General features: G+C 38.3%; 4 protein-coding genes across 14 annotated transcripts in view; 2 read left to right on the forward strand and 2 right to left on the reverse strand.

Annotated features, from left to right (window-relative positions):
* Positions 1–8,093: 8,093 nt before the first annotated feature.
* On the reverse strand, positions 8,094–21,854 carry CPO (carboxypeptidase O). Its single transcript, XM_056496744.1, has 11 exons — positions 21,708–21,854; positions 18,493–18,568; positions 17,951–18,075; positions 15,391–15,505; positions 14,253–14,351; positions 13,300–13,404; positions 12,675–12,785; positions 11,477–11,567; positions 10,699–10,901; positions 9,670–9,754; positions 8,094–8,488 (listed from the first exon to the last, which is right to left on the reverse strand). Exons 1-11 carry the CDS (start codon positions 21,785–21,787, stop codon positions 8,220–8,222), a joined length of 1,359 nt encoding a protein of 452 aa, XP_056352719.1. The 5' UTR covers positions 21,788–21,854; the 3' UTR covers positions 8,094–8,219.
* Positions 21,855–33,766: 11,912 nt separating this feature from the next.
* FASTKD2 (FAST kinase domains 2) lies at positions 33,767–44,519 on the reverse strand. 3 transcript variants are annotated; one of them, XM_056496478.1, is made up of 12 exons: positions 44,424–44,519; positions 43,045–43,811; positions 42,547–42,650; positions 41,033–41,141; positions 39,572–39,695; positions 38,322–38,461; positions 37,876–38,048; positions 37,327–37,490; positions 36,602–36,820; positions 35,460–35,544; positions 34,357–34,471; positions 33,767–33,908 (listed from the first exon to the last, which is right to left on the reverse strand). In XM_056496478.1, exons 2-12 carry the CDS (start codon positions 43,702–43,704, stop codon positions 33,801–33,803), a joined length of 2,001 nt encoding a protein of 666 aa, XP_056352453.1. In that variant the 5' UTR covers positions 43,705–43,811; positions 44,424–44,519; the 3' UTR covers positions 33,767–33,800. The 3 variants fall into 3 exon arrangements, with proteins under 3 accessions (XP_056352453.1, XP_056352455.1, XP_056352454.1); XM_056496480.1 differs by having other exon boundaries at positions 44,194–44,433; XM_056496479.1 differs by having other exon boundaries at positions 43,045–44,511.
* On the forward strand, positions 44,492–53,469 carry MDH1B (malate dehydrogenase 1B). Of its 9 annotated transcripts, none has more exons than XM_056496488.1 (9): positions 44,492–44,585; positions 45,075–45,187; positions 46,253–46,387; positions 46,524–46,666; positions 47,336–47,838; positions 48,770–48,911; positions 49,887–50,047; positions 51,115–51,254; positions 51,933–52,020. In XM_056496488.1, the coding sequence occupies exons 4-9, from the start codon at positions 46,545–46,547 to the stop codon at positions 51,987–51,989; spliced, it is 1,125 nt and encodes a 374-aa protein (XP_056352463.1). In that variant the 5' UTR covers positions 44,492–44,585; positions 45,075–45,187; positions 46,253–46,387; positions 46,524–46,544; the 3' UTR covers positions 51,990–52,020. The 9 variants fall into 9 exon arrangements, with proteins under 9 accessions (XP_056352463.1, XP_056352458.1, XP_056352459.1 ...); XM_056496483.1 differs by having other exon boundaries at positions 44,527–44,599; positions 51,933–53,469; XM_056496489.1 differs by lacking the exon at positions 44,492–44,585 and adding an exon at positions 44,650–44,862.
* A 4,300-nt stretch (positions 53,470–57,769) lies between these two features.
* DYTN (dystrotelin) overlaps positions 57,770–71,195 on the forward strand; it is a 17,026-nt gene continuing 3,600 nt past the window's right edge. The window contains 12 exon segments of the mRNA XM_056496491.1: positions 57,770–57,787; positions 57,789–57,816; positions 59,783–59,857; positions 60,792–60,993; positions 61,164–61,249; positions 61,811–61,899; positions 62,575–62,646; positions 62,993–63,156; positions 64,023–64,134; positions 66,235–66,380; positions 67,946–68,114; positions 69,794–69,864. Of these exon segments, the coding sequence (XP_056352466.1) occupies positions 57,770–57,787; positions 57,789–57,816; positions 59,783–59,857; positions 60,792–60,993; positions 61,164–61,249; positions 61,811–61,899; positions 62,575–62,646; positions 62,993–63,156; positions 64,023–64,134; positions 66,235–66,380; positions 67,946–68,114; positions 69,794–69,864 (1,232 nt within the window).

Below are 71,195 nucleotides of genomic sequence, written 5' to 3' on the forward strand. Positions count from 1 at the left end.
AGCAAGTTTAACATTGCCTTTTAAATTATGGTCAGCCATCTTTTCTTCTTGAACATATTAAACAATACTTATTTACAATATTTACATCTTGGAGGTACATTGTGGTTTTACAAATTCTCTTCCTTTTGATCTAGAAAAAATGACTACTCAACAAAGAGGATGATTTCTCCTTAAGCAGCTTCTGTTTCCACTCTTGGGATAGAAAATGCTGTTGTTCTTTAGTGAAGAGTCCTCTGAGATACTCCACCTTTCTGTGGGGTCAGAACTCACCAGCTCACTGCAGTCTCTTCCTGTCACAGCATCATAGTAACTCTCCTGGTGGGCTTCTCTGAAGTATTTTTGTGTTTTAAGCTGAGAAAATGGTGGCATCAGTAATTTCAAAGAATACTATGGAACTATGTCAACATGGTGCACTGCATGTAGAAATCTGAGGTCTCTCTCAAAAAAAGTGACCCTTTGAGTAGGGTGTATTTCACTGAAATACTATTCTATCAATTGCTTTTCATGTTTTTTCTTTAGAAAAGCAGAATGAGATATTTGCACTACATTACTAAAAATACTTCATGGAAGAAATGTGGTAGGCAGAAAATATTGATTAGCTCTAGAATGCTATGTGTTTTCAGAGTAGGCCTGAGCCTGGAAACAATTCCTTTGAAACCCTTTCTCATTTTAAAGCTCTGTGTCTTAGTTTGAATAAAAACTGTGAGTAGGGCCCATTCTGTGCTCTGTGGTCCATCTTGCCAGGGACCTTATGTAAGTGCAGTCTCTTTCCCTTCAGTTCACACGTGCTTAGTTGAGTAGTCTCACTCTCTACTAAGAGTAACACTTTCAGTAGCCATGTGGGCTTCACTGTGTTGTCTTCACTGAACCATGGTATTGAAGTCCCATAAAAAATATTTTTGCGGTTCAAATAAAACCCAAAAATAGTTCTGCAGTAGGTGTTATTGTATTTGACCTACAGGGAAGTAAAATAAATGGTGTCTATCCCTGAAAGTTTACAGTGTGGGAAAGTGTTAGCTGATTCAGAAAATAAATAACTTGTTCTTTTCTGGTCATTTTTGCATCAACATAGATCCTCTAAGAAGACATTCACCTGAACTGAAGAGTAACATCAGTGGAACTGACTAGACTGCCAAATGGAGTGATCCTGCACCAGTAGTGGGGTTAGAACAACAGCTAGGTAGTGTCTCAACAGCTAGCTTAATTAGAGAACTCAGGTGGAGTTCTTGATTTTCCTTGGCAGATAGTTGAAGAACTCAGTCTACTGCTGATATTATAGAGAAAGCATACAGTAGATGAGTATCAGATTGCTAGTAGCTGGGACAAAACCTGTATTTTACTACTGGAAAAAACCTTAATGATCCATCTCATCCTTACAGTCTAATTGAAGTGACAGTTTCTGGAACTCACTTTTTAAATCCATGGGACAAGATAATCAATAGGTGAAGCCAGTGGCTGTACTGGATCTTTGGAAGTCCATGAGATCCACAGAAATAACTAAGACAAGTAAGCTTTGCTGAATGAAACAAGTATATATATATAAAAGCTGTATCTGCTGAATGGAGTCAATCACATTGAAAACTGAAGGGCAAATGTACAACTCCACACTTTGAAGGAGAACATGGAAGAGGAAAGCTTGAGATTTTATTGACTCAAGTAGAAAACCAGGCTCAGGAATGCACCCCAGAGAGCAGTCCTAGGAGATAGATAGTCATCCATTTTTCATTTCTAACTTCTTTGATTCCACACATTTCCATGTCCTTTAAATAGTACAGGACTCCTATCAATCTCTCGATCTGTTCTGCTGGCACACACAATAACAGTCCTATGTGCAGATGAAGCCATAAGGATTTTACTGACTTTTTTCCCCTAAAAAAATGTGTCCAAACTGCTTTTGGATTCACTGCCTCTCCACCTCATCATTCTCTTATTTCTTCCAATTTCTTTGCTGATTACCTTGCATGACTTCTCTCCCACTTGCAAGATATATGCTTTACTTTATAACATTTCTTATGCACTAAAGAAAAAGTACTAAGTCAAGCAGTTACCAGAGCTGGAAGGTCTAGCCTTCCTTCAACTGGCATAGCCATCCTGTAGTAGCCATCATGTTAACTTTAAGTATGGATTATTGTTATGGAGCTTGTGTTACCTTGGCTGTTTCCTCAGCACGTCCTTGAAAACTCAGGGTCATAAAAAGTGAGTAATACTCTGGTCCTACTCAATCAGACGCAGGATCATCATGATGGAGATGGCCTTAGTATTCAAAAATCCTTTGAGTTTGTCACTCCAAATTAGATGAAAAAATGGTTTAGATTGATTTCAATGAATAACTGCTATTAAATTTTATTCTTAATCTTGCTTTTCAAGACTGGTATTAATTCCCAGTTGCTTGGATGATAAGAATATCCTTGGATAATATTTTGGGAATTTAAGACACTAGCAAGTTTATGAAATTGAGTGGGATTTTCTGGATAGCAGACAAAATACATCAGGATAGATTGGTCCATCCACAAGTAGCTTAATACCTGTCTGAGATGAGAGCAATGCCAAGTAATGCATTTTGCTGTGTAGACTTGTGCAATTGTGTCCCAAACAGAATTATATTCTTCTGGTGTGGGATGGTTTGTTATCCCTGTGTATGACACTTTTATAATATTTCCTAGACACCTGTTTGACACCGAGCTGGCTTTCCCGGATTTCTACATCTAGATAATGATCCCTTTAAGTGTTTTCACAACCAGACCATGATTGGTTCAGACCAATGTCACAGGTAACTGGTGAAACAAACACCAATGATTTCACAAGTAATTTGAGTACCACAAGTGGTCAACCACAAGGGGAATTATCAATCCAAATGAAGACTCATTTTTCAAGTGGAATCTAAAGCATAAGCCCCCACAAAACTTGAGTAAAAAAAACTTTCATTTGTTTTTAACTGGGTTGTTTGGGGAAAAAAAGTCCCAAGAGGCAAATCTAAAGACTTTGCAGGAATAGTGATTGAAGTCAGAAGATAAAATTTGGAGTAAAGTGGCCTTTTCATAGATCCATGCATTTCTCTTTTGTGTTTAGAAGCTAACAACACGGACATAAAACACAAACATACATTTTTTGTGTGTGAGGCAATGGCAGTGGATGGGGGATACTTGCAGCAGTCAGTTGAATGACCTGCTCTGGCACAGGCAGTAAATGACATAAAGGCCTGCACTGCAGTCTCAGGATGGGAACTTCTGTTTTGTGTCTCCGGCAAATAGAGTTTTACACCTAATTATCACAGAATGTGTTTGCTACATGTGTGTTCCTTGCTGTTTGGTTATTACTTGTGCTCACTATCTCCCTCATTAATTTTATCCTTCTTCCGCCCTGTGCCTCACTAATCAGAGATAAGTAAGATTGATCAGTAATCCTTTTCCTCCTCAGAACTCTCCCAGGTAAAGCTGTATGGGTGTTTGAGAACAGGAAGAGTTTGCATTTTAAAAACAAGGGCTGTCTTTTCTAGACACTCATGCGGAAGAAGCTAAAGCTAGGAAAATGGCAAGGTTAGTCCATCTGTGACCTATCCATTTCCTCATTCCCACTACTAAATACAGGGCACTTACATCTTTGTCAGCACAATAAATATCCAGCATTTTCACAAATGCTATCCCTCCTTTAGGGATTTTCCATTTCAGTTGATACTATGCAATCTTAACCACCTCTCCCTAAATTACATTGCCTTCATTTGAGGTATTCCCACACAACAGAGTTCAGCTGTGACAGGACATGCCTTAGGTCAGAGTACTGAGGTAAATGAAGAGGTGTGTTGATGGCATTGTACTTACTCTTTCTGCTTGCCACTTCTGAATAGTGCATTCGTGTTGTTTTCCAGCTTGCAGAAAAGAAATGGGTTTTATGAATGCCTACCATGCACATAAACAGACCCCGTTTGATTTGGCAGGCAGGAGCAAGTGATGACAGGTCGTTATCAATATGTTCCTTTATATTTTATACCAACAAGGATCATACAGATTTGTTGGAAGACAGATACAAGGAATATAAAATGCATTCTAGACAAGATCTTCATTAAGATCACCCAAGTTTACTAATCCTTATGCCAAATCATAACCCCTGGTAATTTTGTCTTATTTTTTGTCCCCTCTCAACTTAGTAGTAATGAAAACAAAGCGGCCTTGGCCAGCTATTTACGAGGAAGGAAATTGTTAGAACAGAATGTCTCAATAAAGCAATGGGTTCTGCTGTTATTTTTGTGTATGATACAACTGGACATTCCCAGTCAAGGAAACCCAGCTCTAGATGAAGCCAAAAGACGACATGGGAAATGAGAGGAACTTATCAGGACCACGTGTACCTACAGCTTGTTCGCTAAATGGAGCCCAAAACCAGCTCTGAATACTTTGATTTTCAATCAGAGCCTGACCTTTCTGTCTGAAGTAGGCCCCCAGACTATGTTTGGAATTGTCTGGAATACACTGAGAACATTCTATGTTTCTGAGCAGGTTTGCTCTAGTTAAGACTTCTCCCAGTTTTCATACGCAGTTTAAGGTATTTAAGTCTGAGAGTTTATCACTTGGAATAGAATCTGCATGAAAGAATGATATTTGGAGCATAAGCAGCTTATCAGGAAGCAACAACTTCAACTGCAAATGCTTCCCCAGAAGGTGATCTGCCAGAGGTGCTTTCTACCATCCTCTCAAAACTGTAGGTTTTTGCTCTTCAATCATGTGATGCTCTAAGAAATGAGGCTACACACATTCATTTAATAATATAGTTCCCTTGTGATATGTTCACTCTCCTTAATGAGGGCAGTGTTGCTAACTTGTAAAAGCCTGAGGACTGTATCAAATTAACATAGCATGGAGAAAAAATTAGCAGAGGAGCTCCTTATGTGAAATGGAATGAGATCACTGATGGTCCTTTTGTCAATCTTTATTTTTGTACTACAGACAAAATGTTAACAAGGATAATATAGAACACTATTATTCATAACTGGGATACCCTTGTTTTTTCAATAACCTGGATGACCAAAAGTAATTAAACTTTCACAGTACTAATTATATAATAAAGCAGGCACAATACAGGTGTTTAACTGTGAGAAAGAAAGGAAAGGAGCATGGATCTTGGTAAAATCACTGGGGAGAAATGACAATGAATAGACAAATTTTTTAGTTTTTCATGACAACTTTTTGCTTTGCATGTGTTTACATAAGTGAATATAAAGTCCCACTGTAGTCTCAGTAGGGTAATGCTAATAGTGCTTCTGCTAATATACAAGAGACCAGAATGCATCTCTTTCCATACTTCATCGTAAAGCAAAGCTGTCAAGACCCAGAAAAGGCAACAAAGGAATGCAGGAAAGAGAAATCCAGGATTCGTGAAGTAAGGGGAGTTTCAGCAGAGGCATCTACACCACACTTTTCTTTAAAATTTTTCTTTGCAAAAACACAGTTGGTAAAATACACCATCTTTGCAGTGATTTTTGTCAGCCGTACATGTCACTTTTGTACAAGCTCAACAGATGCACAGAGAAGTCAGCAAACTGGGAGGTTTGTGAAATATAAAATATAAAATTTTAAACATCAATTTGCTGCAGCTTTGGCCTTTTAATGATTGTGGCTTGCTTGTACAATGATTGTTCCCAAGAGGGGCTGAAAGCACTCCTTGCAGGACATCTGTTCTGCAGTGGCAATGGGGGCAAGGTGCTGCTTCCACACTACTCTTATTTGTGCAAAGAGGGTGAGCCATTGCTAACAGATCCAAGGAGCTGTACATCCAGGCATAATCAGCAGACATTCTTTTAGGTAGTGATTATTGCCAATTTTTTTCTTTTTCTTTTTTTTTTTTTTTTTTAAATTTTTTTCTGGCTAAGGTTTACTCTCCACTTCTATGATTCTTGAATGCTGGCAATGCTGGAGGTAAAATCCCCCCATATCCTCTTGCCTCAGTGCCATGTTCAGAGGTATCTTCCCATGCCTGATGGATGTTATTACAGCAGGAAGAGCTAGTGAGGGACTGAGCCATTCCACAGAAGTCTGCTAATAACCTTTAGGACACACCTGCTTGTATCTTTTAATGATAAACATTTCTATCAAAAGATACCCACAATCAGTAACAGCAGCTCACTTCCTCTCTGGCTCTAGGCATAGAAGCTGTGCATTGTCTCTGAATCCAGAAAAGAAGCCCTGACTGGCAGCACTTTTCTGCCAGTGTAGTCATGGGTTATGTTTGGAAAGCGTTTGGTGGCAACCCAGGTTTGGGTTGGCTTTGGCAAGGTCAGCATTTGGGCATCGTTTCCCAGAGGGCACTGCCATCTGCTGCTGGTGGCACCAGGGAGCTTCACTGCAGCTTGCCAGCCATGGCTACAGAACACTTGTGGTCAAACCTCACTTGCTTAAAGACAGCTCACAGTCATGAGCCAGATGGATTTGTCTGGTTTCTTACAGCTCCAACGACAGAATCTACAAATACAAACATAAACACTTACAAGTCACATCCTAAACTAAACAGAAATTTAGGGAATGCAGTTTCTGTGGGGAGAGTTGCTAATTAGTGACACCTGCTCCAGCGCCCAGCAACAGACGGGTCTTACTGAAAATGAGTGGTTGGTCTGGAAAGACAATGCTCTGGGGAACCTGCAGAAGTTAGGCAGATTTAGTTACACCAATTGGTAATAATCTGTGGACAATGAACACAGGAGCTAAGATTTGTCATTTAAATACAGACAAAATAACAATGGGATGTGCTTTGGAAAAACGACTGCAAGACTGTATCTTTTTTTTTCCGTAATGGTACCTTGGTGAAGTGATACACATCCTTCTCTTGGCAACATTGGAGGAGAATTGGAAGCATTCTCTTCCCCAAAGATGGAAATATTTTGTTGAAAAATCTCTGGTTAGCACACTTTCAATTTCCAAGCACAATCTTTACATTTGCTAAGAAAATCAGACATTTCTTTTTTTTTTCCTATTCCCTGAATTCTTCATTTTCTCTCACAACAAAACCCCCATCTGTTATCTGTAGTAGCCAAGCCTGGTGGACATATTTCTGGGATGTTGGACTCCTGGATTCAAAAGCAGAGTACAGGTTAAAATAGGCCTTCCCTATTTCAGTGAATGCCCTGCACCCTCTGGTGTTGACTGTAACAACACAGAAGCTCTTACCTTGGCATTCCTATTTGAGTGGCTCAATTGGAGAATCCCTGCTCAATAGGCTGAAATATTTCCTTTCCAGTGAACTTCCAGTTTTGCATGAGGATCCCAGGAAAATCCCTGAAGGTTGCAAGCTCTCCCAAATGATGGAGAGCAGACAACGGGACCCCTTCTGCACAGTCAGTCCCAAAGGATTAAAGCGGTTGGTAAGAAAGAAACCTCTTTGTAAATAGACTTTCTTTAGGTACAATCTTTAATGAAATCCCTTAGGAGTTTAAATTAAGGAGGATAATTGTCACTACCAGTCAATTTTGGAAGTAGAAAATGCAAAAAAATAATTCTCTGTGGGAATAGCGTCCCATCCGTCTGTTTCTTTTCCCTTTCCCTTTCAGATTTTTGGAAGATTTGGGTACCTTCTATCTTCAGTAATCTGACTGCATCTAAGTGACAGGGCCACACCTTTTCTCTGTCCCCACATGCTTGCACCAATTCAACTCTTCAGCTTGTTTTAGGCTGCTGTAGATGGTTTCCTGATCATGACCCTTCATCAGCATTTGAGGCCCTGTATTTTCTAGCAGATCCCAATGTGGCAGTTTAGGGAAGGAAAGTGGAGGACAAGGAAAACATCCAATTTTCTGTAGTGGGATTTGAGGACTTTTAAGTCTCACAGGCATCCTGCTAAGGCCAGAAACACAAAGAAGTCAGCGTGTTCAGGCAGTAAGATTGTGACAGATCAGAACTGTGGCTGACAGAAGGGCTGCACAGACCGAGGTGAGCCCCTGAAAACATGCTCCAAAGAACCAGGGAGTAATAGTGCTCTGTCTCCATGGGTACTTGTCATGAGTTAATGTTTTAAGGTCACTTAAAAAATAAGCAGAGCCAGCAAGGGATCTTGGGAAATGGCTACAGGTCTTTTCCTTCTTCCCAAAGACATAGCTATCAAACCACAAGTAATTTTATTTTATGGGATGAGCCTTTATTGAAATACTTGACTTTAAGGTCCTTTGCTGATATAACTTTTTATTTTTGAGGGCACAATATATTTGGCAGTTGCTTGCTAGGTTCTCTAAGCAGTTTTTAAGAAACAGTCCATATAAGCAAAATACTCAGGCAGAGGCTCAGGCCCAAGCTGCTGGAGGTCAGCACCACAGCTCCATTTGAGAAGTACTTCTTATCGACATAGTCTATGATAGTTGTCACAGCCAACATAGTCTCCTCACACGTGGGCTGGATTTGGTCAGGGGGGAGAACAAATCCGTGAGTACCCGTGTCTCGCAGTTCAAATGTGTAGGAGAGCGGAATGCCAATTGTGTGAGCCCAGTCCCGTGAGGAGCCTGAGTTACTGTCTGTGAATTTAAAAATAGAGCGGAGATATTTATATTAAGCATGATTCTTTGAAAATGCTTCTTGTTATAGTTAACACAAGTTTATACCAGAGTCCCTGAACTAAGCAGTAATCATGTATCACTGAGACACAGAAAACAGTGCCTAGGTGCTACAATTCTTAGCTGTACTAAACGTCTTCCACTAAGTGGCAGTTCTTCATAAGATGGTATTGTAAAATAACAGAAGATGAGTTTCAGGGATTCTGTGGTTTTAGCATTTTACTGTGACTAGTGTGTGGTACAAGATGGAGTGGACATTTATCTGTTCTTATAGTTAATTTCCTACATGGATACTGGTTAGAATTTTTTTTTTTCTTTTCAAAGCATAGTTTTGTTCAAATCTGAAAAACTTCTGGCTGCTCTCTGTATCTCTGTTCATCTTCCTTGTGGATTGTTTTTCTTACCTGTTCAATATAAGCACAAGCCCTAGGAGCAGGCATGTTGCATTACACTTACACTGCATTGCTCATGCAGTCTGTGACTCAGGGACTGGCACTCAGGGACTGGCAGAGACAGCCACTGGAATATGCAAACCACATGGGTTCCGGAGCCAGCTACTTACTGTTCTCACTGACTAGCGTGACTTATTGCTTACTGGGAAAATATTGGGTTTACTAGGCAGTCTCTAGGGCCCTCAATCCTCTTTGAAAAGGCTGTCAACTTGAATTAGCTGTGATGTGTTCGTGATGTGGCCATCCAGTCTGTTAGGAACAGGGCTGAAACCAATATATTTCACAGAATTGCAAGCAGCTGCCATGTGATAGTGTCTGATGGAGTAACTGTAGACCTGATTGGGATGTTAATTTTTGCTTGATTCCAGTGAAGACAAATAGGAGTTTTGCTGCTGACTTCAGCAGGGTCAGGATGATCTATCACTAATCTCCTTCTGTCCTCTGTGACGGATCTGTGAGGAATCCATGTAGGAACTAGCTTCTGATCAATGCTTCATTCATTCTTGTGGTCAGCTATATAACTTACAGAGTTTTCTTGTATTCAAATGACTGCTGCTTACATGTTGCATCAAACCAGCCCTTTAAATATTACTCAAAGTAGAAACTCAGCAAAACAGTACTTGTTGATGCATGTGACACAGCAATTCTTTGAAACACAGAGCAATCAAAAGGAAACATAAAAAAGCTTACATAAAATTAAAGCAGTTGATCCTACTCTGTAGCTGGTCCCATACTTTCCTGTCAATGCAGCAGCTGCTTCTTTTGCAACTTGCATCTGGAAATTCAAAATAGTAACAGCATTGGCATCAGTAGCAGTACCTTTGGCAATTATTTTGAGTGGACCAAAATTTTTGTCTCTTTCAGCTTTACATTTACATATGATCAGCTTTAATTTTTGATATTACTTCAGATCTCTAGAGGAACCCATTAGAAACATTTGGACAAATTGTTCTTGATTCTTTGTAATGCAAATTGTGTTAAAATTTTAAAGATTACTTTGCTACTAGGTAGAGATGCTATTTTCTTTACTGCAAAGCTAGAGCCTTAAGTTTTGGAGAATTTAGAGTCTATGCTGCATAACACACTGGTGCTGACTACAGCAGTGATTGACCTCTTACTCTTTTTATTGCCATAGACTCTGTATCCCACCATCCTTAGAAACTGATCCATAAACAAAATAAATTACATCTCAAATGACTCATGTGAAGTCCAAACCTAAATCCCTTATGCTCTTGACTAGTGCTTCAACTACTGGAATCTTCATAAATACACACATAAATGAACTTAAATGAGAACATTCAGAAACTGAGGGAAGAAGTAACCAAGAGATAGAAACTTACTTTGCTCCCATTTTTCTGAGAGCATGTTTGGAATACCCTTTCTGGACACAATCATGATAGCCATATTTGTATAATGTGCTGGCATCCTAAAGTGCAGATTCATTCTTGTATGCAGCAAAGGTTGGTGCTCTTCTCCACTTACCTTGCTTTGCATTAACCCTATCTGTAGTAGTAAAGTTTTCCTGATTTAAGATGAAGAATTAGGAATTTCTGAGGCAAATAAACCTTACTGATACTAAACAGAGAAGCAGTAACTCTGGGAGTCCCTGAACAAGCCCAGCTCTTCTGAAGGAAAGGCAAGAGTGCAAGTAAAGTTGCAGCACATGCTACTGCCTGTACTTGCTCTCTACAAAGGTAGAAGATGAAAGTTTTGCCTTACCAGTTCTTCATTGTTACTTGGAGGTTTAGTAGTGGAGCCATATGGGGTAAGGATGAGCTGTCCATAGGAATGGATTGTTAAATAGCACAAAATGTCATTCTTCTTGCTTTTGATAAACTGAGCCACAGCTCTTGTCTCAGGCTCTGATTCTGGTCCAGGTCCACAGTAGACATCACTGCTGCAGTTAAAAGATACACCAACACCTGGGGCAGAATACAAACACTGAATCAATGGAGAAATATAGAACAATAGTTCCGAGGGAACCGGGAAATTTGCCTTGGAGTGTCTTAATAAGGCATGTGTTTACATGGGCAGGGGACTTGACAGCTTAGTGGGACTTTAGCATTACACTCAGTAGGTAGCAACTAAAATTTGCTACAAGACTGAAATATTTATTGCACATTTACAGGATGGCTGCAACAAAAACACTCTGACACCACCACAGTGAACCACACGCCAGGTGTGGAGGCTCCTTGAAATTCACAGCAAATGTAAATACTGTTAGTTAAGTGACTAACTCCTAACATTCCTGCCTAGAGATGATGCTTGCTCCTGCAGTGAGTTAGAGATATGGTGACATAAGAACAATTTTCTGCTTACAAAAATAAGTGCTGGTTGAAAGTCAACAAGTTAATATTTTGATAAACCAGGATTTTATTTTTATATATGCCTTGATGACAAGATGAGTATTCTTTTCTTATAGGACTACATTTTCTTTCAGAAACTAATTATTCTTTATTTACATTTGTGTTAATAATTTGAAGTACTTCGGACTTACTGCCCCAGGATGAATTGAAGTTTCGGTTCAGATCTGTGCCATAGCAGGTGCCATTCTCATATGGAGAACGGCTTTTCCTCCACAAACGATCCTGAAGAAAAATAACTTATGTTACATAATAAAAACTCATCTGGCCCAGTGATCATATGATGAAAATATTTCGTTATTTTTGACCTCTGCATTCTAACTAACCCTGGTATTGTAAGAGTACAACTCTGCGTGCAAGGGTGATAAAACTCAGTGACAGAGCAATTCATCTACTACAGCCAGGCTGTCATCTGCCACAAACCTGCATAAGCCTCCAGACCTTTTTTTTTAAAGTACGGATTTTCTGTGGTACTCAACTGCTTCTGTGCAGTGTGGCACTCCTAAGCAAGACTTCATATTGTGAGGGGTGATAGATGATAGTATGTTTCAGATTCAGGAAGTTTAATTCTTTTTTTGTCGGCTAATCTTGCTACTGCTCCTTGGTTCCCTGCTATACTCATGGCTACACTTGGTTCTGTGCAGACCTCACTGCCTGCCTGTATGAGCTTCCCAACTGAATTATCTGTGCATCCAAGTGCAGTGTTTGGTATGCCCCACACCTACCAGGGAGCAAGCTGGAAGACAGCTTGATCCACATGGTGATAGCCATGGGCCAGCCGAAGGTCCTGCATTAAATGATGCTTCAACTGGGCACAGGGGCCTGGAAGCATGGTGAGAGTGGCTGAAGACCAAATTTTACATTGTTCTCCATATCAGAAAAGGAAGATTATTTGGGAAGGCACACCTATTTCATAATCAAATACCAAATCAAAGACCAATTCTCCTCCTGTCCCATGCAAAGGTGCTAGGACCCATCTGCTACTTGACACCTTTTGTGAAGAATTAATGACTCTTTCAGACATATTGAAGTCCATCAAACAGGCCTTGAGCTGTTATCAAAGAAATAAGCCCATCCCCAGAAACCCAAAACCAATTGATCTTGTGTTTTTGTCTTCCCAAGTCTCATGACATTTGCTAGGAATATTTAGCTCTGCAATTTTAATTGATCACTGATATTGCTATAAGAAACAAAATCCCTCTGCCATGAGAAGATTTATGTGAGTATCACTGTTTTGTGTTTAATTGTAATTGCTGTGACCCTATCTAAAAATAACAAAACATGCTGGGCACACCTAACTTTCAGTCTAGTTCCTGGATTTTCACTACTTACTTTTTCCCAGGAATAGATGTAGCCATCAATATTGAGGACTGGCAAGACATAGAGGTCCAAGTTCTGCAGAAATCTGCTTATCTTTGAGTCAGTTTTGTAATTTTGAAGAATCTGAAAAGAAAAAATACAGAGCACTCAGCAGAGAATTTGGTAGTAATCACTGCAAAGAGTGTGTTTAGAACTAACATCAGGTGATCCCTCACTCCTGGATATCACCATGGTATCCAATATCTACCTGATCCCCAGTGTGCCAGGTACTTTTTCTTTACAAGTGATATACAAGTGTTATATCATAGATTAGAGTTTCTTTATTTCAGGAGGACTGTGACTTTTTGATACAGAGAGGCTTGATCCAACAGCCACTGTGAGAAAAGGAGAGGTTGATACCGTTTTGGAAGGCTCTGGTAACATTCAGATGTAGGAACTGGCACACTAATGAATATTGTCCCATATCTCAAACCACAATTTGGACTTTGGTCTGCACAGATATCTGTACTATACACTAATTTTGCAAATCATATTTTAACAGAAAAACATAATATTTGGTACCACAATAGAAAAGATAACTGAAGTGTTCAAAGTGATACGGTTTGCTTGTTATCTAAATGGAAGAGTAAGGACTCACTTCTTTCACAAACCACTGACAGAAGGCTGGAGAGATCCACTCTCTGGCATGAATCCCACAATCCATCCAAATGATCTTTTTCGTTTTATTTGATGGTTGGCTAATCTGAGAGAATGTAAATGTGATAATTTAACAACTGTTACAATACAATAAAATAGCTTAATATAATACAAGAAAGCAAAAGATGTGCCTTGATATGCCGTTGAGCCATCTAAGATTATTATTATTATTATTATTATTATTATTATTATTATTATTATTATTATTATTATTACAGACATCTTTATGGCAAGCTCTTTTTCCTAATAACCCCATCATTATAGTATTTCAAGACATGAGTTTTAAAGTGTCTGTTGAGCAGAAGTGTCAATAGAACAGTTAATAGAGCAGGTTTTTTTTTCCTTTTTCATTTGTGTTCATCATTCACAGGAGTGGTTGTTCTCAGTTGAAGATATTTAAATTTTTTGTTTTAGAAGGGGAGTAATAAAAAGGCAGGGTATCTAATACTACTCAGTGACAGGAACAGATTAGGCAATAACTAACCCAAATATTAAGACTATTGTTTTTGCTAGAGTGTCCAATTTAAAAAGTCATGGGATAGTGCTAGCAGAAAGGCTATCTGCTGTAAAAAGAAATAAAAATGACAAACCAAAAGTCTTTATCCTCACATGCAGCTGTTGCCAAGCTAGTTTCAGCTTGATTTGTATTTCTAAACAAGGCTTCAGTTAAATTTATTGTTTTCAGTACATAATAGCAATAGCAAGCTCATGATAATAGTGCCTGTGAAAGTTGGCAAATCTTACCATAATGTAGAGGAGTAAAATCATCTCCTGTTATTTCAGTGAATTGGGATGAATGGTATCTTAGGAAACATCTGAATCCTGTCTTGTCCTAAGTACTTTTCTTTTTTTGTTAAGATATATTTTGTTATTAAGGAAAATTTCCTCCCTTACCTGTAGGTAATACATTGCTCGATTCTCAAATGTCTTCCCCAGGAAGTGCTGAGTCACTAGCTCACTGTTGTTCTGGATCTGAGTCATCCATTGATAAATCTGAAATAGTTGCAAAGAATTCTTGGTCCAAAGTGGGAGTTTCCTTCTCTTTCCCACTTCCATTTCCAGATTAAAGCATTTTCTTTTGTTTAGACAAGCAAGATTTTCCTCAGAGTTTATTTCAGTCTGCAGTGGCACAGACATAGAAGGTGTTTCACATGCCTCTGGGCAAAGGCATGGTCATATCTCACTGGGTGTGAAAAGACAACATCTCTGCAATGCAACAGGGGTACTCCACTCTGTATCTCATTCAACATGCCCATCCTATTTGGCATCTTCCTGTTGTGTTCACCAGACATGAAGCCACACCATCAACTCTTCAAAACAGTATTACAGTCTCTTCCCTACCAGCACTGATTTTCCACATCTGAGTCAGCAGCAGGCATCCTCAATGGGTAGCTCAAGCAAAACCTACCTGAGGGTTGAGTTTGTTTTCTCATTTTTATTATGCAGCAAGGAGAAAAAAATACCATCATACACTGCATTTGTCCAGATTTGCCAACTGGTGCATGAAACATGGCACCAAGAAGCCATCACTGCCCACCCCTATGACAGTGTTTTCTCCTGAAGTGCCAAAACCTTGCCCTTAAATGAAAGCAAGGTTTCTACATATCTCCCATTATTCACCTCTTCTTCTCCACTGGGATTCCAGACACCACAACAGTCATTGCACTTCACATTTGGCTCAGCACCAAACAAGCTGAGACTTAAATTAATAAATACTTGAGATAAAGAATGACAGAATAGGAAGGTAGGAAACCAACCAAATTAAACAAAGAATATTATAAAACAGTGCAGCTGCTTTGCACAGAGCATTTATATTTTTTTCAGGGAAGAACTGAGAATTTGATCAAAGTCAATGGCAAATCTATGTTCAGTTCAGCCAGGCTAGGATTCTAGAGTAAGAACTCATTCTTTAAAGAGGAAAGTCAGAAAGAGGTCCACTGACTTCAGCTGAGCCTTCTGCAGAGTTGCCTTCTGTGGCATTTACAGAACTGAAAACAACAAAGTACACAAGCAGACTTATGTTCCTCTTTACCTCTTCCATTGGATGGTATTCAGTGTAGACATAATCTCCTGAGACCTGCCTGTGGCTGCTCCTCTCCCTTGGCATGCTCTGATCCACAAGTTTCTGCACATCAGGGATTAGGACTCTGAAGGATGGGGAAAGGGAAGATAGAAATAAAAACAATCCCAAACAGTTACTGCAGAACTGCCATGGTGGGTACACTGCTTACACCAGCAAATAAAAGGATTTAACCTCTTCTGTTGTGATTTGCCTGGCAAAATCATCACCATCAGCATTATGGTTACTTCCATATAAAAGAAAGTTCAACGTATTGAGATTTTCCCAGGATTTTAACAATAACAATTTTTACCAGATTTTTTAAGTTGTCAATTTTCTACCAAGAAAAAAAAGTTCAAGATTTTCTTTTCTTCACCACTTCTATTTTTGAGCAAAACTCTAAAAATACCACCTTTGGGAAAAGGAATTGAAAGAGAAAAATTTAACACTAGGGTTTCATTGCATTTTATTGAGACATTTTCAATTTTCACATTTCACAGAAATACTCATTGCAATGTGCAAAAGTCAGAACAAGCTCCTTATTTCCTTCAAATAGCTCTTTTTGGTTTTTAGCTACAAAAATAGCTCAAAATTCATACTATAAATTTTGTATAACACAGTCATGATTCCATGATTCAGGGACTTTTCCTTGGCTTCAGTGGACTTTGGATCAGAGGCTGTTCTTTCTTTGCAGTCAGCCTCTTGTAACTGCTGCAAATCTTTGCTCATTGAAAATGCATGTGATAAGACAATTGCAAAGGTAGCTCCAGTGCTGTTGAACTCAGGTGCTGGAAGTACTAACAGGCTTTTCTGCTGACAGTGGCACTTATCAGCATTTCTGGAATGCACATAAGAAACTTTTAACAGTAGTTACAGCTGACTTTCACTCTGAGCTTTGATGTTTATTCACATCTAAACTTCAAACTAAAATTCAGGAAGTGAAAATTCCCATGAAGTGTAACCACACACACAAAATACTTTATCTGTGCTCTGGAGAATTGAAACCACAGAGTCTGACACAGTTGGAATGTTGATGTCCTTATTAAAATTTGTCATTTATGTCTCTATCATTATATGCCTAACTGTTACGTTACCTTCCCTGCATGTCAACTGCCTTCTAAATAGTGGTTCCTGCTTTGAATCTGTTATAGGAAGTTTGACTCTATTATTGTTGTGCTCATCTCAGCCTCTGCAATACAAACCTCAAATTTTCATCTTGACTAATAATTACTCCTCTCTTTCTTTAGAACCCTATGTTAGGTAGATACAGTTCTGGCCAAGGGAAAACAAAGTTGAGCCGCTAATTTCAGTTTAGTATTTAAATTTCCACTAGAATCAGTTGAAACCATTAGAAAATGAAGAATCTTGACCTAAAAAGGAGGTTAACTATCTTCTGGAATGTTGTCCAAGTACTGAATATCTAAACCTCATGCTAGATAATTTGTACTGGTTCCAACCTCGTATCTCTTCATCTCTGGTTGTCAGGGCATCACACTTACTAAAGGAGCTTGTCAGGCAAGATGCAGGATGTCAAGATCAGCTTTAACTCAAAACAGCTTTGAAATGACACCAATCCTCCTTAAACTCATCTTTGGTAAATGTCAGAGTATGTCCATAGGCCATTTGTCATCAGCCCTGAATGACTACAGGGTTATTTATATTAAATACAACTAAACTAAATGAGCTACTGGTTACCTGAAAAAGTCAATTCCAAATGGGAACAGAACTGTGTGAGGAATAGCTCTTATTTAATCCCACTTGCCTTTATAAACAGTCTTTGTAACTGGATTGGATCTTCTGGTTGTAATTAGGGAAGCCGTGGCTGCATAGGTGTGATAAAACATTGTGGGACATTTGCAGGTTGTGGCTCCCAGTTGTGTGCACAGTGCCCACCTGCCACTGGGATCTTTGTCCCAAGCTGGGATGTCTCTCTTTGGCTGGATGGTGCCAGGAAATTTTTACCAGCCTGGTGAAGGGGATAGGGGTAGACTGAAAATTCACTTTGAAAGATCTCTTCTGCAAACCAGAGGAATAACAAGAGATGGGGAAGGAAAAAGGAGAGCTAGACACTGCTTCCTTGCAGTGACACCAATTAAATCTTTGGGTTCTCCAGAAGTGGAAGGACCCTCCATTCAGATATCCAAGGGCAAAGCTTCTGTAAATAGTAGTTACACCAAATTTGTCCTCTTGAGTTTAGACTAAAAAACTGAGTCATATATCCAAGTGCCATCCTCTCAGTGACCACTGAGAAGGGCACAGCAGGAAACAAGACAGATTGGGCTGTTTCAGGTTCCATCACCAAAATCACAGTCCAGGATACGTGGAAGGTAAATACGTAGGGCACAGGGGAATGGGCTTTTAAAGGTTACAGCGTCTCTGGGTTTGGCTGGTCAAGGCAAGTTGGAGGCACTTGGAACAAAGGTTGAGTCCTATTGCCAGAACTGACTGTTTATCAGATAGGGCTTGGTGCTTTTCTGATAGCAAGAAAGATTATTAGAGCCAGCCTTCCCCATGAAGGTATTAGAGATTGTACCTGTAAGAGATCTTATGCTTATCTAAGCTGTCTTTCACCTCCTGCACCAGAGGGGCTGAGACCCTTATGTGCAGGTCTTCCCCAGACCTGATGTCTTCAGGCAGCAGGGGCTTCCACAAGTCCAGCTGTTCAGAGAATAAAAAAAATGCACAAATGAATCTCTGTTTTCAGAAAGGGAAATATATTAAAGATATAGTAGTTGCATATAAACAAATGAAAGAAGTTTGCCTTCAAATTGTCCCAGTAACTCTCCAGTCATCTGTTCATAGAGCACACAGCACAGGCTTAGTGCTTTTCTTGACTCAGGCACCACTGATAAAGAACAGCACTTACATAGAGCCATGCAAAGAAACTAACATAGTCATATAAATTCCTTCAGGTAGTAGAAGAGCAATTCCACACTACACTAAAATAAAAAAAAAAGTTAAGTAAAGCTTTTTCTAGTTTACATCCTTCAGTCCTATCATAAGCTACATGCATATCTGTTTTACAGCCCAAGACCCCACTATGCTCTTTGGGCACATGTAGTTATTTTCACTTACCTTTAAAGTACTGCAAAGAAGCTGAAGATGCTGGACTTGCGGAAGTGTTTCTGGCACAATATGCAAAACCTGATCCCTGGAGATTCAGTAGAGAAGCAAGATCAGTTTTAACATGCGTTGAAGTATCCATGATTTCATAATTCAAAAGGACATATTTTATTATGTAGAGGGAAGACAGAGCATGTAACAGTGCTGTTCCAACAAAAACACCTCAGAATTATGAATTTGTGTAATGTTTGGTCTTGCCAGTGGCAGTGCTTTATTCACCACACCAGCTTCACAGAAGGCAACTGCTTGCATGAGCCCTGATGTGTGTTTCTGCCTTTAGAGGAGCAGGGCCAAAATGAGGGCATTGGTAATATATGATAAACTGTTTATTTGATAAGATGTCACTTTTTTTCCCCCCTCACATTTGAGATTTATTCAATTATTCCAGATTAACTTTGTGCTTAGCTGGTCTATTTCAGCATGCAGAAACTTCTGATTCCCATGATAAATGAACATTGCTAAGAACTTGAGATATCCATAAACTGCTTGCCATGTGAATAGCCAGTTTATTTCAAAATAGTGAATATTATCGTCTCCAGAACTGCATATTCTTACTCAATTCTCAAGAAATAAAAATTTAGAGTACAGAATCTACCATTTTACATTTCTAGAAAAGACACACAAAATCCAGTGTCTTAGTATGTTTTCATGAGATCCCATGAAACTTTCATCTACTACAGGCTTAATCTGATGAAAATATTTAAAGTTTACAAAGAATAAATTAAAATGGATTGAAATGCAGAAAAAGCAAAACAGTATGTTTTGTTAAAGAGGCCCTTGTTGGTTTTTCTTGTATTTTTTTCAGTGTTCATTCAGAACAGCTTTCCAGGACTGACAGCAAGTGTGATGTTTCTAGTGAAAGGGTTTCAGAGTGAGGAGTGGATGAGGAGTGGATGTTGATGACTACATTGCATTACTCAAAGATGGGAGACCAGTTATTCACTGCTTATGAGAATAGAATAAAATGGGGAATGCTAGAAACTTTCCCATTTGCTAGCAACCAAAAACTGCTTTATAGTCCCTTTTAGTGACTTCAATGGACTCTTTACCAGACAAGTAAAAAAAGGAACATTTTACATTTTAAAGCTTTTGCAACAGAAATTCTTGTTGCAAAAGCAAGCTATGGTCATTATAGTCATCAACATAATATGCTTTCATCATCTGAACTGCAACTGCCATCCTTTGTGCTTCTATACAGGAATGTACAATTATCAGCTTAATATACATACAAATAGAATTCACTATTCATTCAGTTTATCCCCAGAGAAATTGGGGAATTTGGGGGTTTTTACATCTCTCTTGAAAATATCACCTTTGCTTGAGTGAGAATTTGATAGTTGAAACAGTTTACTACTGGTTTATGAGATGCTGATAGTCCCATATCTGTGGGGCAAAATGATTACATTTGTATTGCTCACAGCAGTGGTGCAACAGTCATGTTGTACAGATTGGTACAACAGCCATGATGTCTTTGTAATAAACCTTGTAGATGCAGGATAAACATCTTTGCTGGCAGAGTAAACATCTCAGCTGCAGTTCAGAGTTTATTCTCTCTAAATGCCTAGGCTTGCTTTGTTCTTTGTCTATCAGGAAGGGAAACAATATCCTGTAATATCTTTCTATCCTCATTGACATTATGTCTTAATTACACCAAATCAGAGAAATTCCAGACAGTCAGATTGCTGCCAGATGGCCAGCTCTTATTTACTGATAAACCTTTCACAATAGCCAGTGTGGAGACAAACCATTTTTAATAGTAAACTAAGATTAGAAAGCATACATTTGTTTATGATTACGGTCTAAGTTCCCCACTGGAGAAGTGCAAAGTCAGCCCATGTGACCCCCATGAAAACTACAGTTTTTCAAATTCTACAGTTAAGCTTTCTTAACAGATTAAAGGACTGCTCTCAGCACAAGTTGTGTGTCCTTGGATGCTCATAGATTGAATATTTCATTTCATTGTTAAGCAGAGCAGAGGACAATGACAATTAACTTTACTAATAATTTGGTCTTTGTGCAGGTGCTGCCCACCCAAAGTCATGCTGACCTTCAATACCTGTTTTTAAATTCCATGCAACTCAACAGGTTCAATTCCAGACAGTCATTAGAAACAAAAATGAAAAATACATTAGCAGGGATCTGCTGAATTCTGTTCACTGAAATTAGGCTCTAACTGCATCTCTGATCCAAATCTAAGGACTAATTATTTTCCAAGGAAATAACACATTTGAAGTAGTGATCTGCTGGGAGATTTTCCAGGAGAGCTGCTGAATGGGGACACTACGAGGGAACTTGCTGTAGGTACTGCTTGGGTTTCTGTCCTTTTCATTACTATATTCTAGGGATATAATTAGTCTAGAGGCATTCAGCACCAGTCTACTTTCTCTGCTCACTTTAGAAAATTCCATGCATAAACTTATATGTGGAAAGGTGGCCTCCACACTATGCGCATTCCCACCTTGCAAATCCCAGCTGCCACAATGGCAGTTACCTATCATTCCTTGAAAGTTGAGGATGAATGAAACAAAAATAGTTTAGTTAGGCAAAGAGAATAATTTCACATCACTAATTTTCTGAAGTGCAAATGAGAATGGAAAATAAAGCATAACTAGAGACTTCATACTTTTCAAAACATTAATCAGTAATAAAAAATGTGATAATCTCATTCTCTGAACACCTTGGAGTGAAGATTTTCTGGAATAATTACTTTAGCTTTTTTTTGTAATTCTTACAGTATTCAAACAAGTCTTCAATATCTTTTTCAAGTAACCTAATCTGTCTTTTATTAATAGATACAGTTTTGCTCAGTCATACCCCTTGCTTTATACTCAGAAAAGGCATTTTAGTCCTGCAGCATCTGGTTTCAAAGTTCATTATGAAAGAGGCTAAGCCAAATGAATTTCAGCTAATGGAAACAGAGCGTCCTGAGATGCATTTGAGGGCCATTCTGTGGCTCCTACAGCTGTATCTATGTCTTTTTTGGCTTGGACTTGATTCTCTCATTCTGCATTTCCCATCTTCATGCGCTCTTTCCCAATCTTACAAAGCTTACAGCTTAGTAACCCCATGCCCAGTTTTTCAGCTCATAATTGTTATTATTATTCTTACTGAGTTTCTGGGACTTTCACTGCATGCACAATTCTTCATGAAACCCTGTTCACACTCACCTGTCATATCGCACTTTCAAGCTGAATTTTCCAGGAATTAGTATCCCCAGAGAAAAGATGATCCCAAGAGAAAGCCACATCTTTGTGCAAAAAACTCAGCACTGACAGTGCAGAACTAAAGAGGAGGAGGATAGATCTGGACTGAACACATGATTTATACAATTATAATATACAACTTATCCTGGAAGGCAACCTGCCCTTAACAAATCATTAACTTCACTTGTAAAACATAGTTTTAGATGAATCATTAACTTCGTTTGTAAATAGCTCTTTTTTCTTAATTCTTAAGGGTCTCTTCCACACCCCAAAACACAAACACAATTAGCAACATTCTTACTGAAACACTTTTTTTCTAAGAACTAAGAACTTTTTTCTTCATGTCACCTTTCTATCTTTAAAAATGTTTTGTGACAAAATTGGTAGTATTTAGAGAAAGTGTTACCTGCAAGATCTATGGCAAATCATGATGGTTAGCTTATAAATGTCATAGAGATAGGGAAGAGCAAAAAAAACCAAGTAGTAAAACAAGTTCCATCCTTACTCTCTTTCTTTTTGTTTTTGTGCCTTTATGGAACACTTCTGTGATCTCTTAAGTGCAGTTCTATCTCTTACCTAACTTAAAAGAGGGCAAGAAAGAACAGCCAATGCTCCTGTAAAAGGGAAATACTGGGACATCTCTGTCTCATCTAAACCACTCTGTTGGCCCAGATCAGTCTTTGGCCACAGACTTACAACTCTACACTGTCATAAAGAGTGTTTTTGTTTTATATTTAAAAAGTGGGCTGGTTACTATCTGAAATATTTAATTTCTTGTTTAGTTCACATAGCAAGAGTAAACATTTGAAGACTGTAGTTAGACGCAGTTCTTCAGAAAGGAATTGTTTCCCTCATCCTCTCTCTTGGATTAAAGCTATCTTGTGGTGCTTTGAAGAAGAAAACTGCATGGATTTGGGATGCAGAGACTCCAGTAAGTCAGTTTGTGTACATATGTAATGGACATGATACCATGCTGTAGCTGTGGGGTATTTATAGATTCTTCTCATCAAAGTATGAAGTCCTCTTAAATTTTTACTAAGGCAGTTATCAGGGAAACAGGCAGCAGAACTGTCCCAGTATAAAAGAGGAACAGCTTAGCTCAAAAATGTGTTCTCACAAAACCAGGCTGCAGGCAAGACAAGAATATGCTCTTCTCCATAAATCACATCAGACCCTTTCTGTTTTACTGCAACCTTCTCAACAGCCTGGGCCTGAAAATGCTGAGTATTTCTCTCCATGTAGATATCCAACCCACAATGACTTCCAGAAGAGCTGAAAGAAGTCAAGTTTACAGGATTAGATGGAGGTTCATTTGTGAGGAATCATCAAAAGAAATTAATTTTGGAAGTTCATATTAACACTTAGGACATCTGCTCAGATAACCTTTGCTTTTGTTTCCTTTGTCTCCACTACTGCTATGAGGCAGATTAATGTTTTTAAGACTTCTGCAGTGTTGTCTGTGCCCTTTTAACAGACCAGGCTTTGAACTGAGGTTCAGACCTTTGACAGGGATTCAGAATAGAGGAACAAAAAAAAAAAAAAAAAAAAAAAAAAAAAAAGAAAAAAGAAAAAAAAATTTAAGAAAATAAAGGAGGCATAAGGAGTAATTGAGCAGATTATAAGTGCTAAAATTGAACTCCAGCCCGAAGCTTCCACCTTCGTGTTGAAAGCAGAAGCTGTTTATTCTGTGGTGAAAACATCATTCCTATGATGCCAAATAGTTATGAAGATAGACAGACAGACAGACAGACAGACAAATAGATAGATAGATAGATAGATAGATAGATAGATAGATAGATAGATAGATAGACAGAGTAATTTTGCTTAATGAGAATAGAATTCAGAAGTTATGACAATTGCTCACTAGGTCTTTGATTCCAATTCTTTACAAGTCTAGTTGATTTTAATGGGCTTTAGATGAAAGTCCTGTGCAAATAATTATGGACATTTATCCAATTTAAGAAATGGACTTATTTTGGATTTCATCAGAAAATTTGTTCATGGAAGACAATACGTCATTTTCTACTTGCGTTCAACTTGAAGATGGACTTCTGAATTCAGAATAAAAGCTGTAGAGACATTATTCTGCCACCAATGCAAAAAAATATCTTGGGATGAGCAGTTAACTTCAACAAGCCTGTTGCCCTCTTGGGCATAAATAATGTGTCTCACAGTAATAAAGTCTGTTCTTTGGTCAGGTTCTTACTGACAGCTGCTTATCTTTCTAGCAAATGTGGAGGGCAGCTTAATCCATTTATTCCCTCCTTGAAAACAATGGGCAAAAAGGTATGGGACTTCCTAGGGAGAGGAAAGGTTGTAAATATGTGGCACAAACATGCCACATGAAACCATGTGGTGTCCTTTTCTCCAAACAAGTTTACTTTGCACATCTTCCATACATTCTTCTCAGAGCTTCAGAGCACTTTTTTCTGCATCAGTTTAGCCTCTCAACTGCCCTGTTAGACAAGCAAATATTATTTCCACTACTTAAAAGATTAAGAAAAAAGGGGAAAAAAGTCACTCCCCAAGGTGACATAGGAACATTGCTGCAGAGCCAGGAATAGAATTCAGATCTCCTGACTCCCTGTCTGATGCTTCCTTAAATATATGACCATCTGGTCTACTGCTGGAAGTATAGATACTATATGCTGACTCCAACAAGCTGGCTGCTAAGCCTGTTAGTTTATCCTCTTTTTATCCCATACTGATATCATCTCCAGCTAAGCTTTTGGCCTGGAGTCAAAGTGATTTCCAGTGTTTGAATGATTCAACCTGCTTGTTATTGTTTTAACCTTGCACCACACATATGCTCAGCTATTTGTGACTTATCTGCATACAGTCTGCGTAGCAACAGCCACAAGCTAGAACTGTTTTGTTTAAAGATTGCATACTGAAGCATACCACATGTTTTAAACAACTATCATATAGCAGTGAGGTTGATCCTGGTAGCTGCCTGCACCCAGATTCCCTTCTGAGCTGCATCTTACTTTCAAGGACAAAGAGCTTGTAAAATGGCAAAAAAATGTACACACTTATGTGTCTCCACAAACATCAGTTCATCATGTTAAGATTTCCCACTTCACAGCTAAATCCCACACTGAAACTAAAAACCTGACTAAACTAGATGGAATTCAACACAATCAACATTTTTTAAATCATCGTTTGGATTCAGAGAAAATAATCCTCCATTACTTTTTCTTCTCTCTCTCATTGCTGCAGAAAACTCACTATATGTGTCCAAAACAGAATCATCACCCAGTAGGGTCAAAACTGCAGCAGACTAATGTGTCTTAAATCCTAGGCTTGTGCTCCACTGAAGAGGGGGGTAGATAATTCAGCTATTTTACTAAAATATCCTCTGGTTATCACTGTAATTTTACTTGGGAGAAGCACACAATGAATTGACAGTTCTATTTCCCATTGTCTTGTCAGAGGAGATAGAATGTTCTATAGGTATTGTCTTTTTCTATGAGTGACAAAAGATTTCTGGTTTTATGTGAACAATGTTCAAAACATTCCAATTCATTCTACAAGATTAAATATAAACCTATATATATATATATATGTACATATATCCATAATTCTGTAGCATTTGTGTATTCAGCAATATGTTGTATGGTCTGCAGGGTGAATCATTGTTCCCCTCAGTATTCCAAGCCTTCAGCTTCCACAGCTCTGTTACAGAAAGGTTTTACTGAAAGTCTCCGGACTTCATTGTGATTTGACAGTGTTCTCAAACCTCATTAGTTCCAGCAACAATCTTAGGATAAATGGGAATATACTGGAAACTACACTGAGTTACAACAATTTTGTTCTAGAGTCATCTTGCTGATGTTTCCTTGTTCCCCCTCTGTCTCTGATATAACAGTGAAAACACCCCATTAACCTTACATTTGGGGCTTTAAAATAATCACAAACCAGGAAGAATCCCAGTCAACATACACCAGATTAGACTGACATTACTAGCAAACCTTAAAATTAGTTTCATTAAGCCAACCTTAAATGTCCTGCAGATCATCAAGCGACACAGGATACATAACCTTTATCTTAGTGGAACTAATTTGACTACTGGCACATGATCTAGCAATTTCAAGAAATACACATTTACAGACACTTTCAAGGATGTCTCAATAGATTTTACAGCATTTATGTACATGCACACTCACATATTTGAGCACGACTGTATAAATCAGTGTGTTGAGTCAGTGTGGGAATTAACATCTGCTTTTTCTCCATAAATCCTGTGATGCAGCTTTCAGACAGCTTTCTTATCAGAGAGCAGTTTCAAGTACCCATTCAGCAAGCAGCTCCTTATGGAAGTGGATGAAACCAAGCTGACAAAACCTGTACTGGCCTAATTAGCCTGGCAGACCAGCTTCCTCAGACACCATTTTTTTTAACCAGGAAAGAAAAATGTTAGTATTGAATTGTCCTTCCTTAGCAACAGGTGGCCTGAATGGTTATTTTTACTTCATCCTTTAGACAGCAAAATATCACTGCTTAAGGATATTGAGCTTTAAAGTACAGGCTGAATTCAAGATGATATTTACCACGTGTTACTCAAAGGTAAAAAACTCTTTTGGTTCTGTTCTAGAGGTTAAGGGTGATCATGTTTACAAGAAGTTGTGCACAAAATCCTTCAATCCTTATGTAAACACAAGTCTTATGGGAAATTATTCTGCATAAGGATTGTGCAATTAAACTTTTAAAAGTATCAGCAGTGTTTTTCAGGTGAAATGGTAAATCGCTGAACCCCAAGTCCACATATACAAGGCTGGCTGCAGAATATTGTTCTTCTAGTTTGATCAAAGATTCAATCTGCTCAAAGATTTTAATGCACTTGAATCAACTGTCAGAAAAAGAAGTTTGGGTTTTTTTAACTCACCTTCTCCAGTCCTAAAACTTTCCTTTATAACAATACCTTCTGATTACATGATTAGGACTCATGATTTCAAAGGTATTGCTCTTGGTGGAAAGAATTTGCAGAAGTGTTTGATCCTGTGTTGTTGTTCTGAGTGGGCAAGAGTTAGGTAAAAATCCTCAATTTTGTGAAGAAACAAATTTCTTGTAAAGCTTTAGCTGTCAAAGTAATCCACTGTTTTTTTTAATTAGGTGTTTTTACAGAAGATGTCATGTAACATTAAAAATCTGGGTTGTATTTTTAAATAAAACAATTACCTTTGTAGGTAGATAAATTAGTATTATATTACTCCTACTAGCAGAACTGTAAAGGACAGCACATAAGTCTCCATTATTGCTTAATGGTTAAAAAACAAGCTTACTGCACTGTATCCTAGAATAGCCAAGATTATTTTTAATGAGTTCTCTTACATGCATTATAATACTTTATGATTAGATGTGAATATGCTTGCATATGATTTCTTAAACACAAACAATACACACTGTGTAGTAAGTAATTAGCTTTTGCAGCTATAAAACATGTTCATATTAACCTATGTCCTTCAGTCTATCAACAATGACAGACACACAGCTTTCTGTACAATGACAGCACCACTGAGTGTAAATGTATTGTTTGTGTGCATGCAGTTATGTATGTGTGGTCATGCAAGGGAGTAATGCTCCAGCCCCCTCAACCACCATGAGAAACTCTAAAAATGCTTATGATGTCCTTGAAGAATCTCAGAGATCATTAATGAGGTGAATAGTACCTGACAGAAGATCTCAAAGTGGATCTTGCCTGAGGCAAACAAGTCCATTTTGCATAACTTACAATCAGTAGAATTTTGGTGTATTTTTGCAAATGAGCCTTAAAGAATTTGTAAGCCAGGTTTGAAGTGTGTGTGTATGTATAGGTGTGGCATTCAGTAGAAACAGCTTGTATTTTTGTATGTGATTTTGTTAAAAATAATTGCTGTTAATAGTATCTGAGTAAGGGACTGTGTAGAGTAGCTTTGCAGTGCTTATTGTGTAACATGGCTGGGTAGGTTTGCAGTAGGGCTGTTGATATGGCTTGCTTGCACTGGTCACAAGCTTTGAGGTTCTTCAGCAAAGGCAGCCAAGACTTTCTCCACTCTCAAGTCTGAACTACTCCTACTCTTTGTACAAGGAGTGGATCTCAAACGTCAGCCAACTCTGCCTGGGAGAGCTTATAAATCCAAGCAATTCAACGTGGGGGCATCCCCAATATACAGAACCAATATACAGAATATACAACGCAGCCACCTGGCTGTGCTGGAACTGTGCCTCTGCTGCCAAACAAGACATTCCTTGGAGTCATGCACTAACGAGATAGGTGCAGAACAGCAGGAATCTGGGTGTGCCCCAAGAACTTCTCAGTGCCTTTCCTGTGAGGAGACAGATCAGCAGCGGCGAGCAGGGAGCTGAAGTCAGATTCCCCTTGTCACTGACTACTACCTTAGTGCTGGATCATTTTATCTCTCTTCAGAAAGAGTGGTTTTGAGACCTTCATTGTTCTCTTTTCCCCTCTTCAAATACTGAGTTATGAGGTTCAGCAAATGAATATCAAACCTACAGCAGAAATTTTGGAAAGTTCTTTTTTTATTCTGCATCAGCAGAAATCAAACCCACCTTCATCCTCCTCAATACTACATTTTGGGGGGATTACTGCCTTTAGAGAATAAAGTTCTTGCTGACATCAGTGAGGCATTCACCATTTTTACTGCTCCTTGAGCACAGAATGATATGGAGCAAATCTCCAAACACACATTTTTTTTGTCTGCTTTACTTTTCAGATCTCTATCATGTTCCTTACACTTATACAGATGTGACCCAGACTGAAGATTCGTTTAGAAGTTAGCATGTCCCTGGGACAAATCATTAATTGGAAAAATGAGGCATATTCTAAACCAAGAAACACAAATGCATCATATTTCCCCTCTTTCTGCCCATACAATGCAGTGTGTAGGTTTCTTTTGTCTTTTCTGGAGAGTTCGGTGTGTCAAGGAACTGCTGTTCTGATAAAGCTGGTACCTAACTGCTGAGCAATCACCAAAGGTAAATGATCAGCCAGTATTGGTCTTCAACATATATACATTTTTAAAGATTAAATAGTCTTTTATTATGTGAATGACATTTCAAATGTGGGCTCCTCCACAACAGGTCATTGTATATTTCCTGAATCATATCTCATTTGTGTCAGCACAAATCAAGATTTCAGTGATAATTGTTACTATTTACACCAGACTCTGTATAGTCAGAGGCCAATTCACCAGCTGCTCCCTTCTGAGGAATGAGAAAACTGTGCTCACTTAACACTTGAAGTTTTTTGCTTTGAAGTTTATAAACCTTCAGCTGGTATATATTTGCTGCAATGTCCCAACTTTAATCCCCCTCTCCCCACAGTTCCCACATACTTCCCCACCTTTCTAAACCATGATTGAGTACAGGTGACATCTTATGTGCAGCAGAATCTGTACCATGACCATGAAAGTCAAATGGGGAAATACAGAAGATTTCGGAAGTGCCCTTTGTGGATTGAACTCATATGAATAAACTACGGCGCCTACTCAAGAATCAGGAATGTTCAGTAAAAAATGCCCATGTGTAGGCATGAATAGAATCCCTTACCTATAGCAGTGAAAAGTGAAAATAAATTCTCCTGTTTATAAAAAAAACTTCATCTTGCTTCATAAAGCAAGAGTTTACCCAGGCTTTAATAGGTGCCATGGCAACGATATTACTGGAGTTCTCATAGGAGCATTTTGGAGAGAAGAAACAGGATGAAACCAAAAGCTCACTAGTTATCTGTGGACACAAGGACTTTTGCTGCATACAAATGCAAATTCTCCTTCTTATTATTTCTGGGTGGCTATTTTAATATATTTTCACTTTATACTGTTTTTGCCCAGAAATACTGAAAAAAGGGGGAAAATCTGCTACAACTAGAAGTACTGATTTTAAACATAGTTGAGAATTCCATTATATTTGCATCAGTTAAAAGAGATGAAGAACTACTAAAACTACTGTGGTTACTATAGCAAAAAACCCCGATACCACAAGATTTACATGTTAAATAAAACCTATGCTTAAGTACCATAGTCCCTTTAAAATAATGCATGTCACAACCATCAGATAACTTTGCCTCTGATATTGTTCTGAAATACCTAATTTCAGCACATTTCACCTAGGAGTGAATGTTTCATCTTTTTTGAGCTCTGCAAAACACCTGCAGTTCTATTTTAATTCAAATATTCTAGTGTCAGTAAAGAGATACTGAAACTGGACCCTCGTTCATGCAAGTTTACACGCACTGATATTTGTGTGCAAAAAGAATAGCTCAATAATAACAAATGGCAATCTACAACAATACTTACTGCAATGACCAGAGGGGTGGGAGGAGGAAGCCAGTTAGAGGGAAGTCTTAGTGTTTTCTTCACTTTACCAATTAACCAGAGCCACATCTCTAGGTCTCTGCATACAAAGCATTACTCAACCTCTTGTCCATGCAGAAACTGTTTCAATACTGAAAAACAGTCTTTAAATCAAGATCCAGTTTTAGATTGTGATTTCTTAACAAAAATAACACTCTTGCAATGAACTTTTAGACCCTCTTTCCCAGTCACTTATGAATATCTTTATCATTTTGAGACCAAAGTGGAACTTTTAAAGAGAGTTCCTGTATATTTCTTGTGAACTAATTGGCCAGAATATTTCATACCCTGAGAAGGCTGGAGTTAGGGTTAGAAAGTGGTTTTAAACATGAGGAAATACAAGCTGAAGAGAACAGATCATCAGGGTCTGCAAATCCAGCTGTTTGTGGAGAAAATTTATTTTTCCAAAGACTCACTGTTCTCATCTTGCATTACTTTACAAAATTTGTTTAATTTTGCTCAGTTTATATTTTGTTGATGGAAGAACCTTCCAGACCTTTGCAACCCACATCTTCTGACTGTTCCTTGCTTTCATTTTAGATCTGTTCACACATCCTGCAATGCTTAACATGGTTCCTCAGGCCTGTGAAATTTGCTATATAACTTACATTTGTAAATGCTTCCCTCAATGTTTTCTTTTTGATTGTACGATATATGATAATGATCTAACCTTGTCACCCTTTTGTATGTAAGTATAGCTTTCTGATGATGTGGAGATTTCTCAGGATGAACAGTATTTGCTTTTTTCTCAAGGAAAAAATAATGAGATAATCCAGCTTTACCATGGCATTTTACTGTTTTGTGATAAGATTTATGAATGAATTAATGACTAACAGCAAACAGCATGTAAAAAACAGGAATCATAAAAGGCAGTACCTGTTCCTTTGAGAATGGCAGGACAAATACTGAAGTCCAGTATTTCATAGCTCAGAATGAAGGAAAGATATGCTTCTACTTTTCTTTTTTTGTGGCCCAGGAATAATATATGGTGCCTTTCTGTGATGGTTGCTTAGTGCAGCTGAGTCCCTGTCTTTAAGTCATAGATATATAATTACTCTAAGCCCTATACTTTCTTTAATAAGCCTTCAATTCATTGAAAATTCTCCCTGTTTCAGCAATTTAATTTACTTAATGAATTACCTATTTTCATTTCCCATGGAGTTGAGAACCTTGGCTTGCTACATATTCAATACACCCTTGAAATACCTTCAGTCAGCCAAACATCACAACAAATGTTTGGGTTCCATCCATTCATAAGATACATCATCCATGGGCTGTATGAAATAAAGTCATATACAGCTTTCTTGTTTCTCACTCCTCATTAAGATACAATTTCCAGCCACTCCACTTACAATGTGTTCAAGTGTGAATAAAGGTTAGAAACACATGTTCCTGAATCTGCAGGAAGACTGTGAAAATTATAGGAAAAGATGCAGCTCACATCTCCAGTTAGCCTCACTGGCAGGTCAGTTAAAATCATCCATTTTGTACCTGCTTGGCTTTTGCACCTCTCACACCAAGCATTCCATGCAGTGACAAAACCCATAATTACAGACACAAAATAATTATTGTTGATCTTCATTGTGAGTCTCTCACAAATTTTAATACTGATTCAGGAAAGGAGAATAGTATTCTAAATATAGATTGTAATGCACAGGACAGGGGAGTAGATCTTCCTTATTACATGAATTGGACACCTGAAAAATCCACAGGTCTGAAGTTTCTGGCAGCAGCTACAAACTGCTTGGAACTCTGAATCACTGTAGATGACCTAAATTATTGAGAGAGCATAGAGCAAGAAACTTTAGTAAGCAAGGTGATCCTTATGGCAGACTACTACACTTACACTGCTTGTGTAAGTTTCTACCTACTGACAGGGTGTTTAAGAAAGAATATATAGTGATAAGCTAATTTAAATCCTGTGCCATTTTGTGCCCACTGGTGGTTAGTTCTATCCAGGCTGCTGGCACCCCTACCTGTGTTGTCCCTTGACTTTACATACCTGTGACTGAGGACCTGACTGAAAAGCTCAGAGCAGCTGGAGGAAGGAGGTCCCCAGCCCAAGCAAGAGCCACAGCTGGCAGGGCAGCTTTGGTTTGCAGGTTTCCAGCTTGAACAGCACCAAGTACTTTCTCAAACCCAGCTCTATGTGCCATCTGTCCCTCCAGCACAGGATATTTCAGACATCCTCCAGCACAGGCTGGGACCATGAGTCCAGCCCAGAATAGCAAATAGCACTGGCCAGCCTGCCTCACAGACAGTACCTCCTTAAAGCAGAAGATCCAAAAAGAGAGCATAAGAAAGCATTAACTGGCTGTTAAGTTTTACAATTGCCTCAAATCTGTTTTTCTGCATGTGCTGCATTTCAGAAACTGAAATGCTGAACAGCTCTCTGCTTTTTATGCCAGAGGTGATCACACTGCTTTGGTTGCACTATTCCTTCATAAATATGCACTATATTCTATTTACATGTTCCACAAAAATTTGGGCAGTGAATTTTCCTAAGCATATTGTTTCTTTTCACATTATCTCATTATTGAAATACCTTTTTTATATCATCAGTGTAGTACCTTAACCATGTGTCCACGATACTTCAGAAAGACAAAGAACAGAGTGCCTGTAGCTTAGCAAGTGAAGCAAGGGCACCACGGTTAGGTAGCACACAGTCACTGTAGAAAGTATTCCTGTTTCCCTGCTTTCCCTCATGCCCATGGGCCTGTGACTGTGCTACAGCAAAATTATGAGTGAAGATCTGATTACAACTCAGAAACAAAAAGCTGTTAGCAACCTCAGCAACTCCAGAACAACAAGATGTGTTTGGTCAGTTACATATTACCAAGAAGAGAAAAGATGTATGGGTTCTCTGCTCCTTCCAAAAGGCCCAAAGCTGCTTTGCAGTTCTAGAGCTCTGACAACATAATCAATTGCACCACTCCTAACAGGTCAGTGGAGATGCATCACAGGGTGTAATGAACAAATCTGAGTATTGCAACACCTCTTTGAATAGCTTTGGAGCTACTAATAGCTTTTATAAGCCGTGGAGCTTATACAGACACAGCAGATCTGTGTTCTTGCAGTGAGAAGCATCAAAATCTATTAGAGTAGCAGTGAAGCAAAGGGTTCAAAAAAAAAAGCACACAGCAAACAGGACCATTACTGGCCTAAACTTCTGAAAGCTGAGTGAGATTGATTTTTTCAGGAAGTTTCCACATGGCTGGATCTTTTAATATAGCACTTAGGCATAGTTATTTACTGATTTACCACATATAGTTCTGCATAAAGAACTATATAGTTGAGAGGAAATCCTTCTAGTGCCTAGTTGTAGGCCAGGTTCCAACAGCACTTGAAACAGTTGTATCTTTTCCCTGGCCCAGCTCAAGAGAAGAGAGAAATTTGACCAAGGGCATGCAGGAGGGGAAGCAAAGTAGAGATTAAATTAAGACATTGTAATAGCAATATGTGTCCCAGTGCTTTTTGGATCAATTATTTCCTTCCACTAAAGAAAATCTGCTCCCACTTCACAAAAGAAAGCTCCCACTATCAGCAGCCAGTGTTCATTTCACAAACTTTTCTTACTCAGTAATATGGTGGAGCAGGCAGTTGTGTATATAACTATTTATCTCTTCTGTTAAAATCCTTACAGTAATTACACGAGAAAAAGAGAAACCAGGAGACCCAAAACACTTAGTTTATTTTAATTATTATCCTACACAGTTGTTTCAGGAAAAGAGAAAGCATCTTCTGAATAAATTTTTCTTCTCAAAAACTCAACTGCATCTTCATTTTTCATTTCCTGGAACTGCTTGCTCTGGATCTGTAAGAAAGTAAAAGGACAGGGTACATTATTTCTATAGTCCAAACTACCTTGTCCTACAAACCAAGTACTCAGCAATGAGAAGGCCACAGGAAGTTGTTCACTGAAAACAAGTTCACTTGAATCACTGAGTCTATAAAAATCAGGGAAATAAGCCAAAGGCACAGTTTCTCAGGGACAAAGCCATTATTGGCTTGATTTTTTTCCCCTCAACTATTTATTTACTGATAATGGTAAGTAGTAGCTTGTCTTTTAGAGTTCCTCTCTCTTTTCTCCCTAGTGACAGCACCACTACCCTCTAACTAGAAATGATACACAATTACTTTGAACAAAGCCCACCATTCCTGGTGAACCTTCATGCTTTGTAGAGCAAGGCCTGATCTACCAAACACACTCATCACTGTGCTGCTAACAGGATTGAAGCAGACAGTAACAGGGCTCTTCTCACCAGAATCACATGATAGCCCAGTTTATTTAGATGCCGCTTCTTCATTGCCAGCTTCCCCTGGGGGTGTGTGGTACCCAGACAGAAGGCAGACACAGGAGCAAACAGAAAAGCCAACCTGCAACCAAGGAAAGTAGAGAAGACTTTACTGCAGAAATGCAGAATAATACTTTATAAGACAATGATTCTATGATGTTCTTTAGCACTGCAGAATACATGTGTCATTCTTCCTTCTTCAGGTTTAAGTAATTTCAACTCTTTTCTTCCATGAGCCTCACACAAGTACCAGCATCTACCCAAATACCTACAGCAGAATTAGGCACTTAGATCTCCACTTCTCCCACAATGACAAGGAAATAGATTGTTCAACGTTCTCCATTAATTTGACAGATTCTGCACTTACTTTGATCCTTTGCTAATGATATTCAGAATCAGTCACTTCCTCCCATAATAACCTATTTGGAAGGGTGAGGAAAGCTGAATGTCTTGGAACACTGATTTCTGTTACACAATTCACTAGCTCTCCTTATATCAAAAAGCAAACTGTACAAAATACATTGCTGTGCAGTGATCCAGCACATAAATGTTAAGTATTACCCAATTCTGCTTAAGCATTACTTAAATGATATATGTCCTGCTTCAGTAACTGAGAGGTCAGTCTTCTACACAAGATTAAATTAATCACCTAAAATGTGGATATGATGATCCTTTTTATTCAAATTATATTTCAGTAGCAGAATTAACTGCCATAACATATCACTGAGATGCAAATTTCTGAGACGAGAGAATAACTGAATGTTTAATTGGACAAATACTTTTATAAAAATTGCTATCTGCCTTCATTACAAGAGTATCAGATCGCTGTGATGTTTGCTGCCTACTTCTCTGGAATGTTAAGCGTTAGCCTTTGTTAGAAAAAGGTATCAAGCTGGATGAATTGTTGCTTTGCACTGTCATGGCAACTTCTGGATATTCCAGTGAGCACAAATAACAACTGAGTTATCTACTTTACTTCTTCAAATAAGTGAATCAAAGAAGTAACTGAATGGGATACATGCAAATAAAACTAGCATGCCAGAAAAACATATGCAGTCAGAAAAAGACACCTCTGAACATGTGAATCAGGATGATCATCTGTTGCAGCTATGGGGAGCACTTTCTTCCTGTCTGAATCAATTCTGATTTCAAAATCTGAAAACAAAACAACAAAACATTTAACTCCGCAAGAGGTGAAAATTAATGTTGTCATTTGAACCCATCAATTGTTCCAAAGTCAATCGACACCATCACTGGTCTGTTTCTAATTGCTGTTCTCTAATAATTGAATTATTACTGATAGCTTTTCCCTCCCTTCAATGAATATAAAGTTATAGCTTGCCCATCTCAAGAAAAAAAAAATTATTTATGGAAACTGCAGATTTAAGTTTATGGAGTGAAATCATCATTTAAAGAAACTACTCTTGATTGCAGTATCGCAGTCTCTCATGCCTACTGAGATTTTCCCGCAATCCAATTCTTCATTAGAAATATTTAGGAATAAAATTACTACTACTACTGAAAAACCGGTAAGCTGGGTGGCTGGCAATAAAAACCGAAACTCCAAAAAACCAACAAAAAAACCAAAAAACAAACAGACAAAAAAAAAAAAAACCACCAAAAAACCCACAAAAAACACAAAAAACCCCAGAAAAAAACCACAAAAAAACCCCACAAAAAAACCCACAAAACAAACAAACAAAAAAGAACCAACAAAAAAGACAGTATCAAAACGTAAGAGAAACCAAAAGAAATCATATCCCATTTCATAAAGGAAAGTAGAGCCTAAATCTTAGCCAGAACTTCAGGGAAGAAACAAGAGAACAAAAGAGAAGGAAAGAGGAAAAAAAAGGCAGCTGCTGTTTGGCTTTGTTTTTAACATGATTTGGTACTAATATGTCAATTCTCTCAAAGTTGGCCGCATAGGATTTATGTACAATTAACATCTCCTTGCTGATACCTGAAAAAAAGTCCAAAGCAGTTTTGTAAACAAGAGAAATCATAAAAGTTTTTGTAAATAGATTTAAAAACTTTAACAGAAGCATCATTAAAAGTAGATTCACCAATCAATGAATTAATTTGTTAAAAGACTGTATCTTCAAAGTGTTAAACTTTTAATCACTTGCACCCTATGTAAATTTATTACCATCTTATTATTTTGGGGATTATAAATGCATATTTAAAACACTATGACAGTAATATCGCTTCATACCAATGTGGTATCTGTACGGCAGCCGAACATTTTGCCGAAACATGTTCTCATCTCCCAGAAGTTCTATCAGTGCCTCCTGAGCCTTTCTGAGATTAAGAGGTACTAATGAGGACAAATTCTCAGTGAGCACAAATGCAGGCTTTGTGAAAGAAGGGCTGTCAAGTTCCATACATGTTTTCACAGAGTGAAGCATCACTGTGTTTTGTTCTTTAAGATCATCTGAAAAAGGATACAAAAAGTATTGCATACAATATATTATCCCACAGAATTTTTCATTTTATTATCATTTATAGTCTGTTCTAGCATAGCAAATTCCACTTAAATACTCTACTAGCTGTACAAAATGGTAACATGGGAACCACATTCTTCTACAAACCATTCCAAGGACCTCACTGTAACTCAGAACATTCCAAATCACACTTCTATTCATGACTCCTGGTACTAAAGTTAGTTTGCAAAGTTAAGTAAGACTTCCTATATTTAAGTGCACACCTCTTGTTAAACTGTTGCCACCATGGGGCCCAAGACAATAAGCCTGATTCCCTAGTGCAGACCCAGATCACTCAGATCACCATCACTATATTAGCTTTGTCCTGAGGACTTCAAATTTAATATTAATCATGCTTGTGTTCTATAATTTCTAATATTTTAACATAATTACAACAAATTACATACACAGGCAGACATCCTGTTTAAAACAAGTACATGACAAAGTAAGGTCTGACCTGACAGTGTAAGTTCATCGTTGCTGTCCTTTTGCAGCAGCTCATCAAGTGCATGGTGGGGAAGATATCCTAAGATGCCAAGTGAATACACTGCCTTCAGCAGTTCTATGTTGGAAATCTGAGGTAGGCACTTATTCAAGCAGCTATGAAGAGTCTCAAAAAACCTTTTCCAAAAGGAGAAGAAAAGTATCCAAGTACACAAATAATTACACTACATAAAATATGTATTTCAAACAAAACTACAACTCAGAAATCTTTATTATCTTGTGTAATTGTATTTTGTGTTATCTAACATTAGTGTTTGATTCTTACATTGAGGATACAGCTACCTATCAAGAGTAGTAGCTTGGTCAGTCTAGAACCTAGTTAGTCTTTCAGTTAGAGAAAAAAATTGTATTTAGAAAAAATTATGAAAAGACACAGCAATTTACCTTAGAGGTGAATGAAGTAGGATTCTGAGCTCTTTGACAAATAAAATTAAATACTATTGCCATACATTACTCTGTAATGACTATGTAACATTATCAGGCACTCAAAATGAAAACTTACAGATGCTTTTGGACTCGAGGAACATGGTTGAGTCGTGAATACACTCGAAGAACAATCAAAAGGTTTTTCAAGTTAAGGAAATCAGGGTCTTCTATCACCTTCTCAGCAAAAATATCCAGCAACTCAGTAGGCTGAAAGGCATGTATCTCGCAGGCAGAGAGAAAAAGGATAATCTAAAAGAAAATATAGTTTTAAAAGTCAAGAAAACCAGTGAAGTTGATCCTACCTGTTGATTTCATAGAATACATTTTTAACGAAAGCAAATTTTTCAAAACTTTTTTTCTTTACTTATCAATAAATAGAACAGCATTTTAAAAATGTAACTATCCGTTTCACCAGACTGGTATTTATAAACATGTGTTTACTAAAGATCATGAAGAAAGGTAATATGAAAGCATCAAATACTCTCTTAGTACCACTATAAATTATTTGGTCTCAAAAATTACCTGTCTTTTGTCCCAAAGGTAGGCAGTAGAATTAACATAGTCTGCTAATGCTGAGAACAGTTTTACATTACGGTACTGGAGAGTGTGACAAGCTTCCAGAATGTGAATTAACTGCCGAAATGGAACATCATGGACATTTTCTGTAACAAAAGATCATAGAGGGGCAAATGATAAAAAGCAATGGGAGCTGTCAGACATTGTAGTAACAGTTTGGTTAAGGGATGGAGGAGGGAAAAATATGGTAAGAAACTGTAGAAGACTGCGACTAGCTAGGCAAAGCTCAACTGAGATAAAACTCATTAAGAAACTAGAAGAAACCAAACTGAGCCAGAATCAAGCTACAATAATCAGCAAAAGGGGACAAATTAACGAAGTAAGTAAGAAGATTGTGTTCCCAGGATATCTTCTGTTCTGGGATTTTTGATTTTCAGCATACACTAAAGAAATGCTGAAGAAAGTCACTGCTCCCTCTGGATATGCCACCAGGCCTGTGTGCTGGGTGTGGTGAAAGTCCTATAGGAGACGCCAGGATGTGCAATTAGACATTGTGTCCTAATATATCTGAACAAACAGGGCAAATAGAGACTGTACAAGCAGCCTTAATGCTTCTGGGTAATTTCTATCAAGAATGCTATTTTGCTACCTTAATGCTTTTTGAGACACAAATTCTTATGTATTTTAAGCATGAATCAACACATACTGACAACACAGACTTAAGCAATGTATTGGAAAGGTATAGAGAGAGGTGAAAGTTTAGCTTCCATTTAATATTTTTATGGGCTACAGCATAAGGTTAATTATTTATTAAGCAGTACTCCATAATTAAATCCAGTAATCAGGGAAATGCAATTTTCCCTTTAGTTTACCAACTAATCACACTAAGTCACCAATCCATCCTGTGAATTGTCAATTTTCAATTCAGATTTGTTATAAAATTTTATTTGAAATCTCTTTTCCTTGCTAAAATTAAATTCTTTTTCTTAAATCCTGTGTACAGAAAAAATGTAAAGAAAAATATGTAATTCAGATAAAAGTTAAGAAGGGCAGAGATGACAAGAGCTATTTGCTTTTATTATTGATCAGTAATTTTTTGTCCTGCTTCTTGTCAAATGGCTCCACATAACTATAATATCCTGTAAAACAAATATGTTTCCTGAATTTTAAAGGAAGTCAGAGAAGGGAGATGAGACAATAATTAGGAAGAATTTGGTATAAGAAAGGGAAATTTAATTAACATATTTTTTTCTTACCCTGGATCTTTCTACTGCAGGGATTCAGGATTGGAAGGGAACAATAATTCATTGCAGCAAGAGCCAAAAACATACGCAGCGCATTCGGAAAAGTCAAACCATCTATTTCTCTCACAACTGCCATCTAAAGTGAACCAGAGTTTATTAAATCCTTCATTCTTCAGGTATATTATCACTGCTTTCTGGTGAAGACATTATCACCAAAACTTTCTCAAAGTCCTTAGTTCAGATTTATAGGAAAGAAAAAGAAGCAAAAAACAGTAAAAGCATATAATAACTACTGTAAATTTCTTAATAAACAGTTATAGCAGGTCAAGTGCTCCAGAAATGTGTCACTATACAAGATTCCAGCAATTTGCCTTTATATGGTTTTTTTAAAAAAGTCTCAGTAAATGTCAATTCCAAATACTGTGAATACACATCTTCTACCAATTCTTAAGAAAGTAGCAGAAATTAAATATAGTTAACTTAAAAGTTCATAGTAGTCCAATTATGGTTTTGACATGCATGAAAGCTGTAAGCCTCCAAAGTGATTCAACAGTATGTGAGTGACCTATATTTTATACAAACACCCAGCAACAAATGTGGACTGAGGCAGAGAAGGTCAGCTCTGAAGCCAGAAAGGAGATTTCATTTATCAAAGTCATCATTAGATATAAATGTCAGTAAAAATGAAACTACAAACTATACTGGCTGTTAAAATACAGTATTTTTACAGTATACATATCAGAGGCTAAATACAAAATGCATCTATGATAAAAAATTGCCCTGTAAAAAAATAGCAGCCTATGGGCTCAGAAAATTAAGTGCTCCCTTTAGTTAACAAGTGCAAATGTTATTTTCCTCTCAGTTTTATGATGTTTCATGAATGCTATTAAAACCTCTAATGTCAGAGCCCTTCGTTATGTGATGAAAAAACTAGCAGGCCCTGTTTGAAAAGTTTTCCTAAAGGGTTTTTAAATCAGGGGACAAAACCCAGTACACCCTGCCATAAAACCTGCAGCCTGCTCCCAGCCATTGTACTTCCCAGGGGACCTATCACATACACAGGAAAACACGACCATGAGCTTGGGGAGCTCTGGCATCTCACTCCCACCAGTCCTCCCACCCTGCACAGTTACTGGACACAGCCCCACCACAGTTTTCTGTCACCTCATCTTCAGGCACAGGCTGGGCAAGGCAATCAGGAAACAGCCTGTAAGCACTTCTATGAAACACCATGTGGCTGACCCAAAGAGGTGAGGGTATTGCGGTTTTACTGCCTCAATTCCTTTTGTTACCAGCCTCTAAACATAAGTTCTTCCTACAGATATAGCTGGACTCTGATGCATACAGCTAATACAATTACCTTTCTATTAAATTTTCTCTTTCAGTGTCTGCAAAGAACCATACACTATTTATAAATTATGCAGGAGCACAGGCTTTGTGGGAGTAAAAATGAGAGCTTCCAGCTAACTTTACCTCTAATTTCTTTTTCAGAAAAACTGGAGCATCTTTTCCCAGGCATTTCATCAGATTTTGCAGAATAAAGATGTCTCTGATACTTGAAATGCGCTGCTCCACTAGTAACCTGATGGAGAAACACACACAAGAGCTCTCTTCATTTCAGCAGAAATGGGTAAGTACCCTCATTCTTCTTCACTGATGTACCCCCCAACTTAAAGCTGTAATTCCCTGCTCCTCTCCCATCTTCCATTTTTGAAATGCTGACACAACTCTGCATTACATAGCTGCAGCACAGATATTTTACACATGGAAACAACTATAAATGCTTTCTTAATCCTGATGAATGTTGTCACTGATACTGGTACTTAATAGCAGGGGCACCTGACCAGACTGCACATGTGACAGTACAAATATGAGTGCTCTTAAGCCTCAAGGAATTAACATCCTTCTGCAGAAAAAGAAAATTTCACATTTTTATCTTTAAATTATTGATGTGCAGGCAAGTTCTGAAACAGACAGGAAACTCATGAACAGATACAGACAACAACTGGATGTGAGAGAGGAATAAAACCAAACAAAGAGTGCTGCGGGCTGAACAGAAGGAGATAACACAGAGATCACGCACACAAGATGAAGGTGCACTTCTAGCACATCCTTTTCTGACTCAGTGGGTGGCATTGTAATTGTTATGTCTGAACCACCCTCAAATAGGTAAATATACATACAAAAATATTAAGTATCACTTTCTAAGGCAGTGCACTGGTCTGAAATTCAACCCTACAAATGGGCCAGAGCGCCAGACACCAGGACAGAAAACTGTAGACAGAACTCCTGCTTTCCACCAGCTTTCAAGAACTGTGTACATGCGCTTCCAGGAGAACCTGTTTTTTGGGTTTCACATCCACTTTCTCAAAGAAGAACATGGTACAGGGTCAAAACTACTAATCCATGGCAAGTTCTGCGATAGCTTCAGTAAAATCAATCTCGTGGGAGTGAGAGATTGCTTACACACATAAATTGCATGGGCCCAGAAAAAAAGCCAAAGAAGTTATTCTGATAAATCACTACACAGGGACTTGCAGGACACAACTAGTCTTCATCTGAATTTCCACTTACTGAACTGTAAGAAAATACTTCCAGGCTGTTAATGAATGTTTTTCCTCATGAAAAATCAGACAAGTTCCTAAGTAATATAATCTCATTACTTCCTGTCTGCATACAGAAGAAAAAGGGATAGATATGTGAAGGGACTTGATCAATATCACAAAAAGCGACACTGGTGGAGCTGCAGTCAGAACACAGTCTCCTGCAGACGAGTCTAGCACCCTTTACCACTGGAAGCCCTCCTCCTTGAAACTGCAAAGACAGTGCCAAAATTCACTAACACAGCTCTTATCTCATGTGATCATTTGATTCCTAAAACCACAGAATGTATTTTATGTGCAGACATACCCTTGATGATTTCTAACAGACATGAATTCAAACAACATTCAAATAAGAAAAGCACATGAAAGATATATTTTTCTCACTGTAATCCAGCTTGAAGAGCGCTCACATTCTTGTCTTTTTCCATCCCTGCTAAAGTAGTTGCCAAAACTGAGATACATCGGTTATCAAGTTGATTGAGCTTCTCCTGTTAAATGTTATGAAAAAGTCAGATTACTTCAAACCAGTAAAAGTTTCAGAAAAGAAAAACTGACCACTCTTAATCTGTACCTGCCATTTTCTTTTCCCCATCAAAAAAATTTACAAGCTTTCATTCTGCAGAGCTAACAAGGTCTCACACCAGTCAAACTTAGTTGATTTGAAAGGGGTAATGATATTTGAGACTCATCCTCTCTGTTGAATCTGAAATCAGGCAGTGGTTTCAAAAGTTACAGAAACTAGCACACACAGATGAACTATGGGAACTGTTTCCATGACCAGACTAAAACAGGGATGTAATCCAACTCTCTCTGATGCCACACAGCTTCCCAGCATTACCCACTGGTAATTCAGTCCAAACTGAGAAGGATGTTCATACTTACCTGGCACACTCTCACCAAGGTCTGGACGAGGAGCGTGTTCTGCGGCACGCCGAGGTTGACCAGGGCGTGCAGGCTGAACACCAGGTCCCCGCGCGTCATCCTGCGCGCGTCGCGCAGCAGCTGCTGGCACAGCCTCACGAACGCCGGGTGCTCGAAGATCAGCTGCTTCTCGTAGCGCTGCTGCTCCTCCGACAGGTTTTTGAAGAGCCTCCAGGCCATGGTTAAAGAGTTTGTGTAGTGCTTAATGGAAACAGCCGCCTCCGAAGCCAAGTCCAGCGCATCGCAAGGACAGGTGCACTTCTGGAGACTGGTAAAGAACGGGTCACTACGATCCCCTACGTGCTTCGGCTTGAGGCTCCCCGAATCATCCAACTTTTCAACTTCCAAGGAGCTCTGGGAAGCCTTCTCACTCACCAAAGCCTCTGCACCTGTGCTATAAACATCTGTCTTTTGAGATAGAGATCGAAGAGATGATCCATGCAGAGAAGGCAAAATATTTAAAAGTAATTTCCCGAAGTTTACATTTCCTAAGGGATCCCTGTATCTGCCAATCCATAAAATGTGTTTTCTTGTTGTGGCTGAAGATTTGGGAGTGAGCACAGAACTGTACCTATGTATACATCTAACAGTATTTAACAAATAACTTATTTTATTATTCATTTCTGCTACTATCTCATTAATGGATTTGAAATGCCAACTCAAAGTAAGGGATCCGATGACATTCTACCAGTGGAAACAGTTCTGGGAAACTGCACAAGATCACTCATCTGTAAAAACAATTGAAAATTATGGATTAGTTACCAGACTTTAAATTCCCACAGTTTCAACTGTCAAATCTGTGCACTTTTACAGGAAGGGAGAAGATCTGGTAAAAGATCCCCAAAAAATGATTTGCAGAGAGGCTCTTATTCGGTCTCCTATATTTCAGTCAAATATCTCAGTAGAAGGAGAGCCTGGACATCAACGCTTGCTTCCTCCTCGCTGCTCTGAGAGCTCTACCGGGAAGCAGTCTTTTCCTAAAGGACGTTTCCCCAGGCATACGGGTCTCCCGACAGGGCTCTGGAGGGTCCCTGCAGACCTTCAACAGCGGGGAACGGGATCCCGCCCGCCAGCCTGTCCCAGCCTGCCTGCCATCCCAGGGAAAGCCACCTTCACAGCACACCCGCGGGGCCTCGCTCTACCGCGGAGAAGCCGCTGGTTCCGGGATCACTTCCCGGTGGCCCTGGGAGCGCTGCCCAGCAGGGCGGGACAGTACACGGGGACAGAGGTCTTTAGGCGGCTCCGCAGCGGTTCGGAGCACGCGGGAGGAACGGCGGGGATGGCGCCGGCCGGGCAGAGCAGGGCAGGGCCGGGCCGGCGCTCCCGGCAGCCGCTATTACCTCGCACGCGGAGCCGCAGTCACACCGGGCCCGCAGCGCCGCGAGCTCCCGGCAACCCCCGCGACACGGACGGCGCCTGCCGAGGGACAAACTGCCGCGGCGCGCGGCGCGTTGCTGAGCAACGGCAAAGCGACCGTTGGAGGGCGGCGCGCGCATGGCCAAGTTCGTGGTGGCGGGTGAGGGGGGACCCGGGACCGGGCGGGGCAGCGCCGGCGGCAGCGGCACCTTGTACCGGGACCCGGCAGGGACAGCCCCAGCGCTGGCACCTTGTACCGGGACCCGGGACAGGCAGCCCCGGCGCTAACACCCTGTACCGGGAGCCGGGACCCGGCAGGGACAGCTCCGGCGCTGGCGCCTTGTACCGGGAGCCGGGCAGGCAGCTGGCCGTGCTTGCGGCCGTGCCCCTCTCTGCACGCCGCGCAGCCCTGGCCGGTCCCGGGTCAGCGTTCCCCCTCATCCCGTCGGGGAGGCGTCAGCCTCTCTGCTGCTGTCCCCCCAGAACTGGCCTTCTCGGCCCCTTGGACGCTGGCGTGGAGTCTGGTTCACCTGCAGAATTACCCTTCCTTAGCCGGCTCACGTTATTTGGTCTTTTAAGCTCTTATCAGTGAATGAAAAAATCATCCAATTATGCTGCTGTTCTTATGTTCACAGGTAAGGCAAACTGCCCTTACTATGCCAAGGCTGAGCTCCTGGCTGATTATCTCCAGACAAACTTGCCCGACTTCAGGGTTCACAAGATTACTCAGCACCCTGACAAGTGGGAGGTAAGGGATGTAAGTCAAGTCGCTGGTAGGTGCCCCAGTGCTCTACAAACCAAGAAATGTGCTTACCTGTAGTACAGTTCTTCTTCTCTTCCAATAATTGTTTGGTATGTGGATAGAGGTGCTGCAGAAGCAGCTTTGGCTATGAGAGCCGGTCAGAGGAAACGTTACCATGTTTTGAGCAACTGACATCTGAGTTATACCACAGAAAATGGACACAAAGTGTGGACCAGCCTAAAGCTGTACTATGTCAAGAAAAAGTTCAAGGTGGTTTTGCTTGCTTGTTTTCCTGGTTTGTGTGGGGTTTTTTTTTTTTTTTTTTGTTTTGTTTTTTTTTTTTTGTTTTTTTTTTTTTTGGTTTTTTTTTTTTTTTGTTTGTTTGTTTTTGGGGGGGTTGTTTGTTTGTTTTTGTTTGTTTTTGTTTGTTTTTGTTAGTTTTTCTTTTTTTAAGTATTAATGGCTGCTCAGCCTATAAATCTTTTGCTCACTGTGATTACATATACCTTCAGAGTTGTTACTTGTCAAGAGTCTTTGTGGCATTCAAGGGCTTTGAATTACAGTGGAAGTATGAAGTTAAATATCATATATTTGTTTAGTGTGTGGATGGGCCTATCTGAGTATTTGTGCTATAGACATGCTGCCTATAAGGCTCTGAAAAAAAGATGCAGTCTTACTCCATGAGATAGGCAGTACTATGGTATTTATTCTCTTGTATATTTTGCTTGACACCTCCACCAAATAACTTGAACAGTTAGGTGAAAAGCAGTTAATCTTACTTACCTTCTGTGGCCGAGTAAGAATCCTCAAATTACTCGCTGCTTCACAACATTGCTGTCTTCTGTACCACTAAGACAACTAAGTGAAATCAGGACCTTGAGCTGAGCTATGCCACTGTACCACCATATCTTGCTTTGTGTTATTCCCTCATCTTGTACCCACAGGTACACAAATTATGAAGCACCTTGTAATTATATCTTGAGAGGAAATAGTAAGAATCCTTGTAGCTGTACTATTTAAATGTTATCAAATGTGACTTATTAAAACTTCTGGTGGGGATGTTTACATCAGCAGTGGCTTCATGACATTTGTGAAACAAATGGATGGGAGCACAGACACAGTCCTATCATTTGGAGAGAACTGTTGGATCGTGGAGGGAAGGGTCAGCTTCTGGGAGGACTTAATGATTTTCTGGAATATGCTCAGGTAATCAGCTGCCTTTAATACTATAAGCCCATGTTTTGCAACATTGTTGTTACTTTTTCCTCCTTAAAATGTAAAATAAAATTACTGGTTAACTTGATGGGTTTGGACTGCCATTCATCATCCTTTTTGTTCTTAGCGATATTATGGCATCACCTCAATGATGCTGAGTGAGGAAATGTTAGACATTGCTGAGGAGAACCTGCAGGCACATCTTGAAATTGTAAAAGAGGATGAAGAGATTAAAAGTCTTATCAAGCCTATGCAGATCTGGATCACTGGGTGAGTGTGAAGAGTGTCTGTGAACTTTTACTCTGTTCAGAAGAATGCACTTTTTCCTGTCACATATAACAGGTGTAACCATTTGAAGTTAAGCACAAATCCCTGTAACTTGATGATTTGTCTTGTGTTCTGCACCCCTTACGATGAGCAATTAGTATATAATTTAGAAATAATTTATGGTTTTGTTATGTTTTACACAAGTTCAAATGAGGGGTATGAACAGGCATAATTTAGACCTCAGATCAGTTTAGGGAAAAGCAAGTATTTACAAAATAAGCTAGAAATTTTATAGTGCAATTATCTTGCATTAAATGTTGTTGAAAATATTAGAGTAGGTAAAGTCTCTTGCAGCTTTACTTTTAGAAATCCCTGTATTTCTAGTAGTCCTAAGAGACCACCATAAAAAATTGTGGTTCTCTGAAGACATAAATTTTTGAGTGATGATATTGACTGAAATGCACAGGATGGAGAAACGTTCAACTGAAAGAAGGACCCAACTGTTTTAATTCTTAACCTGTTAAAATGACAAAGAGAGCAGTAAAGGATCCAAGCTAATGATATCTTTAAATGTAATCAAGTACAAAATAAGCACCTTTGTGTTTATGTAATACTTCCAAACAAGCAGTAGTTCATTGTTAACTGTAACTTTTCTGCATCCTCTCTTACCAGTGCATCAGTTCCAATCTGTTATCATCTGATCCCTCTGTTGGCAAATGGAGAAGTGTTTGGGATGACCACAGAAATCAGTATCCATTTGCTCGACACTGACCAGTTTAAGGAAATTCTTCGTGGTGTTGTAATGGAAGCTGAAGACATGGCGTTCCCTCTTCTCCGCAGTATTTCAGAGCACACAGAATTAGATCAGGCTTTTAGTGATGCTGATGTTATCATTGTTCTTGATGATGTCCTCTTAAACCTTGAAGTCCAATCCCTTGAGAGCTACATCAGAGAAGTGAGTGAGATCTGCCAAGTGTATGCTCCCTTGATTGAGAAGAATGCCAAGAGTGAGGTCAAAGTTGTTTCATCAGGAAAAACCTTTGCAAACCTTAAGGCGACCATGTTAAGGACATATGGCCCATCCATTAGGCCTGAAAATATCATTGCTGTTGCGACAACCTGGGAAAGTGCAGCTAAAGCCATGCTGGCCAGGAAGCTGAATACAAGCACAGCAGGTAAATGTTTATGTAGCGTTTGGGGAATTCAGCTCACCTTCGGGAGTACATATTTCATTCAGGAACACAGTTGATGTGCATGCAGAAATGCACAGCAGTGCACCCACTGAATTTCTTGGCTGTTCAGAATGCCAGAGTGTCTTTTGCTTGCTCTAAGATGCAGCCCTACCACTCTGATGTGTATTTCATGCTGGAAATATGCTAAGGAAGACACTTGTTTTGGAGATTGGGAACTAGGACTTCAAGACTGCATTTGCACTCTGTAGTGCATTGTTATTTTGGAGCTGTGAATAGGCATGACAACATACTGCTGTGCAGATAATGAGAGTAAACTAGAACTGTATTGTAGTATTATTTTGAGGATAATTAACTTTCGTTTTCAGGTCAATTGTTATAGCTTCGTTATATTTGCACATTTCTGCACTACATAGCAAAAGTGTGCTCTGACATTCTGCTTGGCATCAGGATTCTGTAAGAGTTTCCTGGCTAGAACTGGTCATTGATGACAACTCTAGATATTTTGGAGCCTAATAAAATAGAAGAGCAAGTTAATAGGCTGGATAGCCTATCAGCAGGTTATTTGAGAAAACTCTTTTGCACCAAAGCAGGTAGTTTTAATTTTTTAATGATTGTTTTTATTGTTTATAGGTATGTTTTTACAGGATGTATGTTTGCAATATTATTTGTTACTGTTTTAAGAGTTAAATATTTACTAGATTTTGACTATTGTTTACAGTGACATGATATAAATTATAGCTCCTTTTTCAGCTTGTGATGAGGTTTCATATGTTACGGAGAATTTAGTTGCAGTTTTCAGATCAAAAATTTCTGCTAGCAAGGCAAGGCACAGATTTGAACAATTCATTTTGGAAAGGATTTCTGAAGCCCATTTTTCTGAAATTATTTGTCTCTTCACTTTCCTTTGTTACAGGAGTAAAGGATGTGATTGTTTGGGGCAATGTTACTGGGTCTAACTACATTGATTTGTCACATGCAAAACTTTATGGATATGACTGTGCTATTCGGGGCCCTCCTAATTTTCCACGTCCTTTGTTGAATATGATTTATGATAGGTACAGTACAGATTTATTTCTTTCAAGTAAAATTAAACAACTGCTTTTAATTCATGTTTATCTGAATCATGTAATAAAACATCAGGAAAGGTTTTTGTTTTCAAGATTTGTCTTTACTGATTGGCACTGTAAATAAAGGAAAACACAAGTTGAGATATTCCATCTGCAAAAGAAGTTGGGTAGTTCCTAGTACTGTGCATAGTTCTGACTCTCCTGCCAACTCTTTTTAAGACTGTATTTTTCCTACGTTTTGAGTGGGTTTCTCTTATATCGTGAGCAGTTTATAAGAAGTGTGGAATTCAAGGTGGTGACTTAGATGCCTAGTTTGCATGAAGGAGCTTTGAATTAGTATTAAATAGATATAGGTACCTGAATTACATGGAATAGGCCTGAGCACACTAATGTCAGTTTCCCAAAACAGATGATTTGTTAATATATGTGAAAAGGACACCTGGCAGCTAGATAGCTTCCTGTGGAAAGAACAGTAGCAGAGAAAGAGTGGGTGCAGTGAGAGGGCAGCAGATGTGACCTACACCCAGGCCTGGGTTTCTGGAGCTTCCATTCTGGTCTACAGTTAGCATTTACTGAGAGCAGACATTTCTATGTTCTAGACTTGTACTCAGCCTCACACAGGCCAATTGGTTCATGGCTGGGTTCTTACATAAGACAGTAATATATAAATGACATATCAAATATTAAATTACATATAAAATATAAATTACAATAGTAATATAGGTTATGACTTGAGTAAATTGCTTAACTTCCATAGCAAAGTATGACTTGTTACCTTTTAAGCTACTTTTTGTTAGACCTTTTTTTTTTCTGTCTGTAAAAATGCCTTGCTTTCATTAGTGAAGTTTGAGTAAGTTTTGACTAGTTCCTTTCTCAGGTTAGTTATTTTTTTCTCTAGGAAACTACCCTTCCTGCAGTGATCTTAGTTTTTCATCCCTTTTTTCTCCATTTTTTTGTTGGCAGCGAGTGGATCCATTCAGAATTCCTGTCTGCACAGGGTACCCTGAGTTCCCGGGTGTCGCGTTGTGCAGCAATGTTACCTGCTCATGCAGTAGCCACGGTATTGCAGTACTGGCACCATGGCTGTCCTGAGGAGATCCTTTCTCTGGGAATACTTAGTGAAGGTAAAGCTAGTTTTGTTTCACATGTTCTCTTGTAGCTTTGCCCTGCATGTAATAGCTTTTCCCATCTATAATCAATATTTTTCATTGAATAAAAGCTTGTAAAACAAATCATGTGAGGCTAAGAGTTTGTTTCATCATAACAACTTCCAAATCTAACAGCTTGCGATAATGCTCACTTTTTACAGGCATTTCTTAGGTTAATATTGTCTTTTTGCAGATGATCTCTTATTTTTTTAGTTTAAATGCTTTTCTGATGTATGTGTTTTTTGTGCAAGAACTCTTTATAGTTCTTAGAGCCTGGGCTATGAAAGTGTGTTCCTCTTGTGTAGTTATGTAAACCAGTGAATGGAATATTTCACTGCATTTAACCCTTATGAAATAAATAATTTTTCCCCTTTAAGATGTTCAACTGATACAGCAATTGTGTTATTACAACACAGGAAAGAAACCTGTTGGAGATGGTCCAGAGGAGGGCCACACAAAATGATCACAGGGATGAAAGCCTCTCTTATGAAAAGAGGCTGAGAGAGTTGAGGTTGTTTAGCTGGGGGAAGAAAAGGCTCTGGAGAGATCTTATAGCACCTTCTAGTGCTTAAAAGGTCTTATAAGAAAGATGAGGACAAACATTTTAGTAGGATCTGTTGCAATAGGACAAGGGGTAATGGATTTAAAGTGAAGGAGGGTCAATTTAGATTAGATATAATTAAGTTTTTTTACAGTGAATGTGGTAAGACACTGTAACAGGCTGCTCAGAGAGGTGGGAGATGCCTCTACCCTGGAAACATTCAAGGTACATTCAGTTACATTTGAAGATGTCCCTGCCCATGCCAGGAGACTTGAACTAGAGACCTTTAAGGGTCCCTTGCAGCCCAAACCCATCTGATGCTATGATTCATGCACATCTGACTGAAGTATGAAGTTACAGTAAAAGGGATATTCTTTTTTGAACTGTAGATTGAAAAAGGCAGTCTCCATTTATAATGAGATCTTACAGTTGGAGACTATAGGACTTAATGTTGATACTGATGAAAAATAACGTGTTTTCATTTTTTCCCCCTCTTCTTCAGGTCAGTTTTGCATTCCTGAAGGAATTATCTGCTCTATGCCAGTGAGGTTCCAGAATGGTAACTGGGAAGTTGTGACAGAATTAGAAATTAGTGAAACGACCAAAAAGGTTCTGGAACGGTTGTCGCACGAGCTGGTTCAGGTGAGGGTTTCTTGAGTCTCATGTATGCCCATTCTGCCACCTATGGGCACGTTGCAATACAACTTTGGAAACTGAGACCTGTAAGTGTTAGATGTACACATGTGCACCTGGGAATGGTAAAGACTGGGTATTTATAAGTGTAAGGTAGTATTTGTGTATTGAAATGAGCAGACAACTGTTTTTCTGACCAAAAAGGAGATATAAAATAAGGTCACATATAGAATTTGCATTCCAAAGTCCTGCAGGCTTTGTGCAAAACAGAAAAATTGCCTTTCATTTAATGTTTCCACATTCTATGTTGATTTTGCTTATGTGGTATTCAGAGTATTTCTATGCTAGAAGACATATCTTTTGGCATTTTTATGGCTGTGAACCTGCATGAATGAGGACCAGACCTTACTAGAATTAGGGATTTTTCAGAAAATACTAAATCGCTGAGCACTATTTTCATCATGAACTTGTTGCTTAGTGAGACAAAAATAATTTATTTGTACTATTGAAATATTTAAAAAGACTGGTCCCAGACTCTACATTCCAGCTTTGAGCAGATTTTGTGATCTTCAGTCATACTAGTAATGTGTAAGAATTATTCTGTTTTAACATATTTTGAGTTTGTGCTAGATATTAAAGCAGATTAAAAGAATGGGTGGTATTAAAAGTGCTTTTTCTCCCATTTAGGAGAAGCTTGTTGGACTAAAGGAAATAAATGAAATGAATCCATATGAAGCAGAATAAAACTCCACATCTTCTCCCAAGTGTTTCTCTGCTGCCTTTTCTATTGAATTTGCTTTTCAAGTTGTCTGTCCTCATTTGTCAAAATAAGAACAGATGAACACTAAAGCATGCTTTAGTTTTGTTTTTTTCACTTTTTCTCTATTCTCAGGTTGTGAAATTCCTGCACTTTTCCAATGTTCTCACCATTTCTTTCAAATTTTCATTCTTACAGATCTTTTCTCTGGTTTTTCTTTCTCCCTTCCCAGTACTTTAATATCAGCCCTTTATCTACTATAGGCTGTTCTTCTCCATTAGGGATAGGCTGAGAATGGGGAAACTATTCGGAGTTAGATGTCCAGAGCCTCTACTGAGCACAAAGCCTTTTGGTTTTCCATGCCTGTTTTTTGGGAAAGGACTACAGACACAATAAGATATTCTTGATGAATGCAGAATTTAATTATTTGTTTAACCCAGAGAGGGAATTCCCAGTTAGGTAAGAGTGTCCTTCCCTGTCTACTCTTTACATGCATGGCACCGCTGTTCTGTAGAGCTGTCCCGTTCCTCTTGTGTCAGCATTAAATGTTAAGCAGAGGCCTTCCCACTGATAGCAGTGATGTACTTAGTTGTGGCCTTCTCTTGTGACATCAGTATCAGGTGTTTAACTCTTCCCAAAGTGCCCCACTTCATCTCCTTGCATGTGGAAGTATTTTAGAAGGCTAACAAAAATATCTCATCTTTTTGCTTTTTTTTTTACAGAAATGGAAACCTTGCCTACTCTGTCACTTTACTAGAGTTGTCTGGAAGAGAAAATGCTGGAAATTCCCATATTAAAATAAGGTTTCCATTGCTCAAAAGAGCAAACTAGAAAGAAAATCTAAGCATTGCTGTAACTTTTGCAGTATTTTCCTCGTTTAAAAACTCTGGGAAATCTCTAGGTGGAAAAATACTTCAAAATCAGTGTAAATGTAATGGTTTTAATCTCTAAACCAAAGTAAAATTCCTACTGATTTTAATGAGTCTAGGATGTAATTTGCATCCAACCACTTATTTCTTCAGACCAATAAACTACTGCAAAAACATGGTTTAATGCCTATAATATTAATATGAAAATTTGGAGCAGGACTGTCACATACAGAGTAGAAGCTTTATAATTCCAAATCTTTTTTTCAGATGTACTGAAACACAGTACATTTGTAATAAAATATCTTAGGCAAAATTGATTTTTAACACAAAAATATGTTTCTACATCTCCTTAGTGATAAGTTCATCTTTGTTTCCATGTTTTTCTTATTTATTTCATGAGTTTCAAGAGAATACTTGTGTTTTAAGTCAAACATAATTAATTTCTTGTTTAAACAGACTTGTTGAGGTACCAATTTTACTTGCATCTTTGCTGCCTTAAATGATGGAGACTGTATTAATGAAAAGTTACTGTACTTGCTACTTTTTTATCAGAAATGTTTAAAACAAAATACAAAGCTTCCTGTTCTTTGAATCAGTTACATATAGTTGCAATATATTCATTATTTCTGTTCAAATGGAAGTTCAAGCTCTGAATAGCGGTTGACTTCTTATATGAGGAAACCAAGAGAAGTTACTGGCTGATTAGGACAGAACTAGGAGGGATGTGGTCTTAGAAAGAGGAGCTCAGTAAGTTCAAGGGGTCTGGAAGAATGTGGGGTTCTATGTAAAGTGTATTGGGGAGAAGCAACATTTAGAGGAACTGGGATATTATGTTAAGTATCTTCATGAAAGAGTTCACATGGAAATTGTAGAGGTAAGTGTTGTAAAAAAAGTGTTGTAAAAAGTCTTGGAGAGAGGGGTTAGGAACCATTTATTTAATGAGAAAGTGGTCTCCAGGAAATTAGTTTCTAATAGTGTATGTACACAAGATTGGCTGAGTTTTTGAGGGGCATCTGGAGGCAGATGTCTCAGGAGAAAATAGTGGGTGGGGATGCTACTAGTAGTCTCTACAAACTACCTGTTTTTTCTGTGATTCCTTCTCCAAGATAGAAAAGTTAGCTTCTCTAATGTGTATTTACATTTAGGCTTTTTCTATATTAATAGGCTTTAGCAATCTTACTCTTTGGATTCTTTTATTCTGCCTGTGGAGGTAGTTCAAACAAACTGCAGTTCAAGCACCAGCACTACACAGCTGTTAATGAGAGGGAAAATAACCTTTCCTGCAATATATAAGTAGGCTTCTGAATCACCAGCTGAAAACCTCAGAGGCTGGGAGCAGAAAGAAAAAGCTGTTTGGGATGCCTCGTGTATCCTCAGTTATCCTAACTGGATTTGTCTAGTGGTCTGCAGGAAAATTCAGGTCTTTCCTCATGGAAGCATAAGTGAATGGAAAAGCTTGTTTTCCTAGCTTTTGTTTAGGAGAAAAAGAAAGAAAAAAATGATAGGAAAGCTAAAATATGGTGACATATTCAAAGTTGGTTACAGTTGTAAAACAGCAATTGACTTAGTCATGAGTAAGTTTGGGTTTTTTAGTAATAAGCAATTTCTGGGACACATTTTTTCACAAGTGTCTAAGTCACGTTATGTATACAGGATATTCACGGTATTGATGACTCCTACTCCCTGGATGTTATGGTAACTGTTGAAAAATTAATGGAAAAGGGCTTTAAATTGTATGTGTCTTACAAATGTTACATATAGATTCCTCATAAACCCTAGCATTTGGGTTAACTGAAGAGCTTTGTGGTTGGTCTGAACAATTCTTGTTCTAGGACATTACCACTAGGGCTTACTATTTTTCTTCTTTATATAGCTGCCCCAACTCTTTGTTACAGCACACTGTGCTTTCTGCATTACTGTGTCAGCTTCTACCTCATTTTCAGTCTCTATAGCAACAGTTTCTCAGCAGCTGGGAGATGCCTAGTAAAGGCCTCTCAATTTAGAAATATTGCACTCCAACCATTAAAAAAAAAAAAAGAAAAAGCTTTGAAAAAAGATCAAAGAAGTTATATCTTTAATAATTCAGGATATTTATTACTAATTAATTAGTGTTCTCTATTTTGACTGCTTAGACAATTACCTGATACTTTGATCTGGGCCTTTGCTAGGCATTTGTTGTGAGCAGCTTTAACTTAAAAGCAAAATCTTTAGAGCTGTGTCTTGAAGTCAACTTTTAAGTGCTGTAAAACTACTGGACTTCTCTGGCAGTGTCACCTGACTTCTGGACCTTTAGTAAGTAATGAGAGGAAGGTAAGCGCAGCTGCTGTATTTAAGAGGAGGCAATTATTTTGGCCTTTGAACAAAACATAGAATGTTTTCACCCTTCACAGGAAACAAAAGTAATTGTAGGTTCTTTTATGCATATTTAAGATGTTGATCATATGTTGTCTGATTTCAAAAGAAGAAAAGTGTCTGTGATCAAGTCTATTGATCTACTGGGAGGTTTCTGCCTTACTTCGTGTGGCTTGTCTTTCTCTGTACTTTAGTTATGTAGCCTGCTTCAAAATGCATTTTTTTGCTAAAGTGCATGTTCTGAGAACCTGTAAGGCAAACAAAGAACATATAACTAATCAAGTGTCACTTTTCTTTCACATTCCACTAAGAGTTAAAGAAAAAGGTTATCCTTGTTCTACACATAAGAGTGTTCATGTTAATGGGACCAGGATTGTTAACTATAGCAATTTATTTCCTGAACATTTGTACATAATTTTAATTTTTTTTTGGTTTTCTTAAGTGTTTTTCACTATTAAAGCACGCAAGTGACTGAACTATAACACATGGGCTAATATGGTGTATCAATGGGCAAAGTTATGTCAGATTTCATGGGCAACAGATACTACTTCTGCTTTCATATTGTGTTCATGTGCTAACATTAAAGTAGATTCTCTTCATTTCACCCAGACACTCCTACTGCAGTCAAGATCTGGACTGCCCACATTGTTTCGTCTATGAAAATGTGGACTGTACATACATTAATAATGCTTTCTATAACTTTTTGGAGGGAGGGTTAATAGATACAATGCTGTACAATGATGGCCAGTTTGGTAAAACTTGTAAATACATGGTTGACTTTGAGACCATGAATACCCTAGTACAAGACTGTAGAGTGTTTTTCCATTTGGGTAATTTAAATGTTAGACATCGTGCTGTACTGGATAGAGATCTGGTCATCTTACAGTGGGTATCAAGCACTCATGGATTATGCATGCTGTATAACTCAGTAAGTCAGTGGATCTGTTCTTACTTGAGTGAGCAAATTCTAATGAGTTCTAATTTAAGTGAGTTTAACCTGGATATTTTTATATCCATCCTATTCACTTTCTTTGTTTTATGTACCTCTGGTATGAGAAAATAAAGGAGGCAAGCTGTGTGTTTGTAAGCCTACCTGCTAGATTGCTGCATGTAGCTTTCACCAAACACTTATGTTTAATTCATTGCTCTGTGTCTTCTGATTTCCTTGATTTCCGTACATGAACTTTTCTGTCAAGCTATGCAGAGGCTCCTACTACTGCAGCTATTTTAGGAACAGTTGTGTCATATTTACATTTATATTGCGTATGAATATATATCTATAGGCAAACTTATGAGCCTGTGTAAATGCTGGGCAGAGTTGCAGTTTTGTAGAACCCTTACTAAGAAAGAAAATAGAATAGTGGGAAAGAAACATAATGGTATTTCCTTCAAATAAGGACTACAGTAAAAACTGGCATTATAGTCTTGTATGAAAAAGATTATTAAAGCAAATCTGTCTCTCACTTTTTAAAGTATTTAAATTTAGGTTATGACTGAAATTTAGGGACTGAAACACAAAGTTGCTGCTTTCACCAATTAAAATGGTGAGAAGCATATCAATACTCAATATTAATCATATTAAGGCTCAATAATTTTTGTTTATTGACTATTTATGCTTTATAGTTGGGCAGTATTCTATCATGTTTATGACAAATGATCAATGATTCTTACTGAAAAAAATGAAAAAATAAGTGAACATTTGTTTAAGTTCAGATTTAACACCAAATTTATTAAGTTTTAGTTGATTTCCAACTATCTAATTTTTATTTATTTTAGCAAACTTTTCCTTTGTTCTGCACAATAAGCCATATAGATGGCCTTTGGAATCTTGTGACTTAGATCCATTATTACCTAGTGTTTTGCCACTGCAGTGTTAGCTGAAAGATAGTTACTACAGTTAACTCATATTTATATTTCTGTGATTGGAAATATAATGTAGTTTAGAACATTAGTGAAATAAATCCTGAGGGGAGATATTTGGCTTCCATTATAACAGGGACTTAACTATTTTTGTTTTCACAGTTGTTTAAATAAGTAGATTCATAGTTAAGCTTCCTTTTACCCTTCTGTATCAGCTCAATAAGAAATAATGTCAGCTCAGCCTAAAACTTTACTTCTGCTTGAAAATTTTAGAAAATACTTTTTAGTAATTGAAATCAATGAATCTTGGGAAGAATCTGGTGTAGATATGCCCCCTGTGACCTGAAATTGTACACTATGGACTGTGTAGTAATCCTGCATGTAAACACTGAGCTCTTAAGAATGAAAGATCTCATTTCCTGTACTTAAAACTGTTTTAAGGACTGGTTTTGCCCTGCTACAATTTTGCAGTTTCTCAAATTACTCCTATTTTATGCTGAGCAAAGAGCTTGCGATTTGCTGGCATTTCTCTGCACGTGGCACCAAAACTATTTTGTTTAATGTAATTCTGATTATTTTAATTTCTGAAATGCATCCAGTGAATTGTTCAGATTAAAAGGCTTAATTTGAATATTTCGATATGTCTTGAATATGTGGTTTTACCCTTTGGTTTGTTTTGTTATAGAATGCCTAATGCTATCTGCTAAATTTCAAATGGATCCAGACTTGCAGGGTAAGGATTTTTCTTATTTTTTCCCAACTTTTCTCAAAAGGCATTTCTGTGTCTTTTTGAGCAAAAACTACTGAATTTTAATGAAATCATGTCACATGGAGAATCTCTGTGTGATGTCCTGCCTTTATTGTTAGATCTGTCCTGGCACCTTCCTTCCATTATCTCATTGGCTGATGGAATGGTCAGGCATACAGGGCCATGCTCCCTACTTCATAATAAATGCTAAGTTTTTTTCCATACTTTGGAACAGACAGGAAGGATGGCCATACGCTCCCTTTTTGAGTGCAAAATCTCAGCAGACCCCTTATCTCCCATGGAGCAAATACCTCAAAATGCAGAATAGCAGGTAACCAACTGAAGATGTCAGGAATCAGCAAACTTCTATGTGTGTAGGAGCTCCTTCATCAACTTCTCAACAAAGTGAGGTGAAATTTGACTCACAACAGAATGATTACATGCTGGTTTTCTGTCCAGAGGGGAAGTTCTCTTCCTATGAGAAATGGAAGATTTTAATGTCCCTAAATAGCGTCTCATCAATAATTATAAAATGCTTTGCTATTTTACTTATGTGTCCTCACAAGTTAATTCTGGAACTGTGCTTGACAGGCACAGAATGCCCTACTTTGAGGCCACATTTTGTCTGTAAGGGTGGACTTGAATTAAGTAGCAGATGGCTACTAAAACAGATACCCTTCACTTTGAAAATCATCTTGTTCATGGAAGGTGTTTGAGTTGAATCGTGTGTATATTTCTAGTATTTGTATTTGAAAATAAGCATTTGGAACTTAATCCATAGCCTACTGAAAAACTGTGGGAGTTATTCTGTTGCTTTCAAAAGGGCTTTGGATCAGTTTATTGAGGAAAGAGAACTGATGATGCGTGGAAGTCAAAATTCATTTTTCACATTGTATGACATGCTACACTACATCTCCAAATAATATCACAAAATATAGTATGACAAGAGCAGGACTAAACAGATGGTAAAGCAGTTATTGGCATCTTTCTGTAGCTTAGACAGCATCTGGGAACCAGCAGAGCCTATAATTTGCTGACTATTAATATTAATCTAGTGTACTTCTTGGAAATCATTGCACACAGACTGGCTCCTTTCCAGACTGAACAGGTGAAGTATTTCGTGAGTTATTTCTATTCATTTATACATATTTATTGCTTATATTTAACCTTTATCACTTAGTGTAACTCTTCCTCTATGAAGTACAGGGAGAAAAGAGTCTCAGAGGACAAAAGGAGAACTGATAAATCTCTTTCTAGTTTCTGCCTTGTGTTTTGGTCTTGAAGTCTTAGGTATGGGTGTAAACTATCAAGTATAGGTCATGGTCAGTATCTCTTACTTTCCACTCAGAAAAACATCCTTTAGTGATATGAAATAAATGAACTGAAATCATGTAAGGGTATGGGATTTAGTCAAGCAGATTGAGTGGGTTTGCTAAACAGGGATGTCAAAAGTAATTTGCCCTGTCTTCTTCTGCAAGAATCCCACATGTTGATCTTGACAGAAGATTTGTTTAGTGCTTGAAACAATATGCATCCAAAACAGTTTGCTGTGCAAACTGACAAACTGTTCCTTGTAGAAGAGCATCTCTGATCAAAAAAAACCTATTTGCCTGAAGAAATATTATTTCATTATGATCTTGCTAAAGGTATGTACAGTGCATAACCTTCATAGCCCTTGTTCTGATCTATGAACAAACTTGATTCCCAAAGAAGCAGATGTGCTCTCTGTGTTAAATTCTGTTTTTACAAGAGTTCATGTCACTGCTTACAAGAAGACTGTTCACCCCAAAAAGTTATTTGAAGAAAATATTTTCTTTTTGTTTTGGTTTTTCCCCCCCAAATTTTCCTTCAGAGTGTCAATCAACTTGAAACTCCAAATTTGGCTGTTTTGATTTTTAGTTAGTTTTGAATGAACCACTCTATTGTAATATGTGTTTGTTTTCTTTCACAGAGGCCTTCAATGATGTTCAGAGCTCCGTATACAGAACAGCCCTAAAACTACGCTCAGTACAAAGTCTTTGCCAGTGTTAGTAGCCAAAGAGAATCCTGTACTTTTACAGGGAGGAGAATCTGTATAAAATTTGCATTGCTGTCACCCTGAGTTATTATGCTACTTTGCTCCCTCATTTTCCACCTTAGAGTTTCAGAATGGATTATGAACACTTAAAATCTAAGTAGTGCTTCATAAACAAATTGATTTTGTTCTTTTGAATATCAATGTAAACACATTAGTGAAATTCTAAAATTATGAGAGAATCAAAGTATTTTTACAATCTGCAACACTGCTATGTAGACATCACTGACAATTATTAATCTTTATTATTATGCTCATGAAAAGTCAAATTCTAATATGTTTCTTAGGAGCTGATTTATTGGAAATAATCATGGCTTATTGAAAATGCATTGACTGGACTATAAGAATTAATGAGAGCAAAATGAAATATGATAGACCAGAAAACTCCTGGTTAGTATTCATTCTCCCTGTCTTTGAAGTGAGGGAGAAATTAATGCAAGCAGAGAATTGTGCAAAGACGTGGTCACCTAGCTCACTTTGAAATTACTGGATATAAATTCCATATTGAGCTAAATTTCATGGAAATCTTGAATTTTCCATTTGAAACTGTTGCTGAAAATGCACAATATTGTGAGTGAGGTCTTCAGGGTAGCACAGAGAAGCTGACTAGTTTGTTGGCCTTGGACATATTTCTTTCATTTGGAGATGCTCTTCGATGAATTTAGTTTGGCATCAGCTCTGATATGGTTTATCTGCTTCATGATCTGTGCCAATGTGGAAGTACCAATTCACACAGGTACTGTTTTTCTTTTTATGTGGTGTATTGTTTTAGGCTTCATTTTAGAGAATTGTCTTAGCTAGGCATTTCTGATTAAAAAAAAAAGTCATACTTCAATTCATGAAAAGGCAAGGATCCTCATTAATTTCTTCCTTAATTTTCCCACAGTGGATTTGATTGACGTTTCTCTGATTCAGCACATCCTATCAAGTGAACAAAGCCAGAGGGAGGAGCAGATTTCTCTGAACATGCAGCAAATCTTTAGAATGCTGATGAAACTGTTCCAAAGGGCAAGATTAGAAAAACCAGGCCAGGTAGATCCAAGAGCTGCTGAATTCACATTGAGCCTGCTGGTTGCCATGTATGACAGGTGAGAAGAAGAATAAATGTAGATCCATTGTGAAGGACCATAGAGTCATATTTATATCTATAAAAGGATACTTGTTTTGAAGTTTTCTTCCTACATAGTGGTATTCTATTTTTTAGAAATTTGTCTTTATATTCTCAGTGAATGTATTGTAACTTATTTAATTTTCCTAGATCTGGAACAGGGTATGTCAAAACTAGATCTGCTGCAGCTGCCTTAATTTCCCTTTCAGGAGACACTCTGCTGGCTAAATACAGAGGTGGGAAATGTATGATTTTATACACTGCCTGAAATACTGAACATTGAGGAATAATTCTATTGTACCTTTTTTAATTTAAAAGAAAATTCAGCTCTGCCATGAAAAAAGTAAATTATGTTGACTGCTTAGTTGTAGATAAAGGCTAATGCAGAATAATGCTTTTCAATCGATATCTGTAGCCATCTTTGCATTAAAGAGTCTCAGAAGAGGTCATAGTGAAGTTTAAGTAGGGCTTCTGTTGGCCTAGCAGAAAAGAACAGAAACCCCATGGTTTTAAATTAGTAATTCACAATTTAAATAGAGAAATTCTTGTATAAACATATTTAAACAGTTTTCCTAATGTTATGAGTTCATTGCTTTCTTCCTTGCTTTCCTTCTCTTTCCCTCACTTTAGGGAGAAGTATGGTCACAGCAGTCACTGAGAGCCTGTTAAGTACATAATAGAATGAATCTTCCTTGAGGGGTTTATTTGTTAGACTGCAATTACCATAGCAGTTTGAAGATAGCTTGAAGACAGTTCAGACTCTGCCAGGATTTCAGGTTTTCTTTCCTCCTTTTCAGCTTTCTTCAAGTTTTATGCTGTCCCTGATGGGAAGGAGACCTTGATTACCCGTAGTGCCCTAAGAAGCCTGCTAACAGACTTAAATCAGGTAATGCCACTGCAGTGCTATTACAAAAGAGATTTTGTAGGAGTGTACTAACCTCAGAGGTTTTTTCCTCATGATTGATACCTGTTATGTTTGATTACCTTAATGAACTGAAGTTAATAGGACACTGTGGACATAGGGAGTTATCATACAAAGTAGGTAAAAGAATCAAATTCTGTCCCTTTTCTCAAAATAATCACTTGTATTAGTGAATGCCTTCACGCATTCATGTTGCCTGAGCTTACAGGTCCTGGAAACAGTTGGATATAACTATTCCTAAAGCAACTCCAAACTTCAGATATCTGTACTTGCTAGAATAGCTTGCAGTTGCTGCAAGCTGCCTTAGCACGCAGGTATTTCCAGCTGAACTGGTGCTGAAAATGGGATCTGAAAATGACCTCTGAGATTTAAACTCAGTGCCCTTCAGTACTATAGTGCAGAAACATAGTATGTCGATCAATTACAGTAAGTGACTTGGAAACAAATCATTCTGACACACCCTAAACTGTGAAACTGCATAGTGATGGTATGAATATGAAAGGGTTTTCTTCAGAACAGTGTGTAAAATGGCATTGCTATAGATACTTCACCATCTGTGTGCTGTCACCATCACAGCAGAGCATGATGGGAACATCTGTTTTTTATTGAGGTGTTTCTGAGCCTTTCTTTTTGATGTAGATCCCAGCCATTGTGGGAGAAGGCTGCACTCTGTCTTGTGTGGAAATTGCAATTCATGACTGTTTCCATGGGGTGAGTGAAATTCTGATGTCCTGGGAAATTATTCTGAATGTTGCTGATTGATTAAAACTTCAAGTGTATCACCACATAACATCACCAATTATCTACTTTTAAGAACCAGGGCTGATCATCAGTCTCACAGTATGGGAGGATTTGTATCAAAAGAAAAGATGCTCAATAAGATACTATTGAGAACTCCTGCATTTATTCAAAGACCTTTGGAACCCACTAACATTTTATACGAATGGAAAATTTATGCTAGCAAAATCCAGTATCAGAGCTTTTATTAGAGGTTGTAAAAGAACCACCAGTTTTTTTTCAATTGAATTTATGAACTTAAAACATGTGTTTTTTCTAGGTTCTGAATGCAGCCATTGTAGAAGAAAAATTCCTGTCTTGGCTGAGATCAGAGCCTGCTGTTCTCCTGTGGCTCCCTACATGTTACAGATTATCAGCTACAGAAATGATTTCTCACCAAGCTAGATGCAGAGTCTGCAAAGTTTTCCCCATTACAGGCATCAGGTGTGTCATTGGTCTTTAACATACACATAATTAGCTCTTACCATTGTTTGCATACCTTTGCATACCAGGCTGTAACTGATGTACTAAGTAACAAACTTTGGACGTCATCTAATTTAACCAGGGAAAAAGAGGGATAGAGAGAACTGCAGTCTGATGGTCAAGCCTTCATCCTACTTCTTTTTAGTTCACTAGCACAGACATGACTATGAAAACTTGCCCAAGGTAAATTGGCAGTCCAAAGGTAAAGCAAATTACACCTGTGTATCTCATTTCTTAGTTATTTTTCCTGTAACCAATTTTATCAACTGGCTCATTAATTATCCATCTTAGCATCTTGGTCATCTAAGTAATGGTATAAAATGGCATAGGACTATAAAAAAAAGCACTACCCATTACCTTCTGACCAGAATGCTCAGAAAAGCATTTTACTGTTACTGTATTCTCACTAATTGTAAGCTTGCAGGTTTAGTTTCTTGCATTATTAGTTTTTTGTTTACAAATCCTATGTCAATATTACAGTTCTGTGGGAGCAGCAAATAGAGGTAAGCTGGTGCATAAGAAGCATATGGAGTTGTAACTGCATTCTGAAAAATGGGAAATGGTGCTAGAACAATGGTTTCTTCCATGGACTGCATTTCAGTGCAGCAAGTAAATAAGATCAAAACCACTGGTGGGTTCAGAGAAAAGTCCATAATCATTTGGACAAAATAATTTGAATTCAGAAAATGGTGAGGAAAGTCGTTATTTTAACAAAGATGTTTCTTTGCATTTCAGAGCCCAGCGATCTGGATTTCCAGTAATCAAGCTTACTTACACCAAATCTTACTTGTGGGGAGGTAAATAAACCCTTTTGTTTTCCCTCACAGGTATCGCTGTTTAAAGTGTCTCAATTTTGACCTTTGCCAAGCCTGCTTTTTCACTGGCCGTCTCTGCAAACCACATAAGAAATCACATCCTGTTGTGGAACACTGTGTGCAGGTAGAGTCCTATTGTACTGATTCATTTCCCTGTTGAGGTTCTTCATGTAGGCAAGTAGGCAGTAGATTCTTCAACTACTACACAAGTTATGTCTGTATTAGCTATAACAGCCATAACATATTAGCATTATTAGTCTGGGAACATGGAGACAGGAAAAGGACAAAAGCAGGCTTCTGACTTTAGAAGAAGTGTTTTGTTCTGAAGTAACGGAATACAGTTATGAAATATCCCAGTGCAAGTCTTCTTAAGGAGTTTTCTGGCAAGTTTCCTGTTAACAGATAATCCTCAAACCTATGAAAAGTCCCCTCACTGTCCCAATGTTCCTTCATCCCAATCCCAATGCAGACTCATCCAGAAATTAATTAATTCTAAAGTTATACAAACTCCTGCATGAAATGTCTTTCTTTTGCTCTCTTTTCTGAATGTCTTCAGTTTATCCACCTTAGTGTAAACCTTTCTGACTCATTTGTCACAGTCAGTTAGGGGTACAGCACCAAGAGACAGCGTGTGCCCAAGTAAGGTCACGTAGCTGGACTCTGTTACTGGAGTGACTTGTGCTAGTGGCAAAGTATAACACCAGGAATTTGGGTTTGGAAGACAAGCTCCTTTGAGCAGGAGATTCCAGATCTTGCACACAGCAGCAGATGGGTTTTTTGTGGATCTGTATAACAGTATCAATCGGTTCCAGTAAATAAGCTGAAAAGGACTTAAAGAAGGCTTCTCTAGAAAGCTGTACTTCCTTGTCTCCTTCCCAGTCCTCTGCAGTTAATGTGAAAGATACCCGGGTAGCCAGTGTCTGCACTAAAACTAAAGACTGTTAGACTGCTCTTGTACCCTTTGACTGGGGTAGCATTAAACTCCTGCCACTTCATTGCTCTCATCCGGAAAACAAAACCCTGTTGCTACCATTGTGAGAAATTATATCTCATGCTCAAAATCTGCATTAAAAATAACAGTTCAGTCCTCCAAATATTCTTGCTTATACTCCAGCTGTGAGAAAGTAGGAAAATCAAATGTTGACTGATCTTCTCATGAAGATATTTCTAAATAGAGACATTAAAATTAGTGAATGGAGAGTGAATAGGAATGTGTGTTTGTGGAAACACCAGAAGGAAGTGTGAGAGAGATAAAGAAAGGCAGGAGATGTTGCAGCCTGGATTGCAGCCGCATTGTTGCTGCAGAATTGCAATTGAAACACTGAACTTAGGTTTCCTTTATGAAGCCCGACTCTAATACAAACCCTGTAAATATTACTTTATAGGCCAGATATTACAATACAGGCCAAAATCTCTACCAAAATTTAGAAGATAAGCTACTCACTATGACAGATACCTTTTTTTATCTGATGTGTGGGACATAAAATAATCAGCAGTAAGTTGCTATCCCCACACCTTCCACTCTTAGCAGATGCTGTCCTTGCCTGGGTAAGTTTTCACACTGTTTTATCAGGGGTTGAGCTGGTGAGTAGGGTTTGAAATATCAGCAGAGTTTTTCCTTAGCATGCTGACACCTTGTGGTAATGTTATTACCATGTTGTGAAGCACTAGGAGGCATGTGGTGTGTTTTCTTTGTTTTCCTGTTCAGTCTGTCAGGGCTCACCCCACATTCTGCAGCACTCACCTGAGGCAGAATTGGTTTGTGTCCTCCAATAATACAGCTACTGAACTTAGTTGTTGTACATGAGCCTGACACTCCTGTGATAATTGGATGTGTATTTTACTGTATTCTGGAAGAGGAGGATGTGAGCCGTGAAATACTGTATCTACAAATTATTTATACAAGTATAAAAGTATTTCTGCCTCAGATACTGGTCGGCAGAATTATTGTTGTGGCTGTGAGCTTAATCATTGTAACTACCAAAATCCTGTGTTAGGCATTTCCAGGCTGCCTGACTTTGATCCAGTCTTTTGATGCCTAAAAGTATTGGAGCTGCTTTTGCCTGTGGTCCTGCAACATTACCTACCTCTTCTCCCCTTCTAGGACTCACATAGCAGCCATGAGCCTCATCAGATGGTAGACCTTTGCTTTGGAATATGTCTGTTTCTGGGCAGTACCTGTTTGAAAAATCACTTTCTTCTTTATTATCCCTCAATCCAATAGATGTCAGCAAAGGTGAATGCAAAGCACTTTCTCCGCACCTTCAGGAACAACCTGTTTCAAGAGCGCTGCAGAAGAAAAGAGGCTCAGAGAAGGACAGCTCTGGAGTCAGTGGAGGAGAGGCACTTCCTTGGTCACAAAAAGACTTTGTGAGTTTCAGTTTCAGATGAATTTATAATCTCTGAATGTCAGGCTGTGGAATATTGCTTGATTATGTTCTTTGAGTAAGGGATATTGTTAAGACAGATACCATGTCATGATTTTTCTGTTAAAAAGGGAAAGAATAACTGAGAAGTTGCTGCACATTGTTTTTGGCTTAACTGTGGTTACCATGCTGACAACCTAATGATCAGTTGTCTAATAAAATATAACTGGCTTGTGTCTTGCTTCCCCCCTTCCTTATGTTGTCTCTTTCATTCGTTCCATTTCTCATACTTAGTCTCAAATATTTACTACCTTTACAGCTGCATGGGTTTTTAAGCACCTTCTCTATGACAAATCCATTGGAAATTAGCTGTGAATACTTCCCACATGCGACCCTCAGTGCATTCACTGGTATTCTACTCAAGTCCCACTAAATTGCAGGCTGGTGGAATTACTCACAATAGCAAGTAGATGATCTCACCATTCCTATTCTTTCAGACCAGATGTTTCATGTGCTTTGGTTGATATTTAAAGTCATTACTGTATTTCCACTGATCACAGTGGTTAATGATGAGCATTGGGGGTTATGTAGAGATTTTTCCCAATAGTTTCTCCTTCCTTGCTCTGAGATTTTGGTTGATGCTTAGGTGTAGAAGGGAATGATTATAGGAGATATTTACAAGAAACATACAAAGGGTGAGATTCCTTCCTATTTGTATAAAGATCTAGCAACTGTCTTGCATCTCACACATGTTCTCCAGATGAGGCTTCAGTGAGGCTGAAATAGGGAAAAAAATGGTCAGTCCTCTCTAAAATAATTAATTTCATCTTTATGTGAAGGAAGAGAAAAATCTGTTTATAAAATTGGATTGTGCTACTCTGGTAGATTTTCCATTAGAAAAAAATTTTATGTACTATAAGACCAATTGATGACAGTTACAGTGATCCCCATGGAGAATATTATTTCAGTGTTTGTTTTTTAGAATGTGGTGAAAAACAAAATATCTTTCATTGCTAACATGTCCTCTCTTGTATTTGACAACAAAACAATATTTAATAATTTTGAATGTAATTTAATCTTTCTGGAAGCAATTGAGATTTCTCTTTAATTTGGTGGGCTTTGCTTACCTACTGCTTGGGTAGCAATGAGACAAAGAAGAATTTGGGGTTGCTGTTACAGGTGAGGCTGATAAATATCTAGGCTTTTCCTAACATATGATAGTCTGAACAGCAGGATACTTTACTATTTTTTGTAGTTGAATTTCCTAGTATATTTAACTCTTGGCTAAGGGAAGCAAAATAGCAGCAAATTGCACTGAAAATAAATGGGTGGAAAGAAGAACTTGTTGCTGAGATTCTGTTGGGAGAGTGGAATTTGTTTTCAGAAATTTCATTCTTTCAACCATAATATGCCTGCAAGCATAGCTAAACTTTATTTCTTGCTTAGTCAATAGCACATCTGTCTGTCTATTTACACTGCATTAGTTTTCTGCATTTGGATCTTCCTGGGTAGCAGAACCATGTGAGTCCTGGTCCTTTCCCTACTCTTTACTTCCCTGTTGGTATGCAGTCCTCCTGTGGAATTGAGTGCTTCATCACTACCTGGTCCTGAAAATATGTCTTTCCCAGTGGACAATTGTATCCCAGAATCACCCAGGCTCATACCTGAAAACAGGACTGTAATGGAGAAGAATGAGAATAACAAGAAGACACCAGAGCAAGGCAAGACAATAGCTCAGGTGAGCAAAGCATGAAACAATCATAGTGCTAAAACTGTGAGTTAAGCTAGCGAGTTAATTATCTAATTGTCTTCTAATTCCAATGAAAATGTAATGGGCAGCTTCACCTTTCTGTTAATTCCTGACCTATGGTGAAAAATATGAAATCTGAAAACTTAGTGAGGTTTGATTTTGCTGTCTTCCCAAGATTAGTGAGTAACTCCTCGACTTCCTTGACCTTCAGAAGCACCTGTTAGAATATTTGCTTTGGGGTTTTTTGAGTTGTCATAGAGTAGCACGCTAAAGTCTAGATGAGTCTGGAGTCCTCTTGCAATTTTGACAGTAAAAAAGGCCATCATGTCTTCCTACTGCAAGCAAATGTCAAGGAAGAATGTCTGAATTCTTATTAGACTCAGGCCATTTTTGTTCCCATGGAAATAGCAAAAGGACAGAATGGGCCCTCTTAGGTTAAACTCAGAGCAGTGTCCACTCCAACTAAAATAGCTAATGCACAAAAGGTCTCCATTAATCCATCCCCAGCTTCTCTCCAAAGAAACAATGCTAGAAGAGTGGGAAGGACAGTGTAGCTAAAAATAAGGACGTGGCAGTTTTTTGTTTCTATATTTTTTGAGAGGCTGGTAGCTCTTCACTTACTCAGAATATAGAGAGTACTGGGTTGTGTTCAAACCAGTTTGTGTCATCCACTTATCTTGTTCTTGCCAGGAGCCAAGGGGGTGCAGTAACACAGAACTAGCCTCTGTGTGTCAGATCACTCCTTTGGCTGCTACTCCTGTGCTGCCCTTTGGAAGACCTGTCTTTTAGAACTTTGCTGCCCAGCTGAAGGTATAGTGCCAACCAGCAGATATCTGCAGGAGTTGTGGGCAGACATTGCTTAAACATAGAATTTTGATGGTTGGCATTTGTCTTTTAGAAAACAGCAGGGTGAAACTTGCATCCCTGTGCTGGGATTCTGTCAGGTGCATTGCTCTCTTGTTTATTTTCTCTCTGGGCTGAGAATTCCTTTTGAGCAGTTTTATACTGATTTCTAAGACTTTATAATGCAGATTATTTCCACTTTGATTGAAAAGATGTGGACACTAAGTCCAATGATTGCTTTCAATAGAATCCACGAATATGAAAGTTCTGGGCGATCCAGGATTCGCCCAGGATTCTTTGTCTTGATTTCCTGGCAGCCCTGATTCCTGCCCAACTTATATCATGCCTCAGAAGTATCTTAGCTGGAAAGTGTTTGTCTCCCTAACTTCTGGGCATAGTCCAGAGCATGCTACTTCCATCTAAAGACCAGGAGTTTCTCTTATCTCTTCTATATACAGTCTCTGTCTCCATCTCCTTACCTCAAAACGGTTGTGAGACTTCAGAGAGATTATTCCCAAATCAGAATATTCCATTTTGCAGAAATTCTTGAGAATATCAATTTTGTTCTAATTTCAAACAAATTCTCATACATTTAAATTTGTCACAGAAAAAAGTGTTCTTTCTATAGAATAAATTTCCCAGCAATTAGAAATACTTTAATGCATCAGTGGATTGTAATACATTAAATTTAAAACGTTAACTAGTAAATCTGTTAAAACAGACCAAATCCAAAATTTGCCATGCCCTCCTATAATAAAACTTGCACATAAAAATGAAATGCTATTGCTGATAAGGTTATGAACAGATACCTCTTTTTGTTTTAGGCAATAGCCTCTTTTGAAGCAGATGTGTTAAAAATGCACGAATCCATTAAAAGCATTCACAGTGACAGCAGGTAAGTAAATGCAGGAGTTCACTGACTGATGACTGGTGGGCAGTGCTGCTCCAGTTGGAGGGCTAGAAGACATGATTTTTTCATACATTGGAGATTTTGAGATTTAAAAAAATCTTATCAGAATAGGATGAACAATGAAAACTCAGTAACAAAAATTTTAGATTAAGATGACTGGAAAAACAGTGGCAAAGCAAAACATTTCAATTTGCTTTCATCAGCATTTCTGCAATTGCTAGTTTATATTTCTAAAAGTAATTTTTAGGCAAAAAGATGTTCATCCACATAAAAATGTAAGAATAGTACACTTTTTCAAGTTTTTCTCTGAATAGGGCTTGATCAAAACATATTTCATGATTTGCATGAAGCTTTTAAATCAAAGTAGAATTTCTTTCTAAAAAATATGCTGTACATCAAATAGAGATTAATAGGCTGAATACAGTAACTATTGGTATTACAGTTTATCACAGAAGTTCCTTCTGATAGCCAAATCTTCAACACTGTAAAATATTAATTCCTAAATTAAAAATCTCTTAGGAGGCTTGTTTGGTTGGATGACATGGCAGGGGGGAAGTTGGTGTGTGAGCACTGATGCTGACCTTTTCCTTGCATTTTTGCCTTCCCCTCCTTCATTTTTGTAGTTGTATATAAATGTGCTGTCTATATAACCATGCCTATGACCACTGAAAGTGATGGAATTACAGTGAAGTGTATAATTCAATCCTGAATCTACTCTCTTCATTTCCTTCAGTGTATTCAGTTTCCTCTGTTCATGTTCTGTTTCGTTCCAAGTACAATTGCTGCTCCAAGTTCACACAGGTGCATTCCAAGATTAGAGATAAACAATTGCAGTTTCATTATAAGGCTGTTCTCACTTGGGAAAATAAAGAGATATGGCAAAGATCTTCAGCTTTCTTTTAGATTAGCAATCGTTGAGATACCTGCTCCTATAACGCTGCTCTGACCCAGAGCTTATCATAGAACTGGGTGAATTAATCACATTACTCATGGGAAGCTCTTTATTCTTCTTTGTGGACCGACTTCCAGCATTCACCTGTCTGTTCACAGAACTGGGCTCTGAGTTAGTTGAGGGAGGACAGCATTTTACAGTGAAGAGCCCTCAAATGTTGTTATAAGGGACTACTGTAGTATTAATTTTAATTTTAAATGGTCTGACTTGCTGTCCCATTCAGACAAATCTTGCGTGATTCAAGTGAAACTGATGGGGCTGTTGTCTCTAGGCCAAAGCATAACCAAAAGAAATTGAATCAGGTGAAATTCTGCATGTAACAAAGCAAGGCAGAGAACTATTTCAGATCTGTGATATGAACTGT

This window comes from Oenanthe melanoleuca, chromosome 7 (genome assembly GCF_029582105.1).
Source record: "Oenanthe melanoleuca isolate GR-GAL-2019-014 chromosome 7, OMel1.0, whole genome shotgun sequence".
Classification (NCBI taxonomy): Eukaryota; Metazoa; Chordata; class Aves; order Passeriformes; family Muscicapidae; genus Oenanthe; species Oenanthe melanoleuca.

Bases quoted from the DNA above. Each gene is read 5' to 3' on its own strand.
- CPO (XM_056496744.1), bottom strand. From the start codon at position 21,787: ATGTGGCTTTCTCTTGGGATCATCTTTTCTCTGGGGATACTAATTCCT. The intron at 18,569-21,707 runs GTGAGTGTGAAC...CTGAATCTCCAG, and splicing joins TTGAAAGTGCGATATGACAG to GGATCAGGTTTTGCATATTG. The intron at 13,405-14,252 runs GTAAGGGAGGAA...ACATTCTCTCAG, and splicing joins GAGCAATGTATTACCTACAG to ATTAGCCAACCATCAAATAA.
- FASTKD2 (XM_056496478.1), bottom strand. From the start codon at position 43,704: ATGAATAATAAAATAAGTTATTTGTTAAATACTGTTAGATGTATACAT. The intron at 41,142-42,546 runs GTGAGAAAAATA...TTTCTCCATCAG, and splicing joins GCTCTTCAAGCTGGATTACA to GTTACTAGTGGAGCAGCGCA. The intron at 38,049-38,321 runs GTAATTTTTGAG...ATTTTCTTTTAG, and splicing joins ACCTTTGGGACAAAAGACAG to ATTATCCTTTTTCTCTCTGC.
- MDH1B (XM_056496482.1), top strand. From the start codon at position 45,032: ATGAAAAAATCATCCAATTATGCTGCTGTTCTTATGTTCACAGGTAAG. The intron at 45,188-46,252 runs GTAAGGGATGTA...TGTTTACATCAG, and splicing joins AGCACCCTGACAAGTGGGAG to CAGTGGCTTCATGACATTTG. The intron at 51,255-51,932 runs GTGAGGGTTTCT...TCTCCCATTTAG, and splicing joins TGTCGCACGAGCTGGTTCAG to GAGAAGCTTGTTGGACTAAA.